The sequence below is a fragment of the Rattus rattus genome, chromosome 3 (genome assembly GCF_011064425.1).
Source record: "Rattus rattus isolate New Zealand chromosome 3, Rrattus_CSIRO_v1, whole genome shotgun sequence".
Lineage (NCBI taxonomy): Eukaryota > Metazoa > Chordata > Mammalia > Rodentia > Muridae > Rattus > Rattus rattus.
Genome location: NC_046156.1, coordinates 200,094,829 through 200,166,700, shown reverse-complemented (window position 1 = coordinate 200,166,700; position 71,872 = coordinate 200,094,829). Strand labels below are relative to the sequence as shown.

General features: G+C 44.2%; 2 protein-coding genes and 1 pseudogene across 2 annotated transcripts in view; 1 reads left to right on the top strand and 2 right to left on the bottom strand.

Moving 5' to 3' along the window:
- Window positions 1–32,277: 32,277 nt before the first annotated feature.
- LOC116895680 lies at window positions 32,278–33,738 on the bottom strand (annotated as a pseudogene).
- Window positions 33,739–42,341: 8,603 nt separating this feature from the next.
- Window positions 42,342–68,321, top strand: Poc5 (POC5 centriolar protein). The gene is made up of 11 exons (XM_032899009.1): window positions 42,342–42,484; window positions 44,683–44,797; window positions 47,962–48,039; window positions 50,034–50,224; window positions 52,198–52,374; window positions 54,297–54,401; window positions 55,136–55,315; window positions 56,399–56,552; window positions 57,918–58,195; window positions 64,029–64,205; window positions 67,136–68,321. The coding sequence occupies exons 1-11, from the start codon at window positions 42,407–42,409 to the stop codon at window positions 67,277–67,279; spliced, it is 1,677 nt and encodes a 558-aa protein (XP_032754900.1). The 5' UTR covers window positions 42,342–42,406; the 3' UTR covers window positions 67,280–68,321.
- Window positions 68,322–69,998: 1,677 nt separating this feature from the next.
- The window catches only part of Ankdd1b (ankyrin repeat and death domain containing 1B), a 64,611-nt gene continuing 62,737 nt past the window's right edge, over window positions 69,999–71,872 (bottom strand). The window contains exons 14-15 of the mRNA XM_032896882.1: window positions 71,867–71,872; window positions 69,999–70,149 (exon numbers count right to left, since the gene is read on the bottom strand). The exon at window positions 71,867–71,872 is cut by the window's right edge and continues 126 nt beyond it. Coding sequence (XP_032752773.1) covers window positions 70,088–70,149; window positions 71,867–71,872 — 68 coding nt within the window. The 3' untranslated portion in view covers window positions 69,999–70,087. The remainder of the gene's footprint in view (window positions 70,150–71,866) is intronic.

Sequence of the window (71,872 nt, the reverse complement as noted above, 5' to 3'; positions counted from 1 at the left end):
TGGAAACTATCATCCTGAGTGAGCTAACCCAATCACAGAAAGACATACATGGTATGTACTCATTGATAAGTGGCTATTAGCCCAAATGCTTGAATTACCCTAGATGCCTAGAACAAATGAAACTCAAGACGGATGATCAAAATGTGAATGCAGATCGCTCCTGAGAGACACAGCCAGAATACAGCAAATACAGAGGCGTATGCCAGCAGGAAACCACTGAACTGAGAACAGGACCCCTGTTGAAGGAATCAGAGAAAGAACTGGAAGAGCTTGAAGGAGCTCAAGACCCCATATGTACAGCAATGCCAACCAACCAGAGCTTCCAGGGACTAAGCCACTACCCAAAGACTATACATGGACTGACCCTGGACTCTGACCTCGAGGGTTGCAATGAATATCCTAGTAAGAGCACCAGTGGAAGGGGAAGCCCTGGGTCCTGCTAAGACTGAACCCCAGTGAACTAGACTGTTGGGGGAGAGGGCAGCAATGGGGGAGGGTTGGGAGGGGAACACCCATAAGGAAGGGAGGGGGAGGGGATGTTTGCCGGAAACAGGGAAAGGGAATAACACTCGAAATGTATATAAGAAAAACTCAAGTTAATAAAAAAAAAAAAAAGAAAGAAAAGGATCTCTCTCTCTCTCTCTCTCTCTCTCTCTCTCTCTCTCTCTCACACACACACACACACACACACACACACACACACACACACAAACACACATCCCTAAACATAAAAGTAAATCAAAAAGAAAAGGAAGGAAGGGAAAAAAAGAAAGAAAGAAAGAAAGAAAGAAAGAAAGAAAGGAAGGAAGGAAGGAAGGAAGGAAGGAAGGAAGGAAGGAAGGAAGGAAGAAGGAAAAGAGGTCCTTGATTATGGCAGAAAACAGTTTGTCTAACCGTTGTTTGGTACCCCTACTCTTCACAGGCCTGATGGGTATTCCTGAGTCACCATCTCCAGCTGCAGCTTAATCCAGCCTGGCCCGCCCACAGCCCCTCACTATCTAGCATCCCCTTCAGTTCATGTTGTTCAACTTCTGCCTTACCAGTGCCCACACTGAGGACTTTTCATGGGTGTCCCTTTCATCTGCCAAATAAGCTACTTTCATTTGTCTCTGGGGCTGTTTCTACAGATCCTTTGTAAATGATACACTGAGGGGATTGTTCATGTTTTCTCTATGTATTTGGAAGAACTCAGGCAATGCACTCTATGCCCAGGAGTCATCTTCTCATTGATGTGTGTGTGTGTGTGTGTGTGTGTGTGTGTGTGTGTGTGTGTGTGTGTGTGTGTGTGTGTAAGATATGTACAGTTGTGTAGATGGGTGCATTGTGTGTATATGTGTGCATATATACACCTGTCTTTGTGCATGTGGAAACCAGAAGTCGACACTGGGTGTCTTCCTCAATTTCTGGCCACCCTATTTTCTGAACCAGGGTCTCCCATTGAAGCTCGCTGATTCTGCTGGACTGATTGACCTACATGCACCAAAGAATTCTTATCTCTCTGTCACCAGCGCTGGAACTGTAGACACACGCTCTTGCTCCTGGCTTTTGTGTAGGTGCTAGGGATCCAAACTAGGGTTCTTAATGTTTGCTCAGCAAGTGCTTTATCAATTGAGCCATCTCTAATCCACTTGGCTAACTTTAATAAATTCTAATGGCCAAAGAATAAAAAAAATAGAAAAATATAGAAAATATGGAGTGGGAATAAAAGCTAGTAAGTATGTTTGCCGGACTCCTGCATGAGAGCATTTCCTATCATCATCACCTGTCTTCTGCTCAAGGAAAGATGTAAATCAATGGAAAACGGAGGACTATGGGGGGATAACCAAAGTCGCCTGTCTCCTTAGGTCAAATCTCAATCCATCTGAGTTTAAATGAATAGATTAGATGTAAATGTGGATGAGAGGAAAAGAGACTAGGAAGGGAAAGGAGGCATATACATTGATTAAGACATGGCCCCAAACTGTTTCATGACTTCCTTTTGACCTCTCCTCCTTTGTGTCTATACAGTTTAAAAACCTCCTGGACAGCAGGTCTTAGATAGCTGATATGCATGATTAGTGCCTGCAGAACCCATCGGTCACATACCACATGTTCTGTTCAAGTTAGCATACAATTGAACGATCCCACTTGAAAAATGCTACTCCACTGATTAAAAGGAATTCTTGAAGGTCTAGGTCTTCAGAAAGCTTTTTCTAACAGCTCTTTCCCCAGCCCCAGAGTCATAAATACTATTCATATTGTGAATTGTGTTGTGCTTTAAAATATTTTTGCCGCCATTTCTCCTCTCTGTGTGTTATCAGGGGTGTATGTGCACGTATGTGTGTTTGCAAGTGTGTGAGAGTCTCAGTTAGGGTTACTATTGCTGTGACGAAATACCACGACCGAAATCAACTTGAGAAGGATAGGGTTTATCTATTTTGCATATTCTGTATTACAGTTCATTGAGAGGAACTAAGATAAGGAACTCAAACTGGGGAGGAACCTGGAGGCAGGAGCCGATAAAGAGTGGTGTTTACTGACTTGTTCCTCATAGTTTGCTTAGCCTGCTTTCTTACAGAACCCAATAAAGTTGTATCCCTACCCACAATGGGCTGGGCCCTCCCCGAGTCAATCACTAGTTAAGAACATGCCCTACAGGCTTGCCTACATCCTGACCTTGTGGGGGCATTCTCTCAACCCAGGCTCCCTCCTCTGAGATGAGTCTAGCTTGCAACAAGTTGACAGAAAAGTAGCCAGCACTGTCTGTGGACATGCGTTTGGGTGTACACGTGCATATGTGCACTACAGGAAGAGTCAAGAGCTGACACTGAGCCTTCCTCCATCACTGTCCACTTTATTCACTGTGGCTGGGGCTGTCCCTGACCTTGAAGCTCACCAATTACAGCAAGTCTAGATAGCCACCTTATCCCTGGGACCCCATCTCTGCCTCCTTAGTTCTGGGGTTACAGGCAACCCCGGATGCCCACAAAGCTTTTCCATGAGTTCTTGGTATCCAAGGTCTAGTGGTCCCCACACTTGCCTGACAGGTTCTACCGGCTGAACCCTCTTCCCAGCTCCTCATTTCCTAACTAAATATTTTAGATGCAGATGATACTGGTGTTGTGCCTATAGTATTTATTTAAGCAATGGTTGATGAGTGCTAGGCTAAATGAGCAATTTACAGACAGGAGGTATTTTACTTGCAATTGCCCATAAATATTTGGCATAAATATAAATATAATAAATATGTGAGCAAAAGCCTATAAATACTGCACTGTACTCCTGTTACGAGTAATCACAAACCATATATATATATATATATATATATATATATATATATATATATATATCAATTTACCTTAAGAGCCCAAGCCGTTCATGAAAATTCATTACTAGGCAAGAGCTGAAAGCCAAGGGAACAATGTGTTCTTTCTCTTCTACTTCAATTATTTTTACATAACTCCTAATTCTGTGATGAGACATTTTAGAATATTGATTGCTTTTTAAAAATCTACAGATTGCCTCGGCGAGTGCCAGAGGCTCTGTAGGTACTTAAGAATTATGTGGAAAGAAAAGTTCCAATAAACTGGTTACAAATCTTAATTTGCAATTTGAACTGTTTACTGCGGAGTACGCAATTTTCCCTTTGGGGGAATTTGACAGTCTTTAAAGCAATGTGCTACTGTTCCCCCCAAATTGGAACATTCCCTCCTAGAGGAAGGAGAGGCTTCTAAGGTTCAAGAGACTAACAAGTCCCAGGGGAACCCCTGGGAGGATGGGGACTCAAGAGATACAGGAAGCTGAGGACTCTAAAGGAGTTAACAGATTTTCCAAGCCTCTCCCCAAGGTTATAAAATCAGAAAATGGTTGTGGGGAAGAGGAACTTCCTGTGGAGTTGACAGGTTGGCGATTCTGAAGATACAGCTTTCACCACAGCGCTGGGGTGGGCACTGCTGGGATGTGGCAGCTTTTGTACTACCCCCACTCCTAAGAGGTAACCTAAGAGGTAACCTGGGGACCTGCTGGCTCACTAAACTCATCCTCAGGGGAGTGGCTTCACGGGTCTTGTCCTTGGTATCTCATCTGGGACAAATAGATACTTATTTACTTCTCTGTGGGAGAGGCTATATAACAATAACTCAGAGATACTACACCCTTACAAAAAGAGGACATTTCATCCAGGTATCTAGAGCTAGAATTCCAAAAGTCCAGGGAGGAGAGAGACTAGGCTCCTCTTTGGACCACCTTTGTGGGCAGTGACTTAGAAGCTAGAAACCCAACCAAAAACTGTCTTCTTATAGTATTGCTTATATTTTTACTGTTATCTCCCAAAACACAGAAGTAATTGGTAGCCCAAGGGAATCCTCAAAGCAAAGGGGACAGGGCCACTCCTGTGGCTCCAGAGGATGGAGAACTGAGGCCCATTATCTACTCATGCTCTTCTTCCTGCAGTGGATGCGTCCATCTGAGTATCCTTTCTTGTTCATGTCACCATTGTTTATAGATCAAGAAACTGTTGCTGGAATGGCTCCAACAGAAGCAAAGACTCAAAGGATTGGGGATCCCTTGGCCTCTCGGCAAAGGGTGAACCACTTCCTTATTGAATGGTAGTTACACTGGTGTCTCTGGTTAATTTTTAGGGTGTTTTAGAATCAGAAATAATGCTACATGAATACAAAGTGAATAATAGCAATGGCTACCATCATAAGAGCTTGCTGAAGAGAATTAAAACATGCCCACATTAAAAGGTCTGTACATTGAGCAGGGTCTGATGCTACACAGCTGCAATCCTAACAGGCAGAAGGCAGAGACAGAAAGACTGAGGTAAGCCTGGGCTACATAGTGAGACTTTGTCTCAAACAAAATCAAAGCAAAGAAAAAGAGTTGGATATACATATTACGTTAACAACGTGAACTGGAGGCCTCTGCCTATCCACAAGTGAAAGGATACGTTTTTAGATTTTGATACAATGGAGCACCACTGGGAACAAAGAGGGGAAAGTAGAAATACGCAGAGTAACAGACAATATGCCGGACAAAAGTATCTAGGCACATAAAGAGTACATAGTATATAATTCTATTTCTGTGAAATGAAGTGCTGAAATAATTAGAATTCAGTTATAGTGACTTTAAAGGAATAGACCCATGTTATGTTGGGATGAGGCATGGGAACGCTGACTGTAAAGCAATTTAAGAAACTTAGGGGATAATAATCTTGGAGCTTTCTTGTCATTGCTATTGGTTGGTTGGTTGGTTGGCTGGTTGGTTGGCTGGTTGGTTGGTTGGTTGGTTGTTGATTGGTTGGTTGGCTGGATGGTTGGTTGGTTGGTTGATTGGTTGGTTGGTTGATTGGTTGGTTGGTTGATTGGTTGGTTGGTTGTTGATTGGTTGGTTGGTTGATTGGTTGGTTGGTTGGTTGGCTGGCTGGCTGGCTGGCTGGCTGGTTGGTTGGTTGGTTGATTGGTTGGTTGGTTGGTTGGTTGGGTGGTTGGTTGGTTGGTTGGTTGATTGATTGGTTGATTGGTTGGTTGGTTGGTTGGCTGGCTGGCTGGCTGGCTGATTGGTTGGTTGGTTGGTTGCTGGTTGGGTGGTTGGCTGGCTGGCTGGCTGGCTGGCTGGCTGGCTGGCTGGCTGGCTGGTTGGTTGGTTGGTTGGTTGGTTGGTTGGTTGGTTGGTTGGTTGGTTGGTTGGTTGGTTGGTTGGTTGGTTGGCTGGCTGGCTGGCTGGTTGGTTGGTTGGTTGGTTGGCTGGCTGGCTGGCTGGCTGGCTGGTTGGTTGGTTGGTTGGTTAGTTGGTTGGCTGGTTGATTGTTTGATTGGTTGGTTGGTTGGTTGCTTGCTTGCTTGCTTGCTTGCTTGCTTGCTTTTGAGACAAAGTCTCATTATATAGCCTAACCTGGTCTCGAACTCCTGATTATCCTGCCTCTACCTCTCAGGTGCTAGAATCACAGGCACACACTACTTTGCCCAGCCTCCCTATACTTCAATTGAATAAACAGTAGCTCATGTTAAGCCTCCCCTAATTTTCTGAATGCACTGTACAAAAACCACTAAGCCAGGCTAACTGGGCTGATTGCAAGTTCATGGCTCCTGGAGGATCCTAAGGATATCAATATCGCCCTATTTGGCCTCTGCCTCCCGCTCTTGACAATTATCCCACAGCTTCTATTCATGTATCTCCTTCCTCACTTTCACCAGATGACTTTACTGCCTGTTACATTCAAAGGGAGAAAAAATTAGTCTGAAGAATGTTATTAATGTGAAAATCCACTTGCAAGTCTATGTCCACACTCTCGCTACAACCAATTAGCCACCTCTATCCCTAGCAATCCACACACCTTTACTCAGCTCATTAAAGATGGACCATCTCAAATACTAAGGACACTGTCCAACAATCATCTTTATTCTTCAATATTGGCTTTTCTGCCTCTTGTAGGCATTTCCAATTTTATATAAATACACTCTCATATACATTTTTTTTAAATCTTCCCTTGACCTGGAATCCCACTCCATTTCCTTGCTTTCCTTCATGAAGGCTTTCGTCCAAAACAATTCTCTGTAATTGTTCCTCTATTTCCTTTCAACCCTTTCTCCCATGACATTAAAATCAGTATTTTTTTTTCTATTTTTGCACTAAAATTGTTCTTGGCCTGGTCACAGAGCCCTTCATACATCAAAATCCCTTAGCTTCAAGATTTTTTTTAAATCTCTTGGTTCTTCTCCTTAGAGACACCACTTCCCAGCTCTGTTTTCTTCATTTCTCAAACTCCAACTTCGAGAGTTATTACTGGCTCAACTTAGGAGCTCTTACTTTCTCTTTCTTTAAGAATTCACTAGGAGAGACGTAATCCTAAATCCATAGAACATGCCTTCACTCACACCTGAAGTGAGTTACAGATGAGATGGAAGCATTTCTGCATTCTCTCACCTCCTATACCTCAGGTCCCCTTGACCAGAAGTATATTTGGGAGCAGCTTTGCGAGCTGGAACAACACTTCAAGATGGAGCCATACCCAGACCTCCAGGATCAAAAGATCATGGCCACCAGACTCAAACTGAAGGAGGAACAAGTTGAGGCTTGGTCCATCCAGGGATCCTTGGAGCAAGAGATGTGCCCTCCCTTGGCCAGGCTGCAGCAGTCTGCCCGGGATGATACCCCTTCTGCTACCCACAAAGCCCTCCGCTGCCAGCCACCAAGCTGGAAGTACAGGCTCATTTCTATCAATCCCCTGAGTCCTCAACCAACTGTAAGCACAGTTGCTGGTCCTCCTTCCCCATGGGGCCACTTCATCTTGTAACACAAAAACTTGCTCCCCCAACTCCCCCTCCCTTTCAGATCCCTGGCTGCACCAAACTCACCAAATTGATGGATGCATTCCAGAAACCTCAGGGTCAATATTTGAATACCTGAAGGCCGGGACAGATGGCATTGGACAGAAATGGTATTGCCAGATACTGAGTCCTCAACTGGGCCTCCTCTAGAACCTGCAGGGTCACACCCCACAGAGGTCTATCTCTGGCTGAAGTCTGTGGTTCCAATTCTTTTAACAGCCTCTCCTCAGCCTAGCTATCAACTCAGTAAGTAGCACAGTATGACACTGGCTTCTTACCTCCTTTTCCCCTGGCATGTTTACAGACTAATATATACCACCAGAACAACCACCTCCATGAGATTAACTGGTTAACACTGCTAGATTTTTTTTTAAATCCCCTCTGTGATCTTAATCATTCATTTTGTGCCTATGAGTATTTTATTGTGGTTTTTTTTTTGGTGTGAGTGTGTGTGTGTGTGTGTGTGTGTGTGTGTGTGTGTGTGTGTGTTTAGTGTATTAGGACTTCTGAGGCACCTGCTTGGGGATTTAGATCAGGGAGTGTCTCATTGATAAAATGAAATTGTTGAATAAAATTGGTTTAAAAACAGAATTCACTGGCTAAAATAAAAAACTCAGGTGACAGCAAATGCTGGCAAGGATGTGGAGAAAGGGAACACTCCTCCATTGTTGGTGGGATTGCAGACTGGTACAACCATTCTGAAATCAGTCTGGAGGTTCCTCAGAAAATTGGACATTGAACTACCTGAGGACCCAGCTATACCTCTCCTGGGCATATACCCAAAAGATGCCCCAACATATAACAAAGACACATGCTCCACTATGTTCATAGCAGCCTTATTTATAATAGCCAGAAGCTGGAAAGAACCCAGATGCCCTTCAACAGAGGAATGGATACAGAAAATGTGGTACATCTACACAATGGAATATTACTCAGCTATCAAAAACAATGACTTTATGAAATTCATAGGCAAATGGATGGAACTGGAAAATATCATCCTGAGTGAGGTAACCCAATCACAGAAAAACACACATGGTATGCACTCATTGATAAGTGGATATTAGCCCAAATGCTCGAATTACCCCAGATGCACAGAACACAAGAAACTCAAGAAGGATGACCAAAATGCGAATGCTTCACTCCTTCTTTAAAAGGGGAACAAGAATACCCTTAGCAGGGAATAGGGAGGCAAAGTTTAGAACAGAGGCAGAAGGAACACCCATTCAGAGCCTGTCCCACATGTGGCCCATACATATACAGCCACCAAACTAGATAAGATGGATGAAGCAAAGAAGTGCAGGCTGACAGGAACCAGATGTAGATCTCTCCTGAGAGACACAGCCAGAATACAGCAAATACATAGGTGAATGCCATCATTAAACCACTGAACTGAGAACAGGACCCCCGTTGAAGGAATTGTAGAAAGGACTGAAAGAGCTTGAAGGGGCTTGAGACCCCATATGAACTACAATGCCAAGCAACCAGAGCTTCCAGGGACTAAGCCACTGCCCAAAGACTATACATGGACTGACCCTGGGCTCCAACCTCATAGGTAGCAATGAATAGCCTAGTAAGAGCACCAGTGGAAGGGAAGCCCTTGGTCCCCAAGACTGAACCCCAGTGAACGTGATTGTTGGGGGAGGGTGGTAATGGGGGAAGGATGGGGAAGGGAACACCCATAAAGAAGGGGAGGGGGAGGGATTAGGGGGATGTTGGCCTGGAAACCGGGAAAGGGAAATCGAAATGTAAATAAGAAATACTCAAGTTAATAAAGGTGAAAAAAAAAAGAATTCACTAGGAATTTCTAGCCCTGTCCACTTATAGTCAGTCTTTGCCTCAGTGGCCCTAATGGCCCTCTCTAGAGCATAAATACCATATTCCATAGACAGCTGCACAATGAACACCCCTCCTTGACTGTCTCACAGACACAATAGCATGTCTAAAAGAATATCCCAAAGACCTCGTTGCTGCTCTCCCTATTGTCCCCAATTTGAGAAGGAGATGTCTACGGTATGAGCTGCTCAGTCAAACGGCCTTAACATTGTGTCTCAGTTGTGAGCTGAGAGTTAAGTTGAAGTCAGGAAGCCTGAACTGCTCTTACATTGTTTTTCTTCCGAAACAAGAAGTTCAGAGTTGAACAGTTCCTCGAGTCTTGGGCTAGTGACTCCAGCTCCCCTGGCCTTTCCCTAGTAGCTTCAAAACAGCTAACTAGCAGATGACCAAGAAAAAGAACCAGGGGAGAGCAGAGGAGAAGTGAGAGGATATATGGGTCCTCATGATCCTTTTCTAAGGAGCCATACCAGTAACTGCATCTTCCACAGTACAGTACTGTCCAGGCCACTCCTGCCTTTATCAGAAGTGGAAAATGGAATGCTAGTGTGTCTTCCAGCAACATAAGGGTCCTAACAGGGAGAACATACCATGTCTGAAGGGATCCAACATAGCCTAATTTTTTTTCATGTTTCTCACTTTTGAATTTAGAGCAAGACCTCGTCTCAAAACACAACTGAACACAATCTTCTTTTCCATAAGAACAAAGGAAACCTCCCCGTAAGTGCTCAGACAGCTCCCTCTTCCTCCTTCCTCTGGATTCATTACTACAACTCACCAGAGCTACTGAGAACTCCAAGCTATCAGCAATGTCCTGCTCTTAGAGGAAAATAGCTTATCCTCCAAATTCTCTGCACTCGGCCGAGGAGTCTCGGCTTGTGCAGAACTTAGATGTGCTCAACTGCTACCCACTGAAAGCCATGGTCTGCTGGAAAGACTGAATCCAGGGTTTGTTCTTTAAGTTCAAGTCCCATTGCTGTAAAGGGACACTATTCCCGCAGCAACTCATAAAGGAAAGCATTTACTTGAGGCTGGCTCATACATTTCAAAGGTTTAATCCATTATCATCGTGGCAGGAAGAATGGTGACATACAGACAGACACAGTGCTGGAGAGGTGGCTGAGAGCTCTACAGCTGGATCAGCAGGCAGCAGGAACAGAGTGGCCCACTGAGCCTGCCTTGAGCTTCTGAAACTTCAAAGCCCGCCTCTAGTCACACACTTCCTCCAACAAGGTCACACCTACTCCAACAAGGTCGCATGCCCTAATCCTTTCAAATAATGCCAGTCCCTAGGAGCCTCCATGGGTCATTTTCACTCAATTTTCACTAGAACATTCAAAGTCTGTATCTATTCTATATTTGTTTGAATCCCACACCATATACATGCCATACGTGTACATGCAAATGTTCAGAAGGAATCTCAATGGGGAAGACTGAGATTGGCCCATGCACATGATATTTTATCATTAAAGGTATACGGGAAGGGCCTGCCTGTTGTAGGTAATACCATCTCGGCAGCTAGACCTGGGAAGTATTGTAAAACAACATGAACCAGAGAGAAGCCGGTATGTAACACACCCCTGCGGTTTTCACTTCAGTCCCCGCCTCAAAGTTCCTGCTTTGAGTTCCCGCCTCGGCTTCCCCGGATAATTCATTGTAACCTGTAAGCCAAATAAACACTTTCTTCTCTCAAGTTGCTTTTAGGTAGCGTTAATCCCAGCAATAGAGAAGCAAACTAGTACAGATAAATTCTAAGTAGAACAGTCAATGGTGTCCTCACGGTATATCAAGCTTCCTGTTTCCACAGAAGACTTGGAAACACTGAGCCCTTGTTTTCTACGCCATTGATATCAAAACTGTGCCTTCTATGCCCACCCCAGTCTCACTCCGTCATCCCTATCACATAAGTTCCGAATGCTTCCTTGGTACTTTGATACCAAGTTCATGGAAGATTGGTGCAGTGTGGTCTTCCAAAGCACACTTTCTTCAGCCCTAAACTGTGTTTAGTGAATTAGTGTTATTTAAGGCTGAGTATCAGGAGAGCTTTGTGTAACTCTGATTTCGTATTTCCTAGGAAACATGTCTACTGCACACTATCCTGCATTTGTCAAGTAACCATTTCCATCCAACATTACCGTCTAAAATGATTCTGCAACTTAATTATGCAATAGAAAAAATTAATAGCATGTACAAATTGTTCACAATGTGCTATTAGAGTAAGAGATTATTACTGTTCATATGCTCACAACTGTCCAAACATGGAACTGTTGGGATCAAATAATTTTTGTTCTGGGAAGTAGACTTATGGTTAATTTTTTTAAACGTTTCTCAGACACATTCATGCTTTTAACATTTTCCAGTTTTTCGACATTAGACATTTATTGTTTTGAAATTCAAGGGGAAATATATTTAGGTTCTTGGAGAGTGCTTTCCCCCCTTAGTTTTACTGAATGCACAGCATAGGCATGGTATCGAGAAAACAACAGACAAGTGCTAGAGAACAAGTTTTACCAGGACTCCTGATGACAAGTGCTGGGAGCCAATCAGAAAGCACAGCTGGTTCTGAGGCTCTGCCACCTCAGAGGCTGGTGCTCTCTCTCTCTCTCTCTCTCTCTCTCTCTCTCTCTCTCTCTCTCTCTCTCTCTCACAAACAAACACACACACACACACACACACACACACACACACACATCCCTGCCCATTCTCCCTTTGTTTCCTCATCAATTACCATAAACAACTTCCTCCTAAGGGCTGGATTGAACAGTTTACCAACTGTCCTTAGAGCCTGCCATCCCAGTGGAGACTCACTCTCAGAGTTCATGTATCAAGTCTCAGAGAAAGTCAAACATGTTCTACTTAGATGCCCCACATCTGACCAGGAAACCAACAGGGGAGCATTCTCTTCAGCCAGGGGTAGGCTATCTGCTTTCCCTGGGACAATGGAGAAAGAGGTAGACCATGCAGCCTGGTGCTAGCCCCATGCTTAAGAGTTCCCCTACAGTAAAGGATTCTGGAACTAGAAGGGGAGGGGATACGGGCAGAACTAAACAACAGTCTATTGAGCTTTTAAGTAGTTAAATTTTGAAATAAAAGGTAATATTCACTTAAGAAGCTATTGGCCATTTCTGAGCACAGCTCTGGTTTTGACAATGGTACAAAGTGCCCTGCTGACTTCATTTTCCTCAGCTGCCGTGGCTTTAACCCGTTTCTTGCAACATTAACCAACTCAAAATTACAAGTATCATATTCTTTTCCTGTTTTCATAGGAAAGTTTCCTTAGATTTAAAACACAGTTACAATTGGAAAAATTACCCATAAGTCTGTGTTTCCTCCCTGTCTCCTGTTTCACATATGGGCACCAAGCAGGGCAGATCAGAGTCTTCTCTGAAGATCAGATTTGTGAAGCCCAGCGCCAGGAGTCTTTCCCTCACTGGAAATGTAAGCTCTGAGCATAATGCAGCCTTAGAAGCCAACTAGAGGAGCAGAAAGCTAGACAACAGGATAAAGGATGTATGCATTTATTCCTGTTTCACTCAGGACTTCTGATAATCAACAAAACTGACTTTGGCTGGCCTAACCAAAAAAAAAAAAAAAAGGAAAGAAGAGAAAGAAAGGAAGGAAACAAGAAAAAACATACTCATTAAAACTCATTAAAGTCTAGTAGACACGCAGAACCCCTGAGAACCAGACATGGATGCTGAACAGTCAGGAAGAATCTCTGATCTCTCTTCAGGATGCACTACAGTTAGAGGACCCTGCTGATACCTTCACATCATCTAAACAGGACTTGTATGAGTGCTACATCTAATACGGAGATGCCAAAGACTCTGGCTCTGATATTCCTACAGAGCCCACCACGACAGATAACATCTGTGTCCTCTCTTCTCCCACTGCCCACATTTGAATCAAAGATCCATACAAGTATCCCATAGCCGGACTGCAAGGGAAGCCGGAAAAGCAAGTTTCCTCCTGCAAGCTGGGGAACCAAGAGGCAGAGATGGAGGTTTTCTAAGCTCTAGAAGATTCTTGAAGGACACTGGGCATCATAAATGTCCATAATAGAAATGCCCACAGTAAGCCCCGCAGGAGAGGTTTTTCTCTACTAATGCCTCCCCTGTCTTTCTGTTCCAACAATCAGAAGACCGACCACAATGTGGAGTGCTGGCACTGGCTAAGTGCTGTGGCTACTCTGTGGAGAAGTATGTCAATAGCAGGACAGTGAGTGCACTTCGTAAACTGCCTCCTTTCTTCCCATCTCAAACTCAGTAATACCTATGCTAGAACTCCAGTTTTAAACAATAAGGGTATCAACATGAAAACCCATATTACACGAAGCATTCTCCTGCACCATTTTAAAACTCTAAAAACATTGGATCTTGAATAATAATAGATCTATCTTGTGCTTTTTAGCAGCTGAGATATTCTAGTTTATTTTTATTTCAAAGAATAACTACTTCTTTTGCAACTAATCTTGTATATACAAACAAGTATAGTCATAAGGAATTCAATATGATCACATCTATTCCTCTCTATCAATGTTAAGACTTTACTATTGTCTTCCAGGGTATGTATGTACATCCGTGTTCCAGTTGACCGTATGAATAATAAAACCTCCTTCTTCACTCGACCCTGTCAGCAACAGCAACAGCGGTGTAAATCAAACACATTTTGAACCCCTAATTTAGATTTATAAAACTGTAGTGTAGTCATGTGACTGTTTTTGTAAAAGCATTTTCATTTTATTTTTATTTATTTATTTATCTATCTATCTATCTATTTATTATTTTTGTATAGAATAGAGTTAATTCGGGGCATGGGGAGGGGAGTTGAGACGGTAGTAGAGACAAGAGAAAGGCAGAGAGAGAGAGAGTAGAGGAGTAGAGGCCCTCCATGAGCACATGGGGAGGGGGGAGGGGCTACAGGACAGAGTGAGGGCCAGAAGGCAAGAGTTATTTTTTTTTTTTTTTTTTTTTCATTTTTTAAGAATTGCTGCACTGTTTTTCTTCACATACCTGCTTCCTGTCCTTACAGGCTGCTCGAGTCACACTGCCACCTAGTGTGGTTGAGGTAAACTTCCTCCCTCTCTAAAACCACCAGGACAGTAGACATCATACTGACCCCATGTCCCTGAGTCATTGTAGAGAAGTTCACAAGGCTCCTTAGAAAGGAGAAGGGCAAGGGGTTGGGGATTTAGCTCAGTGGTAGAGCGCTTGCCTAGGAAGCGCAAGGTCCTGGGTTGGTCCCCAGCTCCTAAAAAAAAAAAAAGAACCAAAAAAAAAAAGAAAGAAAGAAAGAAAGGAGAAGGGGCTTTGCTCCCCTGTAGACATAAGGAAGGAAAGGAAAGGAAAAACCTCAAGCATCTGGCATTTTAAATTCATGTTTAGGGCTCCTCCACAAGAGATGCTGCAGGTGGCTAAATAGGGGTTGAGGGAGTGAAGTCATGAGAGGATGTAAACTAGGATAGGTTTGTAAGAGTCCATCAGAAAACCCCCGCTCAATAAAGCCACAAGGACTGGAATTGCTGCAATCCGCAAGAGGCTTATTGTTCCAACGTACGTTGGGGTCCCCCAGCACGCAGGCAAGAGGAGACTCTGAGTTCACAAAGCACACACTTTTTATAAACATTTTGGTGGGGAATTCAGCAGTTGCCTGAGTTGGACAACTGCAATTGGTTACCCTGAGCAACACTTAAAATTATTGGTCAACTCGAATGGGAAGGTTGTCTCCTTCATTTGGCCCTGTCCTGCCCATCTTGTGGAATTTGTGGTAGTTCCTGGCATTGTCTTTTCTCCGAGTCGCTTCCCTCTCTGTCCTCACCCTAGACAGGATGGTTCCCTGTGTAGGCCATCTCCTTATCTGTCCTTATCCCAGGGAGTCATGGTGGAATGAAAGGTTTCAGTCCGGCTGTGAGCCCATGGGGATCTGGCCTGCTATTTCTGACAGGGTTCTCACATTTCCCCCTTTTTCTTAAGACCATTTCAATCCTGAAATGAGGTCTCATTCGGTCCTAGTTCCTGGTACTGCTGCCGCAGCATTAGAACTTGTACAGTGCTTATGCACTCTCTAATAAAAGCAGTTAAGGATGCAGGGGCCAATAGTTACCAGCAATAGCAGGATAATAAGGGGGTCCTAATGATGTTGATATTTGCGTAGTTAGCCAAGGGGAAGAATTAAACCATGATTCGAACCAGCCCTGACTCTGCTCTTGCTCTCTCTTTCTTTTGGCTAGTCCTTCTCTGACTGTGGCTATCATATCACAATTTGTACAATGCACAGCCCCAACTTTTCTCTTTAGCCATCTCATTGGTTCTTTACCTTTCTGAGTGAACCTGAGTATTGGGTTATAGGTAGCATTTGCTCAGGAAATATCTCAATACCTTCAGTTCCCCTGGTAGGGCCCCTCAGTAGTGAGTGGGGGTCTCCTGCAAGTGACCCCATTGTTCAGGGACTGTACATCTATCTTGCCCCCTCACACCCCTCAGCCCAGAGTCCTCTTTCTCTCACATGGGCTGTTTGCTTCCACCAGCACTCCTGCCCAGGGTGGGATGTCCCTCGAGCCAAGTCCTGCTGCCAGGTGACACAGGTCAAAAGTAAGATCAGTCCACCACTTGTTGAGGGGCTTGGAGGTGAAAGGTAGAAGTTTTAAGGTTGCCCCTGAAAGACCCCCAGAGTGGGGAGACCCTCACTCAAGTCTTGGGATGACTCAACCCCCCAAGAACTCACACAAGACTGTCCTTGTTGTAATCACATGAGGTTTATCGATAGCAACCAGTGCACTGGGGTCGAGACTCGTATCCCACACAGGGGCAGTGGAGTTCGACCCCGAGAGGCTGGGAGACGAGGTATTTAAAGGGAGAAACCACAACCCGAGGGGGTAGGGATGGCGTCATTGGAAAGTGTGTAGAATAACAGTGAAAAATCACAAGGAAAAACTCTCTGTTTTTCAAGATTATTTCCTAGGAGAAGCTGTCTCCTACTTCTCAGATTGTTTAACTTCATGGTCTGCTAGTTCCTAGGAGAAGTTGCTTCCTGCTTCTCAAGATTGTTCTCTAAGATTTATGGTCAGCTAGTTTCTGGAGGTGTTTATAGGCTGCAGAAACCTCAGTCATGTATGTACACATTTGTGTTGTTTAAAATGATTATATGATTGTTTTCAGCAAAGATAACAATGTTATCAAAAAGCCTTTGTCTATTATGTGGAACTTGTAAAGGAGAAATAAAATACCAATCAGAGCAACTCCAAAAAAAAAAAAAAAAAAAGAAAAGAAAAGAAAGGCTGTTGGGCTGGCCAATGTAGTTACCCATTCTATAGCTCTAGGAGAAGCTTCTTGGAACATACAATTCTGGGGCCTAACCTGTTTTTTTTTTCTTCTGCTCTAAACTTTGTGACTAGTGGGGCAACTTTAAAACTTTTACCTTTCACCCCCTAGACAAAAGTTTAGAGCAGAAGAAAGAAACTGGTCGGGCCCTGGAACTGCAATTACACCAGCCGGTTTGGCAACTCTCTCCCAAGAATTAACTGACCATAAAGTTAGTAAAATCTTAGAGAACAACAAGCTTCTCCCAGGAACTAGCAGACTTTAAAGTTAAACAATCTTGAGAAACAGGAAGCTTCTCCTTCTGATTTTTCACTGGTATTCTTGACATTTTCCAATGACACCATCCCTACTCCCTTAGGTGGTAGTTTTATGGTTTCTTCCTTTAAATACCTCTTCTCCCAGACTCTCGGGGTCAAACTCCTGTGCCCCTGCATGGGATACGAGTCTCGACCCCAGTGCACTGGTTCCTATCAATAAACCTTGTGTAAATTACAGCAAGGATGGTCTTATGTGAGTTCTTGGGGGGTCATGTCATCCAGAGACTTGAGTGAGGGTCTCCCTGCTCCAGGGGTCTTTCAGAGGCAGGCGGGGAGGCAGCCTCATCTCCAGTTCCAGTAGAAACCACAGTCCAGGGGTTGGGGATTTAGCTCAGTGGTAGAGTGCTTGCCTAGGAAGCGCAAGGCCCTGGGTTCGGTCCCCAGCTCCGAAAAAAAGAACCAAAAAAAAAAAAGAAAAAGAAACCACAGTCCAGGTTTGAGAGACCGGCACATGGGGGCAGCAGGAGTCCTGAGGGAATGAGGCTTCTGTAGATTTTCACATGGGATGTATGTACTAGGGCTGCAACACCGTTAACAGCACCAGGAAGTGTCCCTTCCACTGGGGTTCCAGCGACCTCACCCGACGCCTCTGGACATAGACCCAGTCACCAGTCTGGAAATGGTGAGGGGTCTCTGGCATTCCTGGAGCTTATAAGGCAGACAGTTTGGGTCAAAACTCACGTTGTATTTGCTGAAAGGCTTGGAGCCTCAGGAAGAGGTTTCTATCAGTGAGTTGGGATACCTCTAGGGGGGCAACCCAGTGGACACCAAGGGAGTTGGGCTACCAAACAGGATCTCAAAAGAGGTCAGGTTAAAATGGTAGGGGGTGTTCCAGGCTTGGAATAGGGCCAGGGGAAAGAGCATCACCCAGTCAGCACCAGTCTCCAAGGTCAATTTAATTAAGGTCTATTTTAGGCTTCTGTTCATTCTCTCTACCTATCCTGTGCTCTGGGGATAGTATGCACAATGGAGCTTCCAATTAGTCCCCAACATCTTTGCCAATCCATGACTTACCTTAGAAGCAAAAAAGTAGGACCCTTGTCCAGCCTAATTACCTTGGGAACCCCAGACCTCGGGAAAATTTCTTCTAATATCTTTCCTGCTTGGTGGGAAAAGCCTCAACCCATCCAGAGAAAATATCTACAAACACTAGAAGGTATTTGTAACCATATTTTCCTGGCTTAACTTCTGTAACTTCAACTTCCCAACAAACTCCCGAGGTCTCTCTGCCCTGTTTGCTTGCTAAGCATTCACTTGCTGACACACCTTACACTGTTCTACTGTCTGTCTGGCTAAAAACCTAAAGTCTATTATATATACCTTAACAACTTGGATAAGCTTCTTATTCCCTAAATGAGTCCATTTATGTATTTGGCAAAGTGAGTCTTTTGTTTGTTCTCTGGAGAATATCGCTTGCCCCTCAAGTGTGCTATTGTCCTTCCTCTTCTAAGAAATTTGGGCCTTTTCTTCTGTTGTACATTCTAAGTGAGGCCATCCCTTAGTCCGATCCCAGCTCCCAGTGGCTGTCTCTTGCAGGCCCGAAACCAGGATAGGCTCCTGCATAGCCATTTCTCAAGCCACTTGATCTGCTTGGTTATTGCCCCAGGCCACTGAATCTCTTCCCTCCTGATGTCCTGGACAATGACTAATACTCACAGTTGCTGGCTTCATCAGGGCACCCACGAGATGGCAAAGGCATTTGCGCTGATGTGCTGGGGGGTAGGGGTTCAGCCAACCCAGATGACATTTGTGTTGTCCACCACAGCAGCACCCACTCATCTTTGAAGATGAAGAGAACTGTTCCTGTCTGTAGACAAAGGTAGCCTCGGCTTTCAGCAGGGGTCGATCGGTCAGTTGTAGAGGTCTTCCCTCCACCCATGGGCTTTTGCCAGTACTTGACACTCACGCTGCAGTGGCTCCAGGTCAGGATTGGGCAGCAAGGTGACCAGATTGCCTCCAACCGGTGGAGAATCTAGTCCATGTCAGTTGACCAGTAGTCCCATCCTCTGGGTCATTCCATTCAAAGTCAAATAGGGGTACCCAGCTCACGCAGAAGAAAGCATCTTTCAAGTCTAAAGTGGTGTACCAAATTCTGGAATGTGGTAAAGAACTCAGAGTGTAAGGGTTAGGCACAGTAGTACAGAAGTCAGCCAGCCTCTCTACCAGTTTATCTTTCTAAAGTCCTAGACTGGGTGATAATCGTTAATGCCCGAATGGCAGGAGAGGTGTGTTCCAGGCACAATGGCAATAAGACCACCCCAAGCTGGAGGAGCTGGGAGATGTGTGGCTTAATTCCTTCTCATGCCTCCCCCAACATCAGGTACTGGTGCACTGAGACAGGGTCAGCCTGGGTCTTAATTTCCACATACACAGCCTGCAGATATGCATACACACAGCCTTGCCCAGCCATTTCAGCCCATGCAAGCCATTTTGGAGAGCAAATCTCTCCTGAGCAAGGGATAGGGGCAGTCAGGGATGACCATGAACGAGTGGGATACCCTGCCCATGCTCAGGTCTACAATTCTTTGGGTAGTCCATGATTTTTTTTCTTTTTTTTCTCTGGAGACTGGCCCATCAACTTGGAGGACTGAGTGTTGGGCCCCAGTATTAACCAAGACTTTGGTGGGTTTCCCTTCCACTTTTAGAGTTACCCTGGGTTCGGGGAGGGGGGTCCGAACCCTGTCCTCCCCAGTTGCTGTCTTCTCCCAGGGCTAACACCTTTGTTGTTTGCTATTTTTGGGAGCACTTTTCCCAAGACCTGGGATTTCCCCCCCCCCGGCTTCTGTTTGTTAAGGCACTCTCGAGCCCAGTGGTCCCTCTCCTTGCAATAGGTGCACTGGTCCTTTTTGATAGGTTATGTCTCTCTTCTTTGTCTTCCCTAACTATTGTAGCCAAGATCCTACAGCAGATTCCTTTCCTGTCACCTTCTTGTATCTCTTTCATCTTCTTCCTTTCGCTTTCTCTGTTCCTTCTCCTCCTCTGTCTCCCTGTTATGGTAGATGTGCTCATCAACCTGCATTAAATCTCTCAACAACTTATCCTGTAGTCCCTCTAGCCTCTGAAGTTTTTTTTCTTGATATCTCTACTAGCCTGGTCTATAAAAGCCATAGCCACACTAGCTTTGTGCTCCTCGCTGCTGGGCTCATAGGGTGTATATCAGCAGAATGCCTCCATAAGCCACTCTAGAAAGGCCGAGAGTGACTCGTCTGGTCCCTGCTTAACCTCACATACCTTGATCAAATTGGTGGGTCATCCTGCAACCCCCTTGAGACCTGCCAACGGAGTCTGGGGGTAAACCTTCAGGTGCTCCTTACCTCCTGCTGTATTAGTAGTCCCAGTAAGGTCTAATCAGGGAAAAGCCACTGTCGATGACAGCCTGGTCAATTGGTGGTGCCCCCATGTCTGAGGGGCCATTCTTTCCTGATTGCCGTTTTCATCTGGGTCCCCATGGCCCATCCAAGTTCTGAGGGTCCCTCCTCACACTCCCCCTTGCTGGAGCCTGAGGAAGGGCCGTGGGAACTGGGGCCACGGTAAGGGGGTGGAAGATCCATCAGCAGCAGATCCACAATGGAAGACTCCCTAGAGGATGTTCTTTACAGACTCGTTGGTCTCTATAGGATTCTTCTTCATGGCCAGGACCTGCAAGAGTCTTAGAGACAAAAGCTTTTATATAAGGGGGAGGGGGGCGCAGGGAGCAGCCAGCCAAAGCTGATGCGCCGACCCCAGGGTCGTGCACCTGCGGCTGCTTCCATCCAGTTCTCACTGCTGGCAATGGCTGGGTATGGGCCCAACGCTCCAGCACCATCCATTTTCAGAGCTAGTTGTTCTCAACAAGATCCTTCCAGATAACTATATAGGGAACTTGGTCTGAGTACCCGATGGATTCTGGCCTAAAGACCCTTTCCTCTAGTGGATAACTAAGATGCTTAACTAAGATTCAGTCTATACCATATCCAAAAATAGCGTCAGTCACAGTCCAAGTCCAAGAACACAGAGAAAGACAATCCACACACAGTTTCACCCCTGCCACTGGTACAGAACAGGACTGAAGTCCAAAAACAGAGAAATACAGTTGACACACCGACAGCTTGCTCCTCTCACGGGCACAGAATCCAACTGAGTTCAGGTGACCCACCAGCTTACACTGAAATCGAGTCCTCCAAGTTCTAGAAGGAGCAGAGTCCTCCCAACTCCCTCCAGACCAGACTAAACCAGACCAGTGTCTCTAAGTCTTACAGACACTTGCAAGCAAACCAAAAGCAAGCCAGACAGCACAGTCCGAGTCCACACGCAATCAGACAAACAGAAAGATCAATGCACTCCTGCCATGAGTGCTACAGAAGACAGGTGACCCGCCAACAGGTTCCAAAAATGAAACAGCAACCAAAAAGACACACACACACACACACACACACACACACACACACACAAAAGAAAAGAAAGAAAAAACGACCACCCAGCAACCGTCACAGAAGAAAAACAGACTTAGATGATCATGGGCGGGAGCCCCCTGTACCCAGATGGAGACGAACCTTATTGGATTCCTTCTCCCAGTGGAAGATTAGAGCATCCCCTGAGTCCCTGATTGCTGCAGCGTTCCAGCACATCTGCCCACTGCTCTGGCAACCTCAGATCAAACCAAAACTACAAACCGAATGCAGCCACTGGAACAGAAGAAAAAACACGCACAAGACACACAGGCAGACAGAATCAACAGACAGGATCCCACATTACCTTGCGTGAGTGGTCGGTCCTCAGATCCATGGCATCTGGGTCCCAAGAGGGGGTTTTCCAGCCAATGCACCAGATGTAAGTGTCTGTCGGAAGACCCCCACTCAACAAGGCCACAGAGACCAGAATCTCTGCAAACCACAAGAAGTTTATTGTTCCAACGTACGTTGGAGTCCCCCAGCACACAGACAAGGGGAGACACTGAGCTCACAAAGCACACACTTCTTATAGACTTTTTGGCGGGGAATTCAGTGGTTGCCTGAGTTGGTCAATTTGTGGAATTTGTGGTATTTCCTGGCATTGTCTTTTCTCGGAGTCACTTCCCTCTCTGTCCTCCCCTAGGCAGAGTGGTTCCCTGTTTAGGCCATTTCCTTATCTGTCCTTACCCCAGGCAGTCATGGATGGAATGGAAGGTTTCAGTCCGGCTGTAGGCCGGTGGTGAGCTGGCCTGCTATTTTTGACAGGGTTCTCACAGGTTCACAAGTGCGGCAGGGGAAAGAAATCACCAGAAATAATGGTAAGGCAAACCAAAATAGGGTTCATAGGGAACGTGTTATTTGAAAGGGGCCTGAAAGAGGGGTTTTTGAAATTCTGGGTACTAATAGAGGAGCTAAGGAGGAAGAGGGGAAATATATACTGTGGAGGTTAAGGAAAAGTCTATTTTCTGATAAACACCCATCCCAGTCACTGTTTGTCTCTGACCTAAAGTCCTGAAATGATTAACCAGGCAACCCTGACTTCTTGCCCCTCCCCAGAGTGTGTGACTGTTGTCAAACGACTAATTGCGTGCTCTGGCTTCTGTAAACTTGCTTACCACTGTGTACAGGGGAAGTGAGGCAGGTCCTTGGGTAGTTGTGAATTCTGCAGAAATGAACTGTGATCTTTGTCTTTAAAAACCATCCTTGCCATGATTTAAGCTCAGCCTCAGTTCCAAATGTGAGCACGGGAACTGAGGACAGCTGCAGCTTAAATTTAAAAAATGCTAATTACAACTCAATAGGTTTCAGATGGTCTCTCAGTGTTTCCTAACTCCATAACAATATCAAAACTATATTTTGTTTTCTTTTGTTGTGCTTTTGTTTTGCTTTTGCTTTTTTGTTTTTGTTTTTTTGGTTTTTGTCATAGTTATTTCTGATGAGGATTTTCTTACTAGAAAAGGGTAAGATATTTAATTAACACAAACAAATGTTGTTTTCCTTACAAAGTAACTCCTGTTAGTGTTTGATAAAAACTGATGTTCGCTTTCTTCAAATCCTTTTTTTGCAAAGAAGAAAGAGAGAGAGAGAGAGAGAGAGAGATGGGGGTGAAGTAAGAGAGGAAGAAAAGAATGGATTTTCTATAATTTTTTAAAGATAGAATGATACATGTTTAAATAACTTGTATAGTCTTAACTTATACTTCGTATATATTATACAGTCCCCCAGTCATAAATAATATTGTTTACTCTTCAAAAGTCCTTAGATATGCGTATAACTGCGAGCTCCTGAAATTCAGTAAATCAAACTTGTCTTTCACTTTCATGGTAAGAGGGATGTTTTTACCCTTTTTATTTTTCTATCAACAACATCAACTGCAATGTCAACCATAACCTTGAGCATTTGGTGTGTAAACCTGGTTTCCATTTAGTGATGCTGTTGGGGAAGATCATAGACCCTACATGGGGTGGAACCTATTGCTGGGGAAGTGAGTCATTGTGGGCAGACCTTCACTTTTTATGGCCTGGCCCCACTTCCTGTTTGCTCTCTGCTTCCTAAATACCGGCCTGGTGAACTGCTTTTGCCACTGCTATGTCTTTCTTGCCACTGCCATGTTTTCTCCACCATAATGGACTCTGAAATAAACCTTTTTTCCTTACGTTGCTTTCATCGGGGGATGCTATTATAGCAACAAGAAAGTAACTAAGACAGCCACTGTATTCTCTATACCTTTATAGGAACATTAAGACAGCCTAGCCATAGACACTCGCCAAGGACAGAGAGCTAATGAAAGAAGAAAAGAAGATTGGTGTTAAGTGTTCTGTCCTTCTCTGTGTGTGACTTTCACCAAGGATCTGGAAAGTGAAGACCTAAACAACAGCAAACTTAGGGAGCTGAGGAGCGACTCAGGCAAAGTTATTGGCCCACCAAGAATGGTGACTTTGGCAGCTATTAAGAGAGCAGAGGTGCACTGGGGTTTGTGAAAGGTGACAGCACTTTGAATACGCACCAGCAGTGTCTGAGAGAATCTGGGTAAGGAGGAGAGTGAATGAGAAGGGAGAATATAAGGCTTTCCACAGTACCAGAGAAGATATCCTTTGTGAGTGATCATGTCAGTTAGCCATTCTGAGTTCCAGATGCAAATGAAGAATGGACTGTACAGATTGGTTTTATGTTGTCAATTTGAGTGACATACAAGGTGCCCAGATATTTGGTTACATGATCTGAGAGTGTTTGTAAGTGGACTTCTGGATGAAGTTGACATTTGAGCTGGTGCCAAGTAAAATATATTCTCTTTTCCAACGTGGATTGTATTCATGGATGGATGCCCTAATTAGAACAAAAGGCTAAGTGAAGAATTCATTCTCTCAGCCTATTCGAGCCGAGATATCCATCTTCTCTGGCAAACACACCAGAACCACACCACTGGCTTCCCATTGTCTATACCCTGTACATAAATGATTATGAGACTTCCTCATCTCCATAATCAAGTGAGCCGGTTCTCTGTAACAACACATGCACACATATGTGCGCACATATATGCTCTGTTTCTCTGGGAGAATAATGGCCTTGTTCTCAGACTGTGGGGAACCAAAATATGAAACAAATAGAGATGAGGCAGTGGCACTAGTGCAAGGTACCACAAGCTTGAAACTGAAATCTACAAAACCTAAGAAAACCTACAAAACTGAAGAAAGTTCGACATTTTCTTTTTTTTTTTCTTTTCCTTAATTTATTTATTCAATTTATATCTGGATCATAGCCCCCTCCCTAGTCTCTGCCCAGTCACATCCTCACTTACCTTCTCCTCCTATCCACCCTCCTTTCTCTGATAAGGGATGGCCCACCACATCAAGTCGCACCAGGACTAGGCTCATTCCCTCCCACTGAGGCCAGATGAGGCAGCCCAGCTAGGGGAATGGGATCCAAAGGGAGGCAACTACCAAAGTGCCTCTGCTCCACTTGTTAGGGGATCCAAACGGAGACCATGCTACAGGAGATAGTATGTGGAAGGTATCTGAAGTTACAGATCTGGGAGGCCAAGTTCTGACACTGTTTGAAGTCACTTCCCAGTTTCAGTATGACTCTGAGGCAGACAACAGACATCTGCTACAGGTGATTAAAGGGAAGCACAGTATAAATGGGTTCTCATACCTCCGTGCGTAGAAAGAACGAAGATGAAGAACTGTATACATGAATAGGTGAAAATGCTGAGTTTCTGTATCTGTGGATTCAGGGGGAAACTGGACGGGAGCTAACTAAAGAGAGAAAATGTGAGAACCCCAGATATTTCCAAGGTGGCCAGAAATCAGCTGCTTGGTTCAATGTCTGGAAAAGTTACACTTGTAACTTAGCTAAGATGCTGGCTTCAACCGCTGGGGGATCCGATGTGAAAAATGACGATCCAGAGAAAGATTTCATTGTGACAAGTGGACAAGGCTGAAACTGAGAGCCAGGACCTGGGATCCAAACTGATCTAAAGCAGATGGTGAACTCATAAACACCAGTATTGCAGAAGTGAGAGTTTATTTGAAGTGTGGATTCAAGTTTCTTCTTGAACTGTACCCTAAATCTACTTCCTAAGAAACTCTGACAGAATAGCTCAGAAACCTTTGTCTCAGTAAGCCATCCGGGTGACTTTCATGCATTCTAGGGCCTGAGAGGCCAGAGATCTGGGTAGCAGTGGAAGCACTGTGGGCCACCAAAAAGCCATGCAAACCTCTTTAGACTGTAGCACTGGATGCTGTTACTGAACTATCACTACGACATCTCCACAGAACTAAACTATGTCAGTTCCACACCGTGCTCAGACCAGCAGTCTGGCACCTGTGTTAGCCTGCCTTCTAGTGCTATATTAGAATACCCGAAGAGTTAGAATTTCTTTAAAGAAATTAAGTTTAGGGATGGGGAGGTGGCTCAGTGGTTAAGAACACTTGTTCTTACAGAGCAACTAGATTCAACTCTGCTGACCTACACAGTAGCTCACAACCATCTATCTGTTAACTCCAATTCCCATGAATCTGACTCCATCTTCTAAGCTCTGAGGGCACATGATAGACATACATGCAGGCAAAGCGTTCATATTCGTGGAAATAAAGAAAATATGTTTAAGAAAATACGTTTATCTATCTCCCACTAAGCATGGCACCACTGTTGCTCAACCTGGCGGGGGCCACATTACAGCAGTGGATGCACGTGCAGAGAAGATTTCATGGCAAGAAAGAAAGCCAGAGGGCCTCGGCCTTGGTTAGAATTACTGTGACCAACACCATGACCAAAAGCAACCAGAGAGGAGAGGAAAGGGTTTATTTTGCTTGTGATACTCCACCATGGAGGAAAGTCAGGGCAGGAACCCAAGGTAGGAACTGAACCAGAAGCCACAAAGGAATGCATGGTACTTTCTGGTTCGCTCCTCATGGCCTGCTCAACCTGCTTGATTATAGAACTTAGGACCACCACACATCCCCAAGACTGAGCCTACCCACATCTATCATTAATTTAAAAAATGCCCCACAGTCTTGCCTACAGGCAATCTGGATGGAGACGTGCTTTCAGTTGAGGGTCTTCTTCCCAGATGTGTCTAGGTTTGTATCAAGTTGACAAAACTCAAACCACACCACCTCAATGAGAGAGTTCGGCCATTCATAATTACTTGCTCTCTGGAGAACCAAGAGCAGCATCTGACCTTTTTCAGGGAGGGGCCGCCATGACAGAATCACCCTGGGCTCAGCCCTACCATCCAGCACTGCCACACTGAAGACCAAGTTTCTAGCAAAGCAACCTTCGGGGAACATGTGAGAATCAAACCCAAACCATAGCAACACCTAAGCCAGTCAAGGCAAAACAGGCTACTCCTAGAAGTCAGAACTGGACCGAGCCAGTGCTCTCCATCTCAGAGATTTCTGGGAGTTGATATAGAAAATACTACCAGATTGTTAAGCACTTCTGAAGCTTGTATCGCAATGTGCGTGAGCTGATTCATTTTTAATACTTCAACCTATTTCATAATTTTTTTAAGTCTCAAAATGAAAAGCGGACCTATTGTTCTTTATGGGGAATGGTGAGGGAGGTAAGGAAGATGAGAGAGAGAGACAATCCTATTGTACAACATTTCCTGGAAAGGGACTTCCTCCTAAGCAACAGAGGTCTGCAATTCCCCGACTGAGTTCTTTGTTGGAACTCGGCCACTCAAGTGATGGTACTTCATTTTGACTCTACTAACTTTCTAATTGCTGAATGACTGAAAGTCAATGGTAATTCTTGGTTATGATCTTACAATCTTACATCAGAAAACACTTTGCCCATGAGGAGCTCAGCCAGAGCATGTTAGAGGCGAATGCTAGCAGTAAACCACTGAACTGAGAGCAGGACTCTGGTTGGAAGAATTAGAGAAAGGATTGAAAGAGCTGAAGGGGCTTGCAACCTCATAAGAACAACAATGCCAACCGACCAGAGCTCCCAGGGTCTAAACCACCATCCAAAGAGTATACATGACTCCAGCTGCATATGTAGCAGAGGATGGCCTTGTTGGGCACCAACGGGAGGAGAAGCCCTTGGTCCTGCCAAGGCTGGACCTCCCCCAACTCCCAGTGTAGGGGAATGTCGGGAGGAGAAGGGGTGATGGATGGGGAGGTGAACACCCTTATAGAAGAAAGGGAGGGGGATGGAATAAGGGGCTTATATCCGGGAAACCAGGAAAGGGAATAACATTTGAAATACAAATTTTTTAAAAATCCAATAAAAAAAAGAAACCACTTTGCCTAAACCTTAAATATCTTAGAAATTAAAGTTCTATATAACTTACTCATGAGTCTCAGCCACAGTGTTACTGGGGCTACTTGTCTAATTGAGAAGATTGTGGGGGATGAAGATACTGCTCTGATTGGACAAGATGGCCTGTACCAAATGGTTTTCCAGGCAAAGGACAGATTGAAAATATGGTCAGATATTTGTTATATGGCCAGCATTTCTTTCCAATTTTGGAATATACTGTCAAATTTTACTATTACTTCTTATAAGTACATCAGTAAAAGTTACACTACCATAGTCTTAACCTAAAAGTATTGGTAACCAATTGAGGAGGTTTTTTATGTTGTTTTCTGAGCAGCCATGTTTAAGTTCTATGATCTAATTATTATAGACCTCTTCCGTTTGAATGTCACCTGTAGTTATTCGATTACAACAAGTTTATTGGCCCTCCAAATGTGAATATTTGTAAATGTCCGATGTCTTGGAAGGATTAGTTTAGCAGAAATAACTAAGTTGGTGAATTTGGACACTAACTTGCCTTCCTATGCACCTCCTACATTGAGTATTATGGTATAGGTTGATCGAAGTGAAGTTTCCCCTTTTTGTGCTATTGGCGATGGGACCTAGGGAGTCACACAAAGCAGGTAACACTTTCTACCACTGAGCTATGTTGCTAACCCTCTTTACTTTTTATTTTGAGACAGGGTCTCACTGAATTGGCCCAGCTGGCCTTGAATTCACTCTGTAGCCCACATTTAGGTTAGTTCTGGTCTTATGTCCATGTACTTTCTTCTAAGAGGGGTCACGTGAAGATCTTGCTAATGGAGATTCATATTTTCATTGTTCGAAATTAAGGTAGCACTCAGGAGCAAGCAACATGAAGAAGCGGGTGAGCTGGCATCCCCGGACAGCCTGTCTCTATCTTCCCTCAGATTGTGAAACAGGAATCACCTGCTCTAAACTCCCCAGCGGGTTCTTGAACCTCCTCTCTACCTGCCCAAATGCTTTGGATTCCTGAAAGAAAGAAACACACACACACACACACACACACACACACACACACACACAGCCTTATTTTTAATATGCCTTAAACAGCACAATGGCTGAGCCTTTCAAAGACTCCCTGCAGCTTGCATACTCTCCCTCTGATATTCCTGAATTATTACTTCCTAAAATCTATATTCCATCTCTGCTACCCCAGACCCTATCAGGACAGTGACCTTTGTGGTCGCTCTGCCTCAATTCTTATATAGTGTATGTTTTCTCTCCCGAAGCTCTCTCCGGCTTGATCTTTCTCTTCCCCCATTATGGCGATTCTAAAACCTCCTTCCTCTCCTGGTCCCTTGCCTAGAAAATTTGAAGTCCCACCTGTCTCCCTGCCCAGCCACTTGCTACTGGCAACTTTATTTACCAATTAGAACCAGCTGGTGTCAGGAACCGTAAGTGCCTCACATGCGGACGTGCAAATTCTCGTGTGATTTTTGGGAGCCAAATTAACACAAACAGCATTAGAACCAGTCCTCGACAGGAAGACTCCCCTACAGGCTGTTGATAGTAAGAGACCGTGTTTCAATTCACACCACCATCTGTGTGGAGTTGATGGGTACCGAAGTTCACAGGAACTGAAGGAATGGTACCTAAGAACACTTCTCGGTCCTGCAAACACACACGTCTCACCCTCATTTGTAAGAAGGAACCAAACTGAAGCTATTTTGAATAAAACATCCATTTCGAATAGGGGTCAAGTAAAGTTTAAAGTTCCCCGGGCAACTGACATCCTACTTGCAGAGGGAGTCGTGTACATAGGTAATTGCTGTCATGGTTAGTAAGCTAAGACGTGAATGCTAGGAAAGTCTCCCCACCACCGTTGAATGACCCAGCCAATATGAACGGGATAGTGTACCTGCTCCTAAGGAAATCCCCCATCCCTAAATCCTGATTGGTGGGATAACTTGGTACGGATGTTTGTGGATTTTAGATTTAAAAATTCTCCCATCCTGGCTCTGGGTCAGCGTTCAGCTCCCGAGTCCGTTCTGTGACCCTGATCAATCAGTAGCAGCTGGAGTGGAATAAATTGTTGTCATCTGTTAAATACTAGGATGAATGTTCAAGGGCGCCATTACCTCAGCTCCCGAGGCTGTGCCGTTATCCCTGACTTGCCAATTTTGTTGCCTTATTCAAATCAAGACTTGCTTTGCTGAATTCTTGCAGCTGCTAGGGTTGTGTTGGTTTTTCAGACCCCTGCAATGACGTCATATCTGTTCCTCTTCCGCCATTTCCCATCCAGTCCCTAGGATTCAATACATTTTCCTAACACTTCCTATCGAGGATAGGCCTCCTCTCACCACATCAAGCCTTTTCCTTCCATCAGTTTGCAAGATAAATAAAAATAGAAACTCGTTTACTCGGTGGGTGTGCCTGTGGATGCCTTGTGGCAGGATTGTTTTCCCTGTGTCTTGTGAATAATGTTTTTCCTAGGAGTGGTTGTCATGATCCTGTACACACAGGAGGACTAAAAAAATAAATGCATTTACTAGTATGATCAAGAGGGTGAGGTGAGATCTGCAACATTTCAAGCCTTTCTTGGAGGTGTATGTCTCTGAGGGTGGACTTGAGGTCTCAAAAGCCCACAGCAGGACCCAGCCTCGAGCTCTCTGCCTGCTGCCTGTGGATCAGGATGCAAAGCTCTCAGCTCCTGCTCCATCCAGCGTCAAGCCTGCTTGCTTCCCACCATGATGATCATGAGCTAACCCTTTGGAACTGTGAGCAAATGCCCGGGTGAATGCTTTCTATTATCAAAGTTTCCTTGGTCATAGTGTCTCTTCTTAACTAGAACAGTAACTAAGAAACTGGGTATAGCTTCTCTTCTCTTTCCTCCCTTTAAGAAAAAAATAAAAAGAAGAAGAAAAGAAGAAGGCTAGTTACGTCATTCAGAATTGTGGAGGTTCTTATTATTCCAAATAATCCTGATCTGGGAACCCACTCTCAGGAACTCTAAAGACCCCAAGGCCAGCATCTGGGTACTCAAAACCTCAGCAGGACTCAGCAATCCTCATAATCACTGCATCTCGATTCTCACAAGGAGCCTCACATTGTCTTTCCTTTCCCTCAGTGTTTACAGCACTAGAAGATGTTCTCAGAGCAGCTCAAGGCAGAGTCTCTACAATTAGGAAGGGCAGAAGGCTGACGAGAGCCAAGAGATGAACTCCTCTTGGCAATAAGAGGCCTGGGAGTGCCACAGGGCATGGGATCCAACCAGCCAAACTGTTCTGAATGAAGCCTAACCAGCTGCAAATCTGTGTGCTCCATCAAACACAGACCACTGACCTAATGGTGTCTGCTTCTTACCTGAAGCTCTTACCTTACTGGTCACTCTGTCTGTAATTCCTCCATTGATGTATCAGGGAGTCACCTTTCACCACAGTCTTTGCACACTTTCCTGCCTGAAGTTGCTTTTCACACTTCCCTGATGTAGAAAGACAAAAGCAATGTTTTCCAAAGCCAGTGTTCGGAAAGCGTTGCCTCTATTTTCCTTACAGATCAGTGCTCTGGGATAACAAAGCCCAGAGTATGTTGAAAAGTAATCTTGAGCTGATAAAGAAGTGAGGTTAAAAACCAGGTGGTGGCAGCATGTGCTTTTAATTACAGCGCTTTTGAGTCAGAGACAGGTAGATTTTTGAGTTTAATGGCATCCTGGTCAAAAGAGTGCCAGGACAGCCAGCGCTACACAGAGAAACCCTGTCTACAACAAAAAGAGAAGAAAAAGAAGGAGTAGAAAAAGAAACAAGAGGAGGAAGAGGAGGAGGAGGAAGAGGAGGAAGAGGAGGAGGAGGAAGAGGAGGAGGAGGAAGAGGAAGAGGAGAAGGGGAGGAGGAGGAAGAGAAGGAGGAAGAGGAGGAAGAACAAGAAGAACACGAAGAACAAGAACAATAAGAAAGCATGCCCAGTGTATTGGTTCTCCTTTCAGGAAGTGGAGAAAGGTCAGTCTACCCACATCTAGGCCCCACTAAAATAGAATGCCAGGTGGAAAATGCAGTATAGCTTGGGGGCCATAGCTAAACTGCCCCTTGAATTATTCACTAGGACCAGATAATTAAAGAGGTAGACAATCAGACAAACGGGCAAGTGATATATAAGTAAATTGACTTAGTTTCAGTCTTAGATTTTTTTTGCCTGATCCCATAATTTGTATTGCATAGGTCACATAATCACACACATACATATACACATATGTATATACACATTACATGCAAAGAAGATATTAAGATAACAATGAAGTCTAGTCACAGAGCAATTTACAGGCTCAATACTTTTTTATATTTTGCTTGAAAGAAATTTCAATTCTTTACAGTCTTTCAGTAGACATTATATTCACTGCACTTTGTGATATCTAAAGGGTATTGAAATAAATCTCTCCAACATTTTGGTAACAAATCACACAATGTCTCTCCAAATACTTGTGTTATCTACATGACCTGTTTGCTCTGATAATCACTAATCATAAAAATTGACTCAATGGAATAATTATAAAAAGTGTCTAACACCATCCATGGGTTTGAATCATGTTTAATATCCTCTCCTAGAAACAGTCTACAAATCTTAATATTAAAAAAAAACAATTAAGTCTCTCCTCTGGTTTTTAAAAGATATCTTTTTTATGACAACATCTGTAACATTGACAAGTATCATTAAGGCCAGTATCCTCTCCTTTTGTATTTTTTGTGTTTTCTCTGTTCGTTTTTCTAAGAAAGATAACAAAGCCACACTTTTTAAAAACTGTACCAACAGAAAACAAGCGCAGCGAACATAAGGTTCAGTCCCAGGGTCAGGACGCAGTCGCTCCTCCCCACTCCACAAGATACTGCACCTTTCCATCCAGCGTCACCCGGTGAGCCAAAACCCGGTATTCCTCGCCACATACTATTCTACCTGCGGCACCAAAATAACTAGTGATGGAGTTTTTCAGGTGATTGAGCTGTAACTCCTGATCTGCTAAGCTATTCAGGATTTCTGTGTTAAGTTCTTCGAACTGGTGAGCTTCTTTGCCATCATCGTCTTTTACAACTTCTGAGTTCTGAGTCTGGAGTGCTCTTCGTGGAAGGCGACCTCTTCTTCTCCGCAAATGCGGTATTGCAGCAGGCCACGATCATCCTGTGTGAGTTCTTTTTCTAGAGTCAGATAATCCATAATGCCTGGAAATGCTAGGCGAGGAGTTTCTTTTGCACTGGAAGCACCTGTGGGGTCCACATCTGAGGTATTGAATGAATATACAATTCCCTCAGTTCTCCCTATAGAACAAGGTAAATCTAACTTCAGATTCTCTGAAACTGATTCCTTATCCAAAGGTAGCTCAGCGGTTTTTTTTAATCATTTTTTTTCTTGTGTATGAGCCAGGAGGATGACCTTTTTTTCTATCCCATCACTTACTCTCCTTGAGTCAGATAAAGGTTTGGATGCCTTTCTGCCTTTAATTTTAAATTCATGGGATGTTCCTTCAGGTTCTTTCTCTGCTTTGAAAGCCACATTTGGTGGCACAGGAGGAACACAAATTCGCAACCCAAACAAATGCTTCTTCTTCTTTATTTCTTTCCCAGACAGAAACATGCTCTGGTAATCATTTAACGCCTCCAGAACATGCTCATATCTTTCAGATTTGGGGGTGTCTGCCAGCTCTCCAGGGTGCAATCGATCCCAGTTGTCATTAATGTATGTCATAAGCTCAAGTTCAGAATCAAAGTACTTCTTCTTGTGAATATCTTGTGGGCGTGCTATATCTACCCACTGTCATTGTAGACATTTGAGGAATTCTGGTCCAGAACTGCAGACCGAGCAGATAAATGTATAAAACCTATTTCCAAATAGCATTGGCTTTGGAAGGCATTTGACACAAGCCTCGTGAAACCACTGCTTACGTTTGCAGCAACTGCAGCATCTTTAAATACCAGTCTCCAGGGCCTCCACAGTAGCAGTACCACTGACGGACATTGGCTTTATGACCTGCATCCCATTCACAGTCAGCCACACCAAAGGGTAATGTCTGCTTCATGACTTGCAGTGCTTTGGCATTTGGTCCTTTCTTAAGCATGCCACCCCTCTTTGCTGTTGTTGCAAAAACACAAGGTCGACAAAGCCACTTTTCATCTGAATCGATCACACTCGAGTCAGTATGAGGCGTACGACACAGCTGGCAACATCCTTGACCACGCTTATCACATATAACCATTTCATTGGGAGCTTCTGAGTACTCTTCTTGACATATTGTGCAGACCATTTCCCCACTCCCAGTGGCTCATGTTTGCGTGTCCTTCCAGAGAACCCAGGTTTTAGAACTGTCCCCCAATATGTGAAGCAGCTCTGCTTCAATATGTTTATCTTTTTGATAGTCCCAAGATAAAACAAGCCATCTGACCGTCTAGCTAAGACATCTTGACCCTCTTCAAATTTACATGCTGGGCTTTTGGCTTTATGCCCATCCTGGAAAGACAGCTTGCTAAAGGATGCTGAGGTCTTTCGGTTTTGACATGAAGGCGACCACTTGTGGACTGGTGAATTACCTGTTCCCGTAGAGTCTCTCCCTAGTAGGAACTTTCATCCCTCTATCGTACAGCTCCAGTTTCCCTCCTCTTCTCTGGTAACAGTGATCAGCCATGACACCTCCACCACACTCCTGTTCCCAGTACCCTCGCCACTACTCTAGTCCATGATGAACCACTTGGCAGCTCCTTTGGTCACTGAAGCAGTGCCAACCGCTTCATACAGGAAAATAGAAGCAATCATGTTCCCTGAAAGTCCAAGCACTCATTGGGCACCCGCCTGAGCAGGAACCCTGTACACACACACACACACACATACACACACACACACACACACACACACACACACACACACACACACACACCGAATTCCTTGGGCATGAGAATGTGTGTTCTCACCCGGGCCTCAAACACAGACCACTTAGCTACAATCCTTCACCATTTTGGTTTCCCTCAGACTACTCTGATCTTAGATTTTTATGTGTTCTATTATTTTTCTCAACTTCAAAGACCTTATAAATATTATACGGCTTTCCCAATTTTCACATTTAGCATCAAGTTGGAAGACCCTAGCAGAGATTTTTTGGTGGGGCTGGATGTTGGAGAGCATTTAGGATCATGAGATATGTAAAAGACATTAGAGGAGAAAGTGGTACAGTCCTATGGCGTCACGAGAAAATAATTTGCAAATGTGATTGTCAATGTTGCCAAATGTGACAAAATCTGGAATTTCCTGCAGTCGTGTCTGTAGGGGTTGCCTCGACTGTACTGATTGAGGTGGGGCAGTCCACCCACTGTGGGTGGTACCATTTCCTGACTGAGACTCGGGACTGTATCAGAGGAGAATGGGGTCTGAGTAGCCTGCAGGCACTCATTACTCCCTTGACACCTAAAACACCAGCTGTTCCAAGTCCCCACTTCCATACTTTCCATCACAGTAGACCACGTCTACTGATGTAAGCTAAAATGAGTCCTTTCTCCCTTAAGTTGCTCTTCTCAGAGCATTATTTAATCACAGCAACAAGAAAATCGATTAAGACCGTGGAGAATGTAAGGGCTGGAGGCCAGGAAGAAAACAATGAAAGCAGTCCATCAAGAAAGAGTTCAAGTGGAATTCAGCAATGGCTTAACCAAGAACAGAGGGGATGAGGTGAGGACAGGAGATACTAGGGCAGGTGCGAAACAGTCATTTTATTAGCATTTTCTTGAAGCATCTTCTGTTTTCCTCTATCTTCTCAAGTACTCCCCCCTCTTTTTCAGGCTCTGCTATCACCACACAATCTCTATTAAAGAGGGTCAAGGTTCCATTCTGGGTCCTCTGCTTATTTTACCCACCATGCCATCTGATCCTTTAATCTAAACTGCAGTCATCTGTCCTCTTTTGCCCCAGGCATCTATGTAACAAACCACACTAAAGCACAGTGGCTTTAGGCAATTAACATTTATTTGGCACGTGACTCTGCAGAAAAGCTTTTCAGTCCTTTTGGCACTGCCCTGTAGGCTAGGTCTGGTTTTATTATGCAGGCTGGTTTTCTCATGGGGTTCTCTAATATCTGGGACTACAGGTGTGTACCACCATACTCCTGTAAGTACCTGTAAGTGTCCTGTAAGTACCTGAGTGGGTACTACCAGTCAAACCCAGTCGTGTTTTCATGAATAAGACAGGAGGCAAGAGCAAACCATACCAAATGCCTAAGCATTTTAAAGCTTCTGGTCACGTCTTGTAGGATGCTATGTCAGAAATGTAGACAAACACATCTGTGTCCTTCCACAAGGTCAGCCTGGGTAGAATAACAATAAATTCACAAGGTATGGTGGCTTTATTTCCACACTGTTCAAGTAGTCCTCATTTTCTTGCAACCAACCTTGCTAGGCAAGCAGTTTGTTTTGCTTCAGTCTTAGTGATTAACAGTCAGGTCACACAGGAGAAATATCTTTATTTACATATAAGGATAGATGGGTGATTATGTACATTACAGAAGGGATACAAAGGGTTAAAGAGGCCATAGCAGAGATTGAGGGGGGGGATGGTTCAAAGAAGCTGAACAGAGGCAGAAGGGGATGTGATAGAGGTGCAGAAAGAGTGTCTGTTGTAGGAGGGGTCAGATAATTAATCCCACTGGAGGTCTGTTATAGTCAGGGCTGCATCATACTTCCGGGAGAATGCAGACTGTGGAGGTGAGGGGTAGGATCAGGTCTAAACAGATTAACTGGCTCATGCCTGTGGGGCCATAGAGATCTGTTAATCCCTTCTCACACACACACACAGGCATACACACACACACACACACACACACACACACACACACAGGCATACACGCACACACACACGCATACATGCACGCACGCACGCATGCACGCATGCACGCACGCATGCATGCACATGGACACGCACATGGTGGTCAGATGACAGATTGGTGAGCCTTTCACTATCAACGTTAAGAGTTTTCCTTCGAGGGGTCCAAATAAGGAAGTTACACCCTTTTCTCAATCTGGCCTCAGGCGTGTTTTGCCTGGAATGTTTTAATATGCTCCTAAGTAGAAAGTAGTATCCTTTCTTCTTATAGAAAGGAGTTGTTAGTGTGTGTATCCTGAGTGGTGTTGGACAGTGCTGTTTTATGTGCCCACCAGGATGCACTACCATTGAACTTCTGCACTCAAAATGGAGCCGAGTGATGTTGGTAAGATGGAGTCTCTCAAAGCAAGACGGAGTCTGAAAAAAAAAAAAAAAACCCATGGGCACAGCCTGATCAAACACTGCACAGTGTTCCTTAGCGTCCTTTGGGGCCCAGGTGGGAAAGCAATAAGATCAGGCAAATGCCACAGATGCAAGGGGAAGATGAAAAAGTGAAACCATTTCCAAAACAATCCACATCTATTTATGAAAACTCCCAATTTAGATCTATAGATCCAAGCTCCTTCCTCTACTCTGGACATGTTTATTCAATGATCTAGGGAACAGCCCACTTGCAAACTCCAAGCATTTTATTTAAAGCGTATTTAACATTGAATTTTGATCTTCTTTCACAATCTGCTCTTCTGACGCCCTCTTTTCCAATACAATATGGCGATACCATCCACTGTTACTCAAGCCAAGTAGTCCTTGACATTTTTCTCTCCGACAAGATCCATAAATTCTATCTTCAGAATACCTCATAGAAATTTTCTCTTCGGCCTCCTTTAAGTCGTTTTTAATCTCTCTTCTAAAATCCTAAAAATAAATCATTTACCTTTGATGTAAAATCTCATATCTTTCTTGAGGTATTCAGTCTGGCCTCCCCGACATGCTGGTCCAGACAGGCAAATGGGCAGCTTTCTCTTCACTTTTGAGATTCCTGCATCACTGACTTTTGTTCATTATCCAGCTACGGGAGCCAAATCAATGAGCTCTGGTTTCAGCGAGAGAGCATGTCTCAAAAAATAAGGTGGGGTGGGGCTGGGGATTTAGCTCAGTGGTAGAGCGCTTACCTAGGAAGCTCAAGGCCCTGGGTTCGGCCCCCAGCTACGAAAAAAAGAACCAAAAAAAAAAAAAAAAAGTGGGGTGTAATTGAAGAAGACACCTGACGTGAACCTCTGGCCTCCACACACAGTAACACACATACAAGTATGAGGAAGAAAAACACTGGATTATAGCGGCAGGAACATACAAAGATGCATGTGCGTGGGGTCTATTAGGATTTCCTCTAGGCTCCGCCCAACAGTTACCTAGCAACAGCCAGGTACCAGCCTGGCCTCAAATGCTCTCTCAACCCCTCCCTCCCTCCCTCCCTCTCCCTCTCCCCACCCCAACCCCAGCCTGCCTTTTACCTTCTTCATCTCTTCCTCTCTCCTCTCTTTCTGTCCTTTTTTGTCCCCATTTCTCTGCCTCTACCCCTCCTCCAGGTCCTAAATAAACTCCCCTTTATACTACGCCTGTCACATGACTTGGTTATTCAGGGCCACTGCCACCACCGCTCCTTTTATAAAACACAACAGGGTCACCAAGTAGTATTCAACTAAACAACAATTATTAGAACAAAGTATAAAATTACTTCTAGTGTTAGTAACTTGTCTTTTAAAATAAGCTTGGGGGATGGAAATCAACATAGCTAATGCCAAAGAAATTTCTGGAGATTTTCTTCATTATCATTCAAAGTAAGAGTTAGTGAAATGGTTCAATGGGTAAAAGCATTTATCACCAAGACTTAGGACCTGCATTCAATCCCCAGGTCAAGTCACACGTGGTGAAAATAGAGAATAAACTCCTCCCTTGTCCTCTACTTCCACACATGCACCGTGCCCCTCACCCACACACACACACACACACACACACACACACACACACACACACACACACAGCATAACTTTTAAAAGATAATAAAAATCTAGCTCTTGACAAATGCAAGTCGGTGAGGCTCCAGTCGTGCCACTTCCGTATACAGAAATAAGAAAGTGGCATCATCTAGGTTACAAAAAGGGAGGTGGATCAAACAGATTATTATTTTCTAGATTGGGGTCTTAACTAGCCGAATCCTTTCACCTGGACCTTTACATATCTCTAGTCATATTTATCACCAAGTGTAGTGAAAGGGTTGAAAAACTGGTGTTTTTATATGTCCGTGTGATGTCTGTTTTAATATATTGACTCATTTAATCTCCCTAGACCATACAATGTGGGGTAGCACTACGGAAGGTGATAATGAGTACTTGGTAAAACGGAGTTTTAAATTGTAATTGTGATCTGTGTTAAGGTCGATATTCCACCAAAAGTTTCGGCCTTGCAGCCTATAGCATTTAGGTCATTGGCAAAACTTAGGCGGGCAGTGTTTTATACCCTCATCTTCAAAATTCCTGACATTATTTGTTAAACTCAGACTCCCTAATCCAAAACTAAAGAAATCAATAGAGCACCTCGGGCGTTTGTATTTTTAAGACAGCAGCTGCCAGGCCAGCGATTCTATGGCCTGCTGTCTGTGCATGAAACTAAATAAACCTCGAGGCTTTGTGCCAAGACCAAACTCCTTGTTGAAAATCAGCAGCATGCAGTTTTTGCAGACTTGCGAGGATCAATTAAATTTGTCTGCACTGCCGCCCCGTAGTAGTCTTCAGCCACAGAGCAGCATTAAGCATGCGCCGTGTACCGGGAACTCTGGGCGGGCCTTTGCCTGTAAATCTCTGACTTCCGGCTTCTCCGGCGGAGACCCCCCTTAGGCTCCGCCCACTTTCCGAGGGCCAATCAAATGTAAGATTGCTGAAGCTGTGGACCAATGGCTAGAGCTGTCTTTCATCAGGGCCCCCAGTTTGAAACTGTCAAGTGGCTGCTAGGGAAGCCGCTGTGCTTGCAGTGGTTGTGGCGGTGACGCCGGCTGTCGCGGCGAGTCGGGAGTCGAAGTTTGGCGGAGACGGTGACTACCGGTGGCGGGATCCAGGCCGGTTCCTACCAGTCAGTTTTGGGGGCATTGTCCCTGGAGGTGCCCAGAAAGAGGACACAAGTGATGCAAACTAAGTAGGTCCTGCTCTTTAGGACGTGAGGAGATAGTCTGACATAACGTTGTGTTTTATTAAGAAAGAGTTGAGTTTAAATGGAGCTGGATTGAAGGGTGGTGAAATAAAACTTGGAAGGGACTGGCGCTCGCCCTCTCTTTGCATGCAGTTAGGATCAGGGAAGTCGCCTTGCTGCCAGCTACACGTTGGTTCCTTCTCTGCCTCTTAGAGGTTGCATTTCAATTCCCGGAGCCCGCTTTTCAGTTAAGATATACCCGTGGCAATGAGAAGCATTCAAACTATCTTGCGGTTTCTGCTTACGTTAAAGAACACTGAGAATGTAGTGGAATGATGTGTGTCACCCACTAAAGCATCATTCTTCTGAACCCAGAAACTGTGAGGAAGCGCTACTGTTGTCTCAAGTTGATTGCCATGCCTGTTTGCAAAACTAGCGTATTTTCCAAAAGTACCATCGTTTTCTGACTACAATATGTATTTAAGAAACAATTTTGACGTCTGAGCACACCAGCCCATTTGTTACTAAAAAATCCACAGTTCCCAACTCTGGTTGCCTATCAGGCCTGCAAACAAGTCATAAGGGAAGGTGTAATTAAAATTTAAACGGACCAAATTACCACAGTGGTTGATTTGAAATTAGTGAAGTATTCATTCCTTCATGTAAATCTGTGCTTGTTTTATCTTCCCTTCATGGCTTAATGGAACACAGTCACAGCTCAATTTAGTTTACTTATCTTCTGTGTGCATACCAATGCTGAATAAAAGAGAAATTCCCCTTCCACAATCTGGCTGCAGCCTGGCGTTCAATTCCGTGGTTTCCCCTACATCTCTCCCTTCTTCGTCAGTGCCTTTATCTCATTAATTTTCTTAGCAAACCGTAATCAAGGCCTGTTCCAGAAGCAGCTGAGTCTGTCACAGATGTCACAGCAGCTTCCCGAGTTGCATGCTGAGGGCCTTCCTTGCCCCTTTTGGCCAGTGACCTCATACTGCTCCCCACTCAGTTCCACTGCTCTGGCTTCCTCCAGTCTCACTGCTGACTCTTCACTGTCCTTAAAAGTTAGCAGTTTAGATTCTCACAGCAGCCCTCCATTAGGGTTGTGAACTCCTTTGAAGCGAAAAATCCTTCTAGAAAAGACACATTTATAATCTAAAAGGTGCATGCAATTGTGTCTGGTCTTCAGGATAATAATTATTTACCATAATGGGTAATCCTATTCACCCCCATTTCTTTAGGATACTCTTAAAAGGTCAGTGCCTCCTCAGTGTAAATCCCCAGCCTATGCTTGTAATGCAGGGGTCTAGGCTAGGCGCATCCCAGCCATTATGAATTCCAGTGCCTGGAATTGTGTCCTGAGTAGCCAGCGTAATCACATAACAGCTATCCTTCTATAACCACAGTCAGCAGACTGATCCCCAGACTCTGCAGATACCTAAGTCTTCGGATGCTCAAGAGACCTGGATAAAATTGCTTACTATCTGTGTGTTGCCTACCAGGCATACCATCCTTCACACTTCAAACCATGGTCAGTTTACTTAGAACCCTAATGCAACCAATATAAATGCTGGGTGAGTAGTTATTGCACAGAATTGTCCTGGGGATGGTGATAAGAAAAGCCTGTGCGTGTTCAGTACCGATGCAATTTTAAGAAAGACTTTTGACCCACAGTTGAATGGATCCATGGCCGAGGAACCGGGACATACTGAAGGCTGACTGCTGTGTGCCCACAGCTGTTCCCAGTGCTTCAAAGTCAACCTCATGCTCACACAGCTGGCACTGAACTCGCCGACCTTCCTCCCAGTCTCATTGGCCCACAGTCCTTGCTTCGGTGAGTAGCAGAATACTTCATCTAGTTACTCTGGACACAGATATGTCCGCATCTGTAGTCCCACTCGGATGTTTCAAGTGCTCATTGATCATGAGCTCGTATGGTCACCACTGTAGCACAGCCATCTCAGAGGCCACACCTCAGACCCTTGCCAAGGCTGCATTCTCATTTGTCTCCTAGGTCAGTTCTGAGGAGAACCTTTACTGCTTGGATTACTATAGTTGGCTCTCGATGGACTGGACTCTAGGTTTAGAATCCCAGTCTGTTCCAAAGCTTTCAGAGTAACGTTTCTTCTCTTAAAATATCAATCTTTTAAAAGGGCAGTGTTTGGAAATGTAGCTCTACAGTAAATGTCTGGCTTTGCATAGCTGCATGTGCATCCAGTCCTCAGCATTGCAAATATAAGTAACTAACAAGGTTGTTTCACACACTTAATATCTTATGTAAAGATTCAGCCTCTGACTGTGAAAGGTCATAATTATAGCGCCTGAGTCTGTCTCTCAGGATGGATCCCCACATCTTTCAGGTCTCAGTACCTGGGCCATGTTGTCTGACTTACTGCTGTTCAGATAGTTTGAAGAGTTACTGTTTGCCTTTTAATCCACCCCCCTTTAAGTTGTTTTCTTTAGTTAAGACATAATGATTTCTATGTGTATGTTTCAGTATGTTGTAATGTATAAACTTAATTCTCTTAAAACAGTATTCCCAAAATATAAGTATCTCAGAAAGGGAATTCTTAGGGTGTCTTAGTTCAACATAACACAGGAAAGCATTTGGTCCCTGGGTAAGGCTGAAGAATGGTGACCACATGCTCTTCTCTGACTCAGCCTGCAGGAAATTGTTCCAAAGCATCTTTCTTCAGACTTTTGTGTATTTAGCACACCTCTTTCAGGGTATTATAGAATCACAAATGTTGGAAGTAAGTCCCTTCTCTGGCCCTATGGTTCTTGCTTGTAAGTGCTCAGTATGTTCAGTTGGGTGATTTCCTTTAAATGACATGAAAAATATTTGCAAGTTAGAGTACTGTTGCACTCTGTGTGTTTAAAAGCTGTGGCTTCAGTATTACGAGAGACAACTAAAGTTAACCTGTGCTATTGTGTAGTCTTTGTACAGGATGTCGTCTGATGAGGACAAGTGCTCACTTCATGTTGCTCACAATGACTCTGATCGTTCAGTCTCCACAGACCTTCAGGTAGGAAGACATCTAACTTTATTGTGACTTTAAAAAATTATAAAACCCTGTGTAATGGTGCGCACCTTTAATCTCAGCACTCGGAAGGCAAAGGCAGAGGCAGAGAGATCTCTTTGAGTTTAAGGCCAGCAGGGTCCAGATAGAGAGTTCCAGGACAGTCAGGGCTACATAAAGAGACTGTACTCCCCCCGAAAAATTTAAACAAAGTATTAGTTTGTGGCAAAACCAGAAATGCATTTTTTATTTACTCATTCCCCTCACAGTGAGATTTTGCATTTACAATATTATCAGCTCTCTACTAATTTGGGGAGTATATTGTTTTAAGTTTTCTGAAAATAGCCATGAACTATTTAAAAGCTTTTTCTGCAAAGGTTTTAACATAGTAGGAAAAAAACCTCAGAATTTTGGAACGTTTTGTGAAATGTTCTCATTTAACTGCCTCTGCCAAATGCTTTCTTCTTTAATGAAAAGTAGCAGAATGTCAGCCATCTGAGGTTCTAGGGCTCTCTGATGTCCTGTGCAGCGAGGTTCTCGTTCCTGTCACCACTACACGGCATAATCTGCCACTGTGAACCTGGACACTGACAGATGAGTTAGGAGAACAGTCTAGTTAAGGTTCTGTTACTTTCATGAGGTAGTCAAATCCCACAGGCCATGCTGTCTAACTACCTTAGCTGCAGGGAGGTGGAAGAAGCAGATGACCATTTCAAACCCTGGGGCTTATTAATTTACAGGGGAAAAAGGAGAAATGGGGGTTCCTGGTCAATTAGCAAGGATACTGCAGAAGACTTGGAATTCTGTACATTTTTTTTTAAGACCAACAAATACCTTATATCTTATCCCAATGTATCATATCAAGTTAAGGTTGCCTTTCTTCTATTTTAACAACCAGATATGACTTAGAAAAAAGTGTTTAATTTAAGAATATTTTAACCTATTTAACGAATTATAATTACTTTTATCAATATGAAAATTACACATTATGACATGCTACATAAATTCTTTTCCTGACACAGAGTTTTACTTTGTGTATTTAGCCCAGGCTAGCTTCAAACTCCTGAACCCCTTCTCTTCAGTCCTCAGTGTTTCAACTGATCCACGCTTACAGCCTCACGTGCTACACTTCCTAATACTAGGAAAGCAGTGAAAACTCTGCTTAGTGCCTTGAAAGGGAATCCCTAACAAAGAGGACTTGATTACAACCCTGTGAAGAGAGCTCTGGTGTTAAGATTTTCTGTCATATGCCTTCTGTCACTATATGGGCGTCTGATTCTCTCTCCCAGGTCATTAATATACAAAAATTGTGTTTCTTTCACCTAATATTTAACTCTGTGTGTGTGTGTGTGTGTGTGTGTGTGTTTAAATAGAATCCAAGATGAAACTCAAACCACCTCACCCTTTCACATTGAAATTTCACAATTTTCAGACAGAATAATACAAACTCTTTTACAAACAATTTTACTTAAAATTCAATGCTAAAACAGAGCTATAATCATACATATTTATTTTTTTAAATGCAAATCCATGGCATTTTCTTCTAACAACAGCAGCAAAAATAAACCAGCTGCCTTGGTGAGTGTGGCTAGGGGAAACAAAACACTGTGTAGTTTCAGCAGCTTGACCCTCCGGTTTGCTTCTTGTGAGTTACATGGTATCAAGGAAGCCGGTGCCTGGTGCCTTCTGTAGTGGTGCGTGCTAGGCTGCCAGTGGCTCAGGTGGCTGAAGCAGGAAGAGTAAGGGTTAATGGCAACCTGAGCTACCTTGCAAGTCCCAGTCTGGGGAATATCGAGAATCCTGTTGAGAAAAATAGGGTGGGGGCTTGGGGATATTGAAAGAGTGAAGACACAATGGAGAGAGAGAAAATATAAACTGAGTCTCAATTTAAGTTCTTGAAAGTGATAGCTTTTAATAGCGTGTCTTGTCTCATCATCAGTTAAATTGATATGAAATGTAAGAAAGAGAAAGAAGTGTTTTATTGAATCACCAACATGTTTCCTCTTTAAACATTTAACTATAAATGTCAAAGTCATACCAGAAGCACTCAAAAGACTCAAGCTTAGCAAAAGAAGTAAACTTTTCTGTATTGTGGTAAGTATATGACTATTATGTGGTTAAATAGGTTTCTTAACAACAAAAACCTGAGTGTTTGGATGCAACATTGTAGCTGTCACAATGCACTTGTTCTCGGCTTCTGGCAGGAGGAGTATGAAGAACTGCTTCGCTATGCTGTTGTGAACCCAAATGTTGAGTCCGGTGTTTCACGGCCGTCTCACCTTAGAGGAGAAGTGGTACCGGACAGATTTCCTGTGCTAGGTATGCTTCACCAGCCAGGTTACGTACAGTTGTCAAGATACCAACCCCTTGTGATCCTGAGTCTGTTGGTGATGCTGACGTGACTATAGAGATGTCCCCACCGCCAGCGGGCAACTCTTAACCCATGCTGTAAAGCAGTATAATGTTGGCCTGCCTCACATTTACTGTCATTCCTGCCTCTTTTGACAGCTGGATTTTTATTTAAACTTGAGTTGAATTTTAACTTTATGAAAAGTAATCAGAGCAACACAACAGTGATTATCTCTTTACACGGGTTCTGGGATTCCATCCTCAAATCCTCAGCTTACACGGCAAGCACTTTGCCTGCTGACTTCTCTTCCCAGCCCTTGTCCGTTTACCAGTCTGCAGCACTCTAGTGTGCTCAGTAGGAATTGTACATTAAGATCATCAATGTAGAGCCCACAGTGGAGGCCCACGCCTGTGGTCCTCACACTTGGGAGGCAGGGGCAGGAGGATGTGTTGTATGCCTCAGTTCCTGATCCAGGAGTTTTATGCCAGATTATTCTGACAACCAAATGCCCAAGCCTTGGCATCCAAAGGCAGTCCCAACCCTGCCCTCCGAATCCCTTAAGTTGCCCTGTGAACCCCATACTGATACTCATACGTTGTTGGCAATGTTTCTGTGGCATGGGGAGTAGTTCAGGTCGTCAGGACAAAGGCGGGCCTATTTGTGGACTCTCGGCAGTAGATTTAGCATCTGTGCAAGCCAGGCTGTGCTTAGATAAAGGGGTTAAAGGAAGCAATGGAAAGCAAGCTTTTCCCCTTTTCACTCCTTATTGAGTGACGAGCGAGCTCCTACCGTTCATCTGCATAAGCACTCTCGTTTGTACATGCATTCGTGGGTGTGTATGTGTACAGGTGTGTTTGCACATGACATCGGGTTCTAGGGACTGAACTCAGCTTGTCCAGCTTGGCAGCCAGCGTCTTCACCTGCTGAGCCATCTCATGGTCCCTGAATAAATACTCCCGAGAGGGTTAGAGAGCCAACATGGGCAGGGTCACACAGACGCCGCAGTTCACAGAGGCAAAAGCTCCTGCGTCTCTGCTCAGTGAGAGCCCTGGTCTCTTCCTCATCCCCACATTTGTAGATCACACACGTACACTATCCCTGTCCTGACTGCTGCCCTGGGACAGTAGTGCCATGACACACGTACACTATCCCTGTCCTGACTGCTGCCCTGGGACAGTACACTATCCCTGTGCCATGATGACACACGTACACTATCCCTGTCCTGACTGCTGCACTGGGACAGTAGTGCCATGACACACGTACACTATCCCTGTCCTGACTGCTGCGCTGGGACAGTAGTGCCATGACACACGTACACTATCCCTGTCCTCACTGCTGCGCTGGGACAGTAGTGCCATGACACACGTACACTATCCCTGTCCTGACTGCTGCACTGGGACAGTAGTGCCATGACACACGTACACTATCCCTGTCCTGACTGCTGCGCTGGGACAGTAGTGCCATGGCCAGATAAGGAATTTACTATGGCACCGTTCTGCTACCTAAATTTCATTTTTAAGAGATATAAACCTTGGATTTATTCATTGTACATCAAGGGTGGCAGTCATATTTTAGTTACATTGGGTATTTTTCTTTTTCTCTTCCTTGCTTTCTTTTCAGACAGGGTTTCTCTTTGTAGTCTTGGCTATCCTGGAACTCTGTAGACCAGGCTGGCCTAGAACTCAGAGATCTCTTGCCCCTGCCTCCCGAGTGTGAGGACCACAGGCGTGCGCCTCCACTGTGGGGCTCTACATTGATGATCTTAATGTACAATTCCTACTGAGCACACTAGAGTGTTGCAGACTGGTAAACGGACCAGGGCTGGGAAGAGAAGTCAGCAGGCAAAGTGCTTGCCGTGCAAGCTGAGGATTTGAGGATGGAATCCCAGAACCCGTGTAAAGCAAGTTCAGTAGTGTGTGTGTAGGTCTGCAATCCTAGTGCTCCTACAGGCAAGATGGAAGGCAGAGACAGGAGAGCTTCTGAAAGCTCAAAGGTCAGTAGCTGGCATGCACAGCAGAAGATGGAGGACAGGCACATGCCCCTCATATATACACACAGACTGTAACTGTATTCATAGTTTAGATTTAATATGTAGTATATGCATACATACATTACAGAAGATAGATAGATACATAAAGTGAACAAGTGTCCTCAATAACTGGGCAAGAAGTACATGAAAACTATTTGACTTCTTTAGCAATCAGTGAAATGTAAATTAAAACCATATCGAGATCCCCATCTCACCTCAGCAGAAAAGCTGTCATCCAGAATACAGAATCCCAAATGCAAATGAAACTGGGGGTCAGATAGACTCGTACAGCAGTGCTGGTGGGAATGTACACTCAAACAACACTAAGAGAGACACCGTGGAGATTCCCTCAAAGCTCATGCATGGACATGAGTTATGAAAAACAATATAAAGTTAGTTGTTTTTCTAGTTCTAATTCTGTCGTGGACTTTTTGGTTTTGATGGTAAGTAAATGCATAAAACTGTGTTAAATACTAAGAGTATAAAATGTAATGTGGAGCTTCACAGCCTCGTTCTGAATCCCAGTTCTAGCTACTGCATTGTGTACATGTAGGGTCTGGTTAATTTTGATGTCTGATTTGATTGATTTGCAAGGTTGGTTTGTTTTTTTTTTTAAAGTAAGGCGTATAAGATTTAAAAAATAAACTCAACCCAGAGCTTGCATCTGAGCCAGCTGCTGCTCACAGCCGTGAGAGCTGGGATGCGGTGTCTGCACAGCCATGTTGGCTGCAGCAATGTCGCAGTAGCGCCCGTTAGTGGACGGATGGTGGTACTTGGCCGTGAAACACAGCATGCTGTTGTTTGCAGAAAAATAACGGAACCTGGGAATCATCAGGTTAAGCAAACCAAACCAGGCTTAGAAAGACAAATATTGCACGTTTTTCCACATGTGTGGATTTTTTAAAATTTATTTAAGACATAAGAGTAGAAGGGGTACTGTTTAAATAGAAGAGGACCAGAGGAGCAGGGACAACAGAGTCAGGAAGGGTTGTGGATGTTATCTGCAAACATGAAAAAGTCCCAATGAAGCTATTGTCTTGTACAATATGTATACACATTTTCTTTTAAGTAGTTTCGTTTAATTTTAAAAATCTTTTTTGGCAGGAAGTAACCCTATAAGAGAAACTGCACTGGAAGTTGGAAAAGGATCCGATTTAAATATTTCAAGCCTTTCAAAATCAGGTAGGATGACTTTTCCTTAGTTTGTTTCTTTAATTACAGTGTATTAGCAAGAATAAATCAGCATATTACTTAACCCGACTTTTAAAATGCTATTGTTGCTAGCTTAAGTGATATTTAAAATAACTTCCCAACATTCCAACATGTGCAGCTAAGACCAGTTAATAATCACAGTGCATGGCATCCTTCACAATGCCTTTGGAAAGAAGATATTCATGAAGATTTAGAGAGATATTAGTTAGTTCAGCCGATTGCTAAGCCCTTCATAAACATAAACCAGTGTACTGCTCCCCAACTCTCAGGAGTATATATCCACCAATATCTATGTCATCTATTTATACCACTTGATAAAATGTTCACTTTTAGCTTGAACTTATTTTAAAATGAATCATTATGACCGAATATAACAAAAGGAATGTATCTTTTTTACTATGAGAGAGCAATGGCAAAGATAACTAATGAAAGTGAGGCCGCTGCCCCGTCTACACTGTAGACAGTGAGGCCGCTGCCCCGTCTACACTGTAGACAGTGAGGCCGCTGCCCCGTCTACACTGTTGCAGTTGTGTTGAATCAGAACTGTACAGAGAGACTGGTGGTAAGGAGGGGCTTGGAAGCTTCCTAGAGCCAGCTTCTGCCTTTTTCCTTCACATGGTATAAATGTAAACGTAGAAATGGGCGCCTTCCTTGCCTACAGTATGGCATTATTAGCACAGCACCAGCTAGCCATTTTGTAAGAAGTGCCTGCCTTCATGTTTCTTCTCCTCTAAGAATCTTGGGCAGTATTATTGCAGATGGTCTTTCCAGCCCTTAAGTCATATGGCTCTATTTTGTAAATGGTGAATGTATATTTTTCTTAACACTAAAACCACAGAGCCTGTGCGGCGTGGTGCAGTGAGCTTGTAACCCTCCCAGTCAGGACGCTAAGACAAGAGCAGCCAGGTGCAGACCAACCTGGACTACACTGGCCCTGCCTCAGGAGACAAAGAGCAGAGCCTGCTGCCTCTCTGCGTGGTAGGACCCAGTAAAGAGTGTGAGTGCACGTTGTGCCTCTGCCTTGCTCCGTGGGTTCTCTGACCATCCTCCGAACGTTAGCTGATAATCCCATGTATGGCCATCCCACACCCTACTATTGCGTAGCAGATATACAGTTTAGGGTATAATTTTCCTTCTTGCTAGGAGTTCTGGAAAGATTTGCTTTTACATAGCAAGTTCTGTAGTACTTCTGTTCTTGATTCATTCCTCAAGGACAAGAGACAAGCCGTCAGTCTTGGTTATTAGACCTTCATAGTTAGTGTGGGATCCATGGGAAGTGGTGACAGATGACGTCTAATTCCAGTGAATCTATACTGGGATATTGACTTTTCTACTTTGTGCTTTTTAAAGATGGAGGCCAGTTGTCTTTCCGACTCTGGCTCTCCCCGGCCTCACTGGGTAATGGCAAATGGTAGTTGTGTGTATGTGCACATGCACATAGATTGGTGGACAGATTTTACATCTACATGTTGGAGGCCAACAGGATCTAAAAACTAAGTAACTGGCCCCTTTATATTGTCAAATTCTAGCAATACCAGTACCAAGGTGGAAAATAAAGCAAAAGTGATCTGTAGACAACCGCCTCACTGTGGTCAATTAACCTTCCGAGCCTCAGTGTTCTCCTTATAGTTGAGAAAATACCTACCTCTTAGGCTAGCACATGTTGAGAGCTAACCCTTAAACATTTTTATTGCCAAAGCATAAAAGGCATTGAGTTAATAGGAGTTGTTTGTGAAGGATGGATGAGGTCTAGGAGGCATCCCACGCCTGTCAACCCTCAATCAATGGCAGCACTAATCTCAAAAATGCCCATGCTGAGGCATATATAGCTCAGGAGTCATTTCTCTGTGTTTTCTCTCGGCCTCCAGCATTGACAGATGTCTTGTAGCCTTTTGCATTACTCTGCCAGTTAGACGACTTCCCTCTGACCTGGCTGCTGTTTGATTGCTCTGTTTTTCTTCTAGGGTCACCCAGGAAGCCACCTCACCCAGTCATGGACTTTTTCGGCCCACATTTTTTAGGTGATTCTTCCTCACCAGCCTCTATCTCTAGTCAGACAGATGCCCATGAAATAATTATGGGTGATCATCTTGTCTCTGAGGAAAATTTTCAGAAGTTGGAGAATGTGCTTGACATCTGGAGCTCAGGTCTTAAGGTATGCAGCTGCTCAGTGGCAGTCAGACGCCTGAGCCAGTCTCTCTCTGCCTGCTTGCTGCTCCTTCCTTCCTTCCTTCCTTCCTTCCGTCCGTCCGTCCATCCGTCCTTCCTTCCTTCCTTCCTTCCCTTCCTTCTTTCTTTCCTTCCTTCCTTCCTTCCTTCCTTCCTTCCTTTCTTAATGTTTTCTAGTAAACAAGAACCTAAACCTTTGGGATCCTGGGATGACCCACGCAGTGTCTTAGATGGATGTCTCTCAATCTTGAATGCGCATATGAACTGCCTCAGTGTCTTATTAAACACTGGGTTGGTACTCAGTAAGTTTTAGTGGGGCCTATGATTACATATTTGTTATACACATGGGTAATATTACAGTTTCTAAACCATCCTTAGAGTGCAAGGTTTACGGAGTTGCTAGGATACTGTATGTCCCCCCACATCTTCCTGTGTTTTAAAGAGCATCCTGCATCCTGCTAACCTATGACGATGACTGACATTGTTTCAGTCCCTTCAGAGCCTAGTGAGGACAAGGGGTTTAGAGGGCTGGCCACACACCTGGATGGGAGGACCTTTTATGTTTAAAAATATATACTTTCCTGATATATTTCAATTTTATAGCAGCCAAAATATATGTCTGGTGAATCTTTGAAACTATTTTTGGCGATGTAAATAACCTGCCAATAATCAGCATTACAGAAATATCGCTATTAAAACACAGTGTTTTTAAATGATTTCTGCTAGTATTTTAATGGAATAGGCTGGAGAGATTGGTCAGTGATGAACTGCAAGAATGCCACTGTAGAAGATTGGAGTTCATTTCCCAGCACCATGTCAGTGGGTCACAACCTACCGGAACTCGAGATCCGGGCATCTCCTACCTCTTGTCTGGTGGGCACCTGCACTCATGTTCACACACCCAGAAAGAGACTTACACACAATTAAAGTCAAATAGATATTTTAAAAGTAATATGATTTAACTATTCTAAAATCTGAGAAAATGAACTTTTCCAAAGCATATAGTTATACATTTATATCCGTGGAAAATTACGATCATGTGGATTCTGTGACATAGTTTCCTGTTACTTGAAACGTTAAACTCTGAAAATACTCTGACAGCAATTTCTACCATTGTCTCCTCGGTTTCACGGTGGGATAATCCTGTTGCAGGATTGTGCAGCTGACCATCAACCTATTCTCTGTTGACTTAACTGTATTTGTTATTGAAGGGTTTTGTTGTTTTTAGATGACCAATGATTCCTTGGTCCTTTTACTCATGCTAGTCGATAGCATTAAAGGGCTCAGCGCTTTGCTGGAAGACGACCATGCAATAACTTGATTTGGAGGAAACCACAATGCCATGGTTTTAACTCCCAGCTCAACCTCTAAATCCACCCATCCTCAGCTTAGCCCATACTCCTCTGTTTCTTCACCTGATCCATCTTTGCTTACATTCTTTTGAGAGTTTTAGTTTTTCTAATCTTATGTGTGTGGATGTTTAGCCTCTGTATATGAAAGTGCATCGTGTGCTTTCAGTGCCCAGGGAGGCCAGCAGAGGGCGTCAGGTCTCTTAGACTGCACTGCAGATGGCTCACCACCATATGGGTGCTAGGGTTGCACCCAGGTCCTCTGGAAGAGCAGTCTCTCCAGAAACACCTAATCTCCTTTAGAATGGACATGTGAGTCTATGGCTACCCAAAGGAATTTTGTGAGTGAGCCAGATTTTATTTTTTAATGCCATAAGATTTCAAAGTAACATAAAATGGGGAGAAAAAAAAAAAAAACTAAATCCCCAGGGAAAGCGATGAACTGTGAGACCATAGCTGTTGAACTTGCAAATATCATTTATTCATGCGTTGGGATTTTTTTTTAAATAGCCCTGTGTTGACCTGATCTTCTTGATGTTTCTTATGTTCAGTTTAATTTTAATAGCGGTGTGAAAGAACAAATTACTTATTTTCGCTGTCTTCTTTTCAGACGAACATTTTATCTGAACTAAGTAAGTGGAGACTTAATTTTATTGACTGGCACCGAATGGAGATGAAAAAGGAAAGGGAAAAGCACGCGGTGACAGTGAAGCAGCTGTCGAGCCAGATCGCTGACTTGAAGGAGCTGCAGAAAGCCTTCGAGATTTCCATCGGAAGAAAGGATGAGGTCCTCTTTTCTATGCCTGCCTTTGAGTGAGACTCAGCAGATGTCCCGTGGGAATATAATCCTGAGAACTAATGATTCTCCTAGAAGACAGAGAGAGATGCTTCAGAGGAACTAACGCACAGCCCTAGGTTTATTCCTAATAGACACGAGTGTAATAGGGGTTTACCTTCCCTCAGACTCCGACATTTCCTGGTGCTTTAAGAGCCCACTCAAAGTAGACATAGTAGATTCTTCTTCCCTTGTACCTGTCTTAACATCAAGGAGCTAGCGTCACCTATGTTCTTAACCATCCTTGTGGATGACAGTAAGCATTTCAAACCTACCAGTTCAAACTGGTCTGAGGCTTTGTGCCTCCTGATCTCACACCTTAAGCAAAACAGTGGGCAGTGAATCTGTGCCCTGCTGACTCCCGTTTGTTTATGGATGAGGGTGAGCTCGATTTCACATAAGGCCTCAGGAAAGAGCAGCACACACGTGTTTAATGACTCAGAGAAAAGGGTTGTTGTTGCTTGACTTTTTGAGATAGAGTCTCACTGTGTAGCCCAAGCTGGCCTCTAACTTATGTAGCCCAGGCTAACCTTTCAACAGGAAGTCCTCCTGACAGCCTCCCAACTTCTGGGATTGCAGTCATAAATAATCCATACAGGCAAGATCATGGCTTTTTGAATGTACACTGTTCTTGCTCTTTACTGGTGTAGTATAAAATCAAACATTTTGTGTACCTTGTTTTATTGAAACTGTCATTTTTCTATTATCTTCAAAAGTGTTCTAATTTTTCTGATCTTGGAATGTCACACAAATGAGTATTGCTTGTGCTGTACTGAGGAGAATGAGTAAAACAAGCAGCCCCACGTCACCTTCCATTCTAAGATATGGAATGTAGCCGGCCACTTAGAATGACGCCCTTCTCTGTTTTGAAAAGGCAAACAAGACTGGCATGGCATGCCTATAATCTTTGTCATTTAAGAGGTGGAGGTAAGAAGGATCACAGGTTCGAGGCCGGCTGAGGACGCAGCAAGAGTCTTGTCTCAAAGGGAAAAACAACAAAATAGGAAGAAGCGTCTTGTACTAAGTGTAGTGGTTTACTAAGGTCCGTTCAGTGTGCTTCATTCCACGTGCATATTACAGTTACTCAGTCTTTAGAAAGAGATTCTCTTATGAATTAAATGTGTTTTTAAGAATAGCAATAATGTCATTCAAGAAAAATCATTAAAACAGAACTACAGCTCTTATAAATTTGTTAAACCACAGAATAATTAAATACTGAGAAACTTCTATATCCAAGGTAGTAACAAGGACTAGAAAAACATTTCAAACCAGGCCCCTTTCATAAGGCAAATAAGTAAAGACTTTCTATATATGTAACAAAACTTAAAAGTTTTGTTATCAAGCACAGTTATCTTCCTGAGTTAAATGTTAATAACTATCTTAATTTTCATGCATGTAAACTTTACTGGGGAGTAACAAGATATGCACACATGAAGATTTCTTTCCTGTTCCCCATCATTCATTGATACTTGTTCATTGATACATTCACGTGGGAAGCAAGGCCTTCCTCATAGTCTGTACTGAGCATGGTGGGGTAGGCCTGCAAGCCCAGCACTCAGGACTCTGAGGTAGGAGGAGGATCACAAGTTTGAGTCGACCAAGCTACATCGTGAGACAGTGTTTCCAAGAGGGGTGGGGGAGTTAGAAAGGGAGGGGAGAGGGAAGGAAGGAAAGAGAAGGTTTATTGATGAATAGATATGTACTCTCTGTAGCCTTTTTACATGAGAAAATCACTTTCTGAACATGAGTAGACTGAGCCGGCAGACACCATCTAGTTTAAGAGAATAAAACACCAATCGCAGGCTATGTGCCCTTTTCACAGTCCCTTGCTGCTATCAGAGTTCTACAGTAACTGGGTTAATTACTGCTTACAGGTGATTTCCAGCTTGTCTCGTGCCATCGGCAAGCAGAAGGAAAGGATAGAGTTAATGAAAAGCTTCTTCCGCTGGAGAATCGGCCATGTCAAATCCAGACAGGAAGTAAGTATAAGAAAGATAACTACTCTCAGATATCAGATTTTCAGGTGATGTACGAGAACGCTTGTCAAACTCAAAGATTTGTTTTTTAATGAGTCAATATAAATTAGGTCATAATATCCTCTGGTTTCAAAGGAATTTGGTTTTGGTGCAGTTTAGAAATATCTCTCAGATTGTACTGACATAGGACATATATATCATGACAGAAAAGCCTTTTGCTGCTTCATAGTGGTTTAATAAGGATTGTACCTAACTTATAAAAACCCTGGTAATGGAACTCTTTAACAAACGACCTTAGAAACAGTTATTTGGAAAAAAATTTATATCTTAAACAGGTCGTTTGCTTCCTATGTTATGTCCACTTCTGACACATCTAAGGGCAGCAGTGTGTGTGTGATGAGTGTTCTCAGCCACACATGGGGACCACTTGAGCCCAGTATAAGCCCAGCCTGAGCAACATAACATAGCAAGAGGCTGGCTCAGAAAGAAGTGCCACTGATGGTAAATCCTACGCACAGCCTCTTCACAAATAGGCAGTACCTGTCTGCACCTACACATGCGGGCGCTGTTTGTTGTAGACGTAGGGTGGCGCCACCTGTAGGCACTGATTTGCAATAAGGGCTCAACCTCTCCTCTAGCCTCTCCTCAGCAGAGCTAGTGGACTTACCGCCATGTTGTTTCTGTTACACTGCCCTGGTAGTGGTTCTGAGGTTGTTCTGAATGTTGCGTTTGTTCAGAGTTATGAGGGGAAACTGGCTGACCAGTACTTTGAGAGAACTTTGCTGAAGAAAGTCTGGAAGGGCTGGCGCTCCGTGGTACAGAGGCAGTGGAAAGATGTGGTGGAACGGGCGTGCCAAGCGAGGGCTGAAGAAGTGTGTGTGCAGATCTCCAATGATTATGAAGCCAAACTTGCTATGGTAAGCTACTTTTTGAATTTTCTATTTTGCATAATTAAATGTATAAGCTCACTATTAGCTTGGCTATGACTTTTAGTGTTTATATATAGCCAAGAGCAAAAAATACAGATATTTATCATTATTAATTTAAATAAGCTATGCTCTTATATAAGTTTGATATAACATAAATGTATGTAAATTGAATTATTTTCCTCTCATTTTCAATAATAAAACTGTCATTGTTTCCATAGGGGATCATTTAGATCATGAAGGGAGACATTTGGAATGCAAAGGCCTCTTGAAATAATATTAGAAGGAAAACATTCTTATAGTACTAAATAGTACTGAAATAAATTTTAGAGAGCTAAAGCGATGTCTCAGTCAGCAAACTGCTTTCCTTATGAGCATGAGAACCCAGTTCAATTCTCAGAGTCTACTGTTTGACAAAGCTGGGCTCAGTGCTGTCTCTTGTAAGCCCAGTGCTGGGGAGGCAGAGACAGGAGGCTCCTGGGCCTCACTGCAGCCAGCCTGGCAGTCAGTGAGTCCGTTAGTGGTGAGAGGCCTGTCTCAAAGCAAAGCGGACAATAACTGAAGAAAATGCCGGAATTTGACCTCTGGCCTCCACATGCACAAACACATACAAAAATGAATAAATATAATATATAATTTCTGCAATTCAAAATTGCATACAGAAAAGATGAAGTTTTTTCTAGGTGAAGTTTTACCAAAATTCACTATGTACTTTAAATTTTGTTAATAGCATTTACTTTTCAAAAATTCTATTAATTTTACACTAGCTTTTTCCTCTCAAAGGAATGTGGGTCATGTGTGACTTGTGTAAATACATTTTATTAAATGTCTTATATAAATGGTGTATAGTTTTTAAAATGTGCCAGTTTTGCTGGGCATCATAGCACGTGTCTCTAATCTGAGCACTTGGGAGGCAGGCAGATGATGCTCATCTGCACAGCAAAGCAGAGCCAGCCTGAGCCACATCTAAATGAGTAGATGACCAGCAAAGTGTAACCTTAGTCTGTTTGACAATGATAATATCTCTGTGTTTCAATCCCTCCGCCCCCACACATACTTTCTGTAATTCTTTAGTTATCTTTAGCTTTGGAAAATGCAAAAGCTGAGATTCAAAGAATGCAACAAGAAAAAGACCATTTCGAAGACTCCATGAAGAAAGCATTCATGAGGGGAGTGTGTGCATTAAATCTGGAAGCCATGACCATATTTCAGAACAAAAATGACGCAGGTGAGTGATGCATGGAAGGTTCTCTGCTTAGTTTCAAAAAGAATTCGAGGGGATAGCAGTGGCTGGTTGGGTCTGTACGGCTAATACTGTGCAGTGGGGTGTCTTGTCCCTACCTAGCTCAAAGTGTACCTTGAGAGTTACTCTACTCATTGTTCTTGTGCTCTAGAGCTGACGGTAGCTCTGAGACATGACGTTTCAGTTAGTTTTAGACATAGTAGGAAAGTGAGAAAAGGGTCTCCCAGTTAAAGAGAGAAGAACCATGAACTTAACAGCTACCTGTGAACAGAAACTTCATAAGGGAACCTGTATCAGCAAGAGTTGTCTGTTTACACCTGACCTTTTCAGAACGTTTGTAAGTCATGGGTATGCAGGGTTGCTTTTTACCAAAAACACATTAAACCTGTGAGTGTGTATGGTGTGTATTGTGCGTGTGTAGTTTTCAAATTATAAGTGGTGTTTTATGTGGAGTAGTTGCTGTCACCAGAGTTGGAAGGATCTTGAGGAAACTGTAAGTATTGTTGGACTTTAACAAGGTAACAGTCGCTGAGGATAATATGCAGACAGCTGACAACCACACGACTGATGGAAAGAAAACAGAGAAGGTCTTAAATGCAATGTCTCCTTCAGGATCTAGAACACCTCCCAGCATTTTCAAACTCAGAGGGTCCAGGTGAAACTAGCCGAATTCTAGTTCTGAGGTGGGGGTGGGGTGTCAAAAACTGGATGAAGCTCCTTGTCCTACCTTTTGGAAGGTGACTGTATCCACTCCCTAGATCCGGGGGAGGTCCCTTTGTGAGAGAGCATCCCTGCAGTTAGTTAAGCGGGCAGATGATTTGGTTCATAATTTGTGTCTTCATGGAAGAACTCATTTCTCTGACTTATGACTTGCTAAAATGTCAAAAATGAGAACAACCTGTTTGTGTCAAAACAGAAGAAATGACATGGGGAAATTGTTGCAAAGCTCTAGTTGGGGGCCATTTGTCAGGATGGCTGTGAGACGCAGAGAAAGCTGGATAGGCCCTCCCTTTGGGCAACCATGATGTTCCAGCAGTAGTTGTGTTCCCATGGCAGCACACTCTCGGTGGGCTCCTGCCGAGCGCACATTTGATCCTTACCTTTTACATACGAGCAGACCACTTGTTAGCTTTCCCATGTTGGAGCTTTGAGCTCCTCTGAAGTCAATAATGGTTGATGCTAACATCAACCAGATTATGATGCTGATGCTATGAGGTGAGCAGTGAACCTCCAAAATGGCCAGTGTCTGCATTTCATTAGAGCTATATTTTAGCCATTAGGCTTTTCCTTGTTTGGACGGTAATAGTCTTAGTTTGCGCTACTGTTAATTGAATGGATTGTGATTTGTAGGGATAGACTTCACAAATAATAAAAAGGAAGAGAGTGGCCCTGGTGGTCCAGGAAGAGAACCTTCTGCTCACTTGGATACTTCTTCGTCCACAATGCCATCAGCAGTTACGTTACAGCTGCTGCCGTCTGCAACATTAGCAGCAGGAGTAGCCAGCGCCACTGCCATTCCCTCCACTGCTTCCCTGACCTCTGCCGGAGCTACATCTGCCTCTTCCGGTCACGTGCCCATCTCTGTTCTCAGTGCCGGATCTGCAGCCACTGCTGTCCCAGAAGACACGGTCAGTACAGTCGGAAAGGCTTCCAAAGCATGTGTGTCGTGTAGGTGGGGGTGGGGCTCTGTATCCCTGTTTGTTCATTGTGTGTGTGGTAATAAGGACCAGACCCTGTCAGGCCCTCATCTCCCCAAGCTGTAAGTGAAGTGTGGAGGGAAGGCAGTGCCATACTAGCCCACCCCAGGTGAGCTAGCACCCACTAGCAACTGCATCTCTGTTAGGTGTTCATTTTAACCCACAGTTGAAATCGGGGGAGGAAAAGTCTTTCTCCATAAGGGAGGAGGGTTGAACAGGGGTGGAGAGTATGTGTGAAACTGTATATTTGAAGTAATTAATGAAGCTGTTGACAGCCCATCATGGCTGTGACTGAGAGGGAGAGTACCAGCAGCCATCCACACACTTATCAGACTAAACTCTGCATCCTCTTCCCTGCCCAGTGTTGCTCTCACACGGAGTGGGAGTTTTAAAGCTCCTGAGGCAAGTGTCTCCCTCCTCTCCGTGATTCTAGCCAGTGACGTAGCAGAAAAGATGGCAGCGGGGATTTTAGTGCGCTCTCAACTTTGCAGCCGTTCTCAGCATCAGCTCCCTAGCGTTGGGTTACAGGGTGAACAGTAGCGTTCAGTTTTGTTGAGCTTCGTGCACCTTGTGGCAGGTCATGGCCAGGCGCTAGCTCTGGAGAGCTCTTCCTAAGGGACAGGAACAGAGAGTTGGCCAGACCGCTGATGAGGTTTAGCCTTCTAGCTCACTTGAATTGCTTCCTTTTAGAGCTACTAATTTTAGAGAAAAATATGTTGAGATCTGCTGCTTGCCTTGTTTGCTCTGGCCTGAAGTTAGAGTACATGGCACATGTGCAGAGAGGAAGAGAAATCTCAATGTGTGGAGGAGTTTTGACTTAGAAATAAGACGAAAATTCAACCCTGACATATGTTCAGCTGTGTTTATTTTCCATGATTATGCATTCTGAAGTGCAGTCCTATGTAGATTATCTCATTTAAATAAACACAGTCGAGTTTATTTAAATTCCTCACTTGTCATTCATGTTGCATCTCTAGATAACATATGCAGAGCTAGACTTTTTAGAATCTCCTTAAACTAGGACTACCTCAGAGTCTGCATTTATACCTGAGCCTACACTCGAGCGGGCACATGGGTAAGCTTGGCTGCCCTATGTTGCTCAGAGATGATTCTGAAGGCTTCAAAACATAAAAAGCATAGTGTTGTATAGACAACCTTTCATTTGTGCACACACACACACACACACACACACACACACACACACACACACTCCCCACACGCAACTCCAGTTGTCGTGGTATCTGTGGGCATTTGTGTTCAGTCCTTTGTTCATATGTGTACATGTGATACTAAGGAACAGAACCAGTCAAGCTCTCGTCTCCTTAGCACAGTCAGTGGACTTGGAGAACATAGAGGAAAGTCAGAATGAACAGAGTCAAAGCTCGTAGGATCTCACAGCGTGCACAGGTCTGCAGCAGGTCCTTAGCATGCATGCTTTGGCCTCCAGCTTAGTGGGTTTGTCTATTTTGGCTTTTGGGGGGGGGTTGTTTTGTTTGTTTTGGGTTTTTATTTTGTTTTGTTTTCTTTTGGTGGTTGGTTGGTTGGTTGGTTGGTTGGTTGGTTGGTTGGTTGGTTTGGTTTTTCAAGACAAGATTTCTCTGTAGCCCTGGCTGTCCTGGAACGAGCTCTGTGGAGCAGGTCGTTTCCTGCGGGTGAGAACAAGTGGGTCTCTGACTCTTGTGCCTTCTCTTGGGCTCTTTTCCTTCTGTTTGTTTTGTTTAACTCTTTTGTGTTGTTTTTTTAAATCTTGCTATATTTTATTATCTGCTATAAGCCTGTTGTTTTTCTAATGAGAGACAGAAAGGAAGTGGATCTGGGAGGGAGGGAATGTCAGGAGGAACTAGGAGGAGTAGACGGAGGGGAAACTGTAATCAGGATATGGTATGTGAGAACAAAATTTATTTTCAGTAAAAGGAGAAGAAAAAAAGAGTTGTGTGTGTGTGTGTGTGTGTGTGTGTGTGTGTGTGTGTGTGTGTGTGCATGTGCATGTGTGTGTTCTCCTTGGATCCACCCACAGAAAGCACTCAAGACAGAAAGTGACTAAAACATTAGTTTATAGTGAAAACTGGAAAGTGACCCAAAGCCCCGTTACAGACGTTGACAGCTACAACACAGATGCACATTCAGTGCCTAAAGAACCTAGGGAAGACCCTCGGGTCACGTCGGCCTAGTATACGGTTTCTCCTTCAGGGGATTCAAATACTGGGCTCTCCTCAGATACGTCTTCTTTTAGAAAGAAGCATAAGTCCAGCCTGTCTTAGCTGCACCCAGCCCACCACACAGATTCTGTTCAAGTCACAGGGCAGGACAGCAGGGGTTCTGTACACCCCCGAGTCTGGAAGTGTAATTGGAGGGACGCGCTCTTGGGTGGTGACAGTTCCAACAGTTGCTGGAGTTCTCCATCCAACTCCCCCCTTCCAGCAGAAGGGAAAGCAGAAACTACTATGACATCCTTGGTACTGTTTCCCATTTATAAACGAGGAAACTGAGGCTTACAGAGGGGACCCTGGACCGCAGCTGGTCATCTCTGACACTAGGAGGAAGAGTCAGTGACCACATGCTCAAAAGAGCCTGTTCTCAACAGACTCTAGGCTAGATGTGGTTATAAAGAAATCACGTTTCTACTGTAAGCCTTCCTCAGTTGCTTTTTTATTTTCCAAACTAGCAAAATGTTCAACACTATCTTCTAGTTCTGTTTTCTCCCTGCAGTAATCTTTTCTAATAATTTTATATAAATTCTTTCCAAATGATCCTCATGCATTTTTGATACAGCTCTTTTTTCACCCATTTAAGCTATTTGGGTTACATATGTATTGTTCTGTAAGTGTATATAGCATATGTGTTGGGGGGATACTCCATATGTGATCTGCTGGAGCTGTAGCGTTTGGAAGCCACTTAATAGAGCGCTGGGAACAAACTCAGGTCCTCTGGAAGATGGAGAAGTGCTCTAAACGGGGCCATCTCTCCAGCCTCTACCTGCTGTATATGCAGTGCAGTCAGCAAGTGACAAACCATTGCAGACAACTCTTGCAAACATGCAAACATGGCAGTGATATCCTTAAACTTGTGTGACTGTAGATGGACTCTTTACAGTGTCTTTAGCAGAAGGCCTATTTTCATCACACGGGAGGTGTCCTAAAGCGGTTCCCAGATGGCTTGACAGTATTTCGTAGCTGCTCTGGTGTTTCTCATTCCGAACTTTTCTGTGTTGTCTTGCATTCCCCATCTCCAAGTGAGATGAGCTGCTATGGCGCTGGTGTGTTTAACACCTTCCAGGGTAACTGGGCAGCCATAAAGTTAGTTGGACTGCAGTTTTCTGTACTTGGCTTTCCCCAGTGCTAATTCCCCTAGGCACTGGAGTTACAGGTGCTTGTCTGCCGCCTGAGTTGGTTGCTGGGATTCAAACCCTGTTCCTCTGAAGACCCGTATACATGCACTTACCCACTGAGCTATATTCGCAGCCCTGTAAACATCTTGACATTTATAAGATCCATAGAGCTCTCTATGTTTTCAGCAATAGCCTCCAAGCCCCCCCCCAGGCTGTTAGCTGCTTCTCCCAGCACCTTTTCCTGAGTTGTGTGTTGCTGTCATCGTATGTCTGTTCATCTAAAACAGCATCTGTTGATTTCCACCTATGAACGAAGGATTCAACTTTTGACATAGTCTTGGCCTTCTGCTGACCCCTCTGTCTGTCTTCCTGTGTGTTAATGTTTACATACAGCTATCCCAGCTTTACATTAAATCAGTGGTTGAGACACCTGTGTGAACATAACTACGCCTTGTGTAGACATGACATCTCCTGCATGGTTTCATTCCTAGAATTAATTGTCTCATTTCTGCCTTTGCTTAGATTCTTATGGAACTAAACTGAATTCTTTCCAGATTTTTTAAGGAATTGCACAACCCTTTTGAATGTGTTTTCCTTTGAGTCGATGTAATTTCCCCAGAGCCAAGTCTCCTTCATTATCCTCTCCCTGACTGAATAGACAGGTTTGATCGTCTCCAGCTGAGTGCAGATAAAGAGAGAACCATGGATGGGCCGGACCATGGGGAAAGACCATTATATAAATCAGTGTTTTTGGAAGAGCCATTGAGGGGAAAATGCATTTTGATTAATAGTTCATAGTACCCGTAGTATCCAAAGCAGATTATTTTCTCCTTCACACAGGAAGAGTGTGACAAGATTAAAGACAACATGGGCCGGGAAGATGGCTCACCCATGAAAGTTAGTGAGATCTTACTTACGTGGGGATATGACTATAACCCCAGCATACAGGGATAGCAGTGCACAGGGGAGACAGATACGTGGCCTGTGAGCTCAGTGGCCAACCAACCTAAACTAAACAGTGGGCTTCTGGTCCAGGGAGAGAGCCCGTCTCAAGGCATCATGTCTGAGAGCAAGAGAGAGGCACCAGCATCTTCTCTATTTCTGCATGTGCATGTGCATGTGCAAGCACACAAGCAGATTAAAACCCAAGGAAGGAAGAATATGCTAGGGAAAATGTATCTACAGTCCTTAAAAGAAATTAATATCCATCAGGAACTATTAAAATATTTTTGTTTGTTGAGATGAGAATCTAACCCATAGGTCCATTCATGGTAGACAAAAACCACTTGATAATACTCCCAGCCCAGCTGGGTAGGTGTGTGTGTGTGTGTGTGTGTGTGTGTGTGTGTGTGTGTGTGTGTGTGTGTGTGTGTGTGTGTTTGAGACAGAATCATACTGTGTATCTCACGCTTGCCTCCAACTTTAGACGTCCTGCCTTAGCCTGCCATGTGCTGGGCTCACAGGTTCATACCACCCTACCCAGATGTTTGGAGTTGTATTTTTTACTAGTAGCCATCCTCTCCACTTCTGGCCAACAGTTAAAGAGATGACAGGTCATAACTAGGAAACATGAATGAAGAACTGCAGGTTAAATCAAAGCCATCACCTTACACTGATGAGCATCTGTCAGAATTGACAGTGAGAAAAAGGAAATTATGCATCACTCTTGATATGTACTTAGGCTTCCTTCAGTATCATCCAGTGGTAACCAATAAAACCGCTAAATGTGGAAGCTGCTTTTTTATATCACCATCCCATTTTTGCAGTATTTCTACAAAAAAAAAAAAAAAAACTTTTAAAAATGCCTTTCTAAAAAATTGTTCACTAAATGTAATAGAGAACAGAAAGGAAAAAAGAGAAACTAATCTGTTGTATGAAATCTTAAAAATTCTTTTAGGTTTCTATATTCATGAAACATATAAATAAGGTTTTTTAAAAGCAGAACTAAACATTTATGATGATACTTGAGGAAAGGATAAAAGTCGTCACACAGACAGTGGTTGATATGATGGAGGACATGGGTGGGAAGTGACATGTCTGGTAGAGTGGCTACATAGGACTCCGTGGCAGTAGTAAAGAATTGCATGCCATAGAACGGCACAGCCGTGTACACAGGCCTCGCCAGCACCAGCACACTGGTGTCCGTCTGGTTTTACTTCAGGTAAGACTTGATCCTTGCAGGAAACCTAAGAGAACACTCAAGGGGACTTCCTGGCAGTCTGTCCTTTCATAATAAGGGTTTTAAATCTTAAGAACTTTTTAAATACTGGCATGCCCAGGCTAAAGGAATATTTTGGAGTTTGGGAATGTTAGGGTTTTTTGTCTTCCTGTCTCATTGGGTTTTAAGTACTATGCACTTTCTTTGAAAGTTGCAGAGCCAAGTAATGTAAATTCTGCACTGGGTCTCCCACCAACTGGGATTGTCTTTGTTTGTAGTTTGCACCGAGAGTTGTGACTGCAGCGCAGCAGAAAGCTGGGAAGACAATTACAGCCCGGATCACAGGACGCTGTGATTTTGGTTCCAAAACTAGAATCAACAGCAGCTTGGCTATCATGGGAGTTTCTCCTCCCATGAGCTCGGTCGTCGTGGAGAAACATCACCCAGTCACAGTGGTAAGTCCTGGCGGAAGTCTGTTTCACGAGTTTGTCCCTCTTCAACCCTGACATTCACGGTCAGTCATTGTTCTGTCATTCACTACTCTGTATTACCAACACTTACAATGCCTCCTGTTAAGAAATATGTTTATTCCAAATGGCATAAAAATCACCAACCAGAGAAAGTAACACTAACAATAAACTATAAAGATGCCATGGCAAAAAGAATCGGGTCACCGTAACCCGACGTGGTGCAGTGGGTCCCTAGTGTGTGAGGAAATGTCCTTGCCTTAGCGTCTGCTCTTCCTCGCTCGTACTGCTCACCTCTCGTAATGGCGCACCTCGCCTCTCTCGCTGTTACAGACAGTGAGTTCAGGAACTGTCTGTGCTGTGAAGGAAGGGGCGTGGCCTGGAAGTGGAGGGAAGTACAAACCCGCCCTGTTGTCCCTTCACTTTGCTGCTTGCTGAAGTTAAGCAGATGCCTCAAGTCCAGTGGTTCAGCCTCCATTGTCTCTCCTGTGAAGCAGGGTTGGTGAGAACACCGAGCTTACTAAAGTCTCTAGGAAAGGAACGTGAGGTTTTTGGGGGGAGGGGGAGTTGCCTTACATCTTTGAGTCTGTGCTTGCCAGAGCGTCTGTGCAGCACATGTGTTCCTGGTCCAGAAGAGGGTCATATATCCCTGAACCGCAGTTAAGGACGGCTGTGAGCCTCCGTGTGGGTGCTGGGATCAAGCCTTAGTCCTCTGGAGGAGCCGTAAGCACTGCTACTGAGCTCTTTCCAGCCCTCATATTTTGGAGAGAAAAAAAAAATTTAGGAACTAGAATCTTTTTTATTATCTAATTTTTTAGTTGAATTAAAATATAATTACATCATTTCTCCACTCATTTCCACCCAGCCCACGCTGACTCCCTGCCCCTCCCAAACTGAGCTTTGGATTAGCTTATTGTTAAGATGGAGCAGAACTTCTCTACTTAGATTAATTCACTCCAAATAACTCACACTGTCCTGCCTGCCTTAATCCCCTTGATCAGTTCAGGTGATGCAGTTTTGCCTCCTTTGTATAACATATTCTAACCCACAGTCGAGGAGCTGGAATCTTAGACGCGCCCTTTCTTTAAGGTTCCCTCCTAGGCTCCCTGCTGCTCTCCAGCATGTATGTATGTATGCAGTATTTGCCTGGAGCTTGGTGGCTATGAATCGGATACCCATAAACTCCTCTGTCACTGCTTAGTTTTTGTCATGTGACAGACACAGTTGGACCTCTGTACTGTTTTGTTTGGGGTTTGTTTTGGAGAGAATTTTTGAGAGTTTCTCTGTGTAGCCCTGGCCATCCTAGAACTCACTCAATAGACCAGGGTGGCCTTGAACTCAGATCTAAGGAAGGCTCGGAGGCCTGCACCAGTACCAGCTCCTTTATGCCATTTTGTTTCCCAGAAATCAATACCTAAAATGAGCAGAAAGCATTACTGCCAAAAAGCCTGGGTCTGTTTGTAGTGCCTTTGCCCGTTTGCTGGGTATTTACTTGCTTTTGAAGCTAATTCCATACTCTGCCACATCTTGTAGGCCAGGATACCCATGGGCAGCCTAATCTAACTCTGCAGTTCTCTAACACATCCTCGAGGAAAAGAGCTTTGATAAATCATGTCATGTTTGATGCTTGGCAACTAAACTTTCATACCAGCTGCAAGACTCTCTCATTCGTGATGGCTGTCCAGATGTTTCCAGTCAGAGAAACATCTGTATATGAGACCCCAAAAAGAGAGGTTACTTCTCCATTTCTCCATTAGAGGAATTCTCACTTTCAAGACAGAACTGTACATGAGGACCCTGTTTTTAAGAAGTTTGTTTTTTAAAGAAAATTATTCAGTCTTTAGGATACATGGTAAATATTTTGACTAAATGCCTTTTGTAAGATTTTTGTGTATGAGTATTTTGTCTTCATATATATCCGTGCCCTACCATGTGAGTTCCTGGTTTCCACAGAGATCATTCTCGTGAGTCACTGAGCGAGTGCCGGGAACCAAACCCAGGTCCTCTTACCTGCTGAGCCATCACTCCTGCCCCTAATGCATAAAATTATACTTGAAATGTTTTACAGATAGTTTTTCTAAGTGATATCCCATAATAGAAGTCTGGTTGTTTTGACTAAGAACTTAACTTGATACAAATCCCACTGCCAGACCTTACATTATTGACAGTAGGTACAATAAAGTCTTAAGCTTTCTCACATGTATGTACAGGTGTGGTACACTTACACACACAGTGCATGTTTGTACATAGCACATATGTAAACCGAGTCTGCCCTGCCTGAACTTAGCTCTTAGCACTCGTGTTTCAGTATTCCCCCGAGCTTTGAACTGTTGTGCAGATCATCCTCTCCTCAATGTCTGGGACTGTTCTCCACATCCAGTTCTTTCCTTGCTTAGGAAAATGTGGTCCATCCAGGTAAGGTTCCTTATTCCCAACATGTGGGCAAGTGGATCACAAGTTTGAGTTCAGCCTGGGATGCATAGCAAGACCCTGTTGAAGGGAAGAGAAATTGAGAGAGCCCCATGTCTTCTGAGAAGCCTTCTCTCGTGTGACTCTAAAATGTCCAGTCCATTCCCAATGAAACCGAGGTCTATTTTACCAGGGTTTGAAGCTGACCTTCATCCAGACATCACAAAGTCCCTTTCTGTGCTTGGCCTCTGTAGACCTTTTCCTCTTAGACCTCTTAGAGCCATGATTCCCAAGGCTCTGAAAAGGGAGCCTGTTTTTTTAAGAGTGGTTGTTGAACCAGTGGGTTCCTTTGGGAGAAGGGCTTCACTGTGTTTGTTTGAATGGATCTCCACCCAGTGCATTGCTGGTGTCTACAGGATGTCAGATACCTTTGGGCTGGGTTGTAGCTGATGAAATGATAACTCACATATGGACTCCTAGATTGTTAAAGCAGTCTCTTCTCTTCACAGCAAACCATTCCTCAGGCGACCGCTGCCAAGTACCCACGGGCCATCCACCCTGAAAGTGGCTTCCCAGCCTCTAGGTCTCTCGGAGCCAGGCCAGCCCACGCCCAGTCCCTCTCAAGCGTTCAGTCGATAAAAGTGGTGGACTAGAGGGACTGTGTTCACACTCAGCTTTCACTCCTCTGATGAGGACTTTCCCGGGAGCAGCAAGTATTTTGGATTTGACCTTTCTGTACTGTCAGAACATCATGGACACATTGTGTCCATCTTTTCAGAATTACAAGAGACTTCCCCATCCTCTGTAACCGTATGTATAGATTATGTTAACATTATGTTTATTTAAACAATTAAGTAGAACTTTTAATTAAAACAAACCAACCCATGGCTCTGAACTGTTGAGGCTGCTGGTGATTACGCTATTGAAGAATGCGAATCTTTTCCTGCACGTTATTTCTAAAGGCTGTCGTGTCCACTGCTGCCGAGCAGTGATTACACAGAACTCTGCAAGGGAACGAGAACAACCATCTGCAGAGCCGACACAGGGGAGAGAGCTTCCACATGGCTTCCTGCTGGCTGTGTCCTTAAGCCAAACATTTACATAAGTGGATTTCAAGGTCCTCACCTACGATATGAGTAGAATGTACGTTTCTTCCCTGTGTGACACTGCCCATCTGGGCCTCTACTTCCAGACACGGGTGGGTTTGGTCATCTGAAGCCTCTACCAGTGTGAGCACGATCTACCGCTGTGCTCTCGTTTCATTATAAAAAGCCATTCTTCTCGCTGCCTCGAACACAGGGAGAGTCAGTGTTATGTAGATGAACATGCTTCCATTCTGTAGCGAGGACTAAGGCTGTTCTGAATGATAGGTGTATCGGGCCATGGCCTAGCTACTGCTACAGCAAAGCTTGCTTGGTTTAAGTGACCAGCCAGCAGCAGCGTCTCCTCTCACACCTCCCTGTGAGCGTGGTCTCTAGAACTGCCCTGTCCCCGCAGGAAAGCCAGAAGGAACAGTAGGTGGACTGGAGAGATGGCTCAGCAGTTAAGAGGTCTCTGAGTTCAGTTCCCAGCAACCACATAATAGCACCCAGTCATCTGTGAAGGGATCTGATACCCTCTTCTGGCATGTAGGTGTACATGCAGACAGCACCCCTACGATTAAATAATCTTTAATTAACAAAAGAACCCCACCCCCAAGAGACCACTCATGTGCTCTAGAATAAAAGCCCCACTGTGTGGACCTTCAGACCTACTAAGCACATGCTGCTACTCCTAGTTCAGTCCCTGGCACCCACTTGGTAGCTTTATACCATCTGTAACTTTTTTTTTTTTTTTTTTTTTTTTGGTTTTTTTTTTCGGAGCTGGGAACCAAACCCAGGGCCTTGCGCTTCCTAGGCAAGCGCTCTACCATTGAGCTAAATCCCCAACCCACCATCTGTAACTTAATGAAAACTCAACACCATTTTCCAGCCTCTGCAGGCACCAGGCATGCATGTATACTTACATACATGCAGGCAAAACACTCACACATATTTAAATCTTTAAAACACACAGTGACAAATGCATCGGTCCATCCTGCTCCCCCCCGCCCCCGTATGAACTGCCCTGCAATGCACTAATCACCCCATCTTGGACAGAACTTCCTTAGGATGGGATAGCCAAAGTTGACACAGGCAGAGCACCCTCACCTTCTCCTCGGCGTCCTGCCTGTGTCCTACAGAAACCTTGGGCTTGGGCTTAGCCAACCAAGTCATGGACACACGTGCAAGTTGATGTAACTGGACCGTTGCAGGTGTCATTGAACTCTGAAGTGCCACATGTCCACATCATGAGAGAGTCCACAGTGGCCTGAGTTAAAGAACATTGTTTGATGATGAAACACTCTAGAGAGAGGATGCATCTGTATATATTTTACATACGGAGGTTATGGCAGAGTCGGAATGCCGCCATGGTCAGTGGAAACTGGTCAAACGGAAGAACAGACTGAGGTTAAGACTCTTTATTTAATGCGTTTTTAAATTCTGGAATCTCGTCAATATTTCGCCTGTTTTAGACATTCCTGGCATTAAGCAGGCCATTTACAATCAATGTAAGACAACCTGGAAACTAAATCATGACAGAATTACTAACTTGCCTTCGGTTTTCTTACCAGCCTTTCCAAAGCAGGAGTGAGAATTGGACTGCAGGCAGGCTTACGATGATGAGAACTGATACTGTTCATAACTTTCTCAGATCACAAAAGGCGATGCTTGTTTGTTCTGAACAAAATAGATGGTGCCAGCAAGAACACAGAATTAAAGTTACCCACATTTAGAGTCTGAAGGGTTTAAGAATCACTGGTGTGTGTGTCTGTTTTTTCGGTTTGGTTTGGGTTGGGTTTGATTTTTTTTTTTTTTCTGAATAATAGATTACACTTGTGGTATAAAGCCAGCAGTGACTGCATTTCCAAACGCACTTTTGTCTACAGCAGTGAGAGTTCCTGGCTTACATACCACTGCTTGAGGTCAGGCACCCACGGGTGTTTCCCTCATCGACACTGCAGTCTCTGGGGGAAACGTCCTGCCTATCAGAAAGGAACTAATTATGAGCAATTCGGAGATACGGACAAGCCCACATCCAAGAATCCATATCAGAGCAGCATCTCCTAGCCCTTGCTACCCATGAGCCACCATGCTGATCCCATTGTCACCTTGGTGTTTAAGCAGGGACAAAGAGCCCTTCGAGCTAGGGTGTTCTGTGTGTGCACCAAGTGACAAACAAGGAAGTCACACACAGTTTGCCTCAAGAAAAAGGCACAGCCTCTGTGTCCTTGAGCAGTGGGGAGGTGGTGGCGTGGTGGTGGCATGTTCATGCCCATCCTGTAGGGCGATGTCTCAGTCTGCTGCAGGATGGCTGTGGCCGTCAGGAACCAGCGTTAATGCAGAAGGAGGAGAGGGAAGCCATTTGAACCGTTTTTCAGCTTAGGACACTGCACATTTTTTGGAGCTTGAATCAGTTTTACTTTTGAACCGACGACTCTTTTCTGAAAAGAACGGATAGTGTTAGTTAGAGTTGCTATTGCTATGAAACACCATAACTGAAAGCCACTTGGAGAGGAAGAGGTTTATCTCATTTACATATCCTGAATCCCAGGCCACTGATGAAAGGCCAAGGCAGGAATCAAATGGGCAGGGATCTGGAGGCAGGAGCTGATGCAGAGATCATGAAAGAGTGTTGCTTACTGGCCAGTTCCCATGGCTTACTCCGCCTGCTTTCTTCTAGACTTCAGGACCACCAGTCTTGGGGTGGTACTGCCCACAGTGGGCTGGACCCTCCCATATCACTAGTTAAGAAAATGCCTAGAGCCAGATCTTATGGAAGCATTTCCTCAGTTGACGTTCCCTCCCCTCAGATGACTCTAGCCTGTATCGAATTGACATAAAAGCTAGCCAGCACACATTCAAGATGAACAGTGGATGTTCTTAAATGTGATTTACTATGTTCCACGCCAGCCTTTAGACGCGCATGTTATTTTCCTCCATGGTTTAAGGGGACACACTGGTGCAAGGGGGTTGTAGAACCTGCTGAAGATTGCAGAGTTGGAACCAAGGCAAGCCTGGCCTCACAACACAGCCCTAACCCTCTCTCACACTGCCTTAGTCTTCCCTCACAGTTTGCCTAGACATACCTTCAATGGAAAAAAATAATGTATTTAAAGTTGCAGGACCTAGTGTCCTGCAGTATTCAGTCATTCCTGTTTCTGTCTGCACCAATGCTGGTCCAGCTGCCAGAATGGCTCAGGCATGTGCTTAGCTCTCAGTGGAACTGTGTTCATGAAAACAATGGCCAATGCCTCTCCACTTTTTTCTTCAGTGACCATCATTACATGAGAGTTCTAAAGCCGCTCACTGGTGTTTTCAAAGAATGCTCCCTGACAACATGGCGGACAGTCTGAGACGGCACTTTCTGTAATCACCTGGGGTGGCAGGGCATCAGCCTGTGTACCCTTCTTTCTACCTAAAGAGAACATTTTCACAGCCACTAAGGTGATGGAGTTTGCCAACAGAAGCAAGCAGCTTGGTAGGAAGATATTTCTTCCTTGCTCAGTTGCTGAGCAGAGTCCTGAATGGTAGAAGAGAGTTGAGCATTCACACCCCACCCGCCTGCCCACAAGCACACAGAAACGCCCTCACTCGGTTCAGAAGCTGTGGTGGTTTGAATAGGTTTGCCCCCCAACCCCCCCGCACCCCAATAGACTCATGTTTTTGAATGCTTAGCCCATGGAGACTGGCACAATTAGGAGATGTGGCCTCACTGAAGTCGGTGTGTCACTGGTGGCTCTGAGGGAGTGCTCAAGCGTCACGCAGTGTGGGACAGTCTCCTCCTGGCTGCCTTTGACTCAAGATGTAGAATTCCTTAGCTCCTCCAGCACCATGTCTGCCTGGATGCTGCCATGCCTCCCACCATGATGCTAATGGACTGAACCTCTGAACCTGTAAGCCAGCCCCAGTTAAATGTCTTCCCTTATAAGGGCTGCAGTGGTGTCTCTTCAGAGCAATGAACCCTAAACCAAGACAGATGCTGAAATGAGTGAGCACCGACTCAACCAAGGAAGAAGCTGTGGGGTGCACACGGGCCCCTTCCACACATCCATGTTCTCTTCAGCCAACCAACCTCTGTTCAGGCTGCTGCTATTTACAGAATAACCCCCCACCCACCACAAGGGAAAAGGGATTTCTGTGGATCTGAGGCACACTCACCAGCTA

Excerpts from the sequence above, each read along its gene's own strand:
- Poc5 (XM_032899009.1), top strand. The coding sequence starts at position 42,407 with ATGTCGTCTGATGAGGACAAGTGCTCACTTCATGTTGCTCACAATGAC. Across the intron at positions 55,316-56,398 it reads ATGAAGCCAAACTTGCTATG|TTATCTTTAGCTTTGGAAAA; the intron begins GTAAGCTACTTT and ends GTAATTCTTTAG. Across the intron at positions 56,553-57,917 it reads TCAGAACAAAAATGACGCAG|GGATAGACTTCACAAATAAT; the intron begins GTGAGTGATGCA and ends TGTGATTTGTAG.